Raw genomic sequence first — 72,089 nt, 5'->3', positions numbered from 1 at the left:
GTCCATAAAGAGAAACAAAAGCAACATTTAGTTTCCAAAATATTATAATCTATACTAACACAAAATAAAAATAAGATTACTAAAAAAAATACCTGCACTTTGCTGACGTAACTGAGCGCTCGGGGTTGGAGAGTTGAGTTGGCGGATCTCTCCATTACAGCCAGCTTAGATAGATCATCAGCAAAAGTCAGTCCCCTCCTTTGGTCCATTTTAGATGGAACCCCTGGGTCCCGCCAAAGGCTCGTCTTTTTGTTTGGCTGGCCCAAGAGGTCGGATTGCGACTATGCAGGAGGCTATTGTTAGAAGGGGTATGCACCTTCCTTCCTCTCTTTGCTGCATGTTTTTAATCTATGCTTTGCTTCATAAAAAAATCTGGTATAATGTAAAAAAAAAAATCTGTTAGCATAATTGTGCCCAGCTTACACTCGTACACCAGCTGCATCATACATCACCTTCCAATAATGTCATTATCAGATAGATGCGTTTTAAACAATGACAGATGACCAAAAGAATGATTAATACCATACAATCTAAAATGAGGGCAGTTGCAAGGTCGAACCCCCAAAGTCATCTTGACATCTTGTAAACCAACAACCACCACAAGAGCAGTGACTGTCGACGAATACAAACTGCCAGCCTAATCTTTACGGGTCTTCAAGCAGACCCTCGATCCCGAACATCTGACCCAGTTCTTCTCTCAGCTCATGGTAGCTGTTGAGCCGGCTCATGTCTAATGACCTCCCAACACACCCTGATTTGTATACCTTCACAAATGTCCGGTTAGATTCCAACAGGATTCAAGCTCTCTTGAGGTTGACCATTAGCCGAAACCACCGGTGCAACATTCGCAGCAGAAAGTGCAGCATTCGCAGCGGTCTGCGAACCGATTAATTCACTCCCAAATGATAAAGTAAGTCAGTTTTCCGCTCTTGCTGCATCACGTCTATGATCTAAATAATGCAGTCAATGAAAATTAATAATAATCGAAAAAAAGTGAAAAACGACTAACAATGTATCGTAAAATACAAAAAAAAAAATACCGGGAACAGGGTGCAATCCAAGCCACAAATTTGGGGGCAACAATGACTGAATGTTTTCAAATGGATGAGCGGATGCCTTTCGTTCCAACATTTCACGAAAAGCTAATGAAATAAAATCGCAACAAATATTAAGAAATGATAAAGTTGAGTAATTTCGGATATAAATGAGTAAAATAAACGGGAACCTTTCTTAAATTTGGAACTGATCTTTTGCAAGAGCCCAATAAGGGTAGTTGCTTCAGAAGTAGCCTTGGTCGGTTTCAGGTCTTTTCAGAATTAACTGCCAACTGTCAATCAACAAAACAATTCTTTATTAAAACAAAATTATGTATAAACTAAAGTAAATTTACTTTTTAGTTAACTGAAACAGTACAAGTGCTCTTTACCCGCATCCTGTAATCGCTATTAGCAACTTGTCGAGAACTTGCAATTTGCCACTGATATGTACCCGTGGGTCAAGTATGGTAGGAACTGGTTTCAGGTCGGGTCTGGAAACGGGTTTTTTGTGCATCTCTACAGACAATCACTACAACTCTTGCAATTAACAAATTTTTTATTTTTCAACTAACAGTTCCATAAATTTCAAAATTAAAATTTGTTTCATGATTGATGCACATTAAAGGTGGAAAATGGATGGGTTTGGTCAAAAGCTGTAACTTATAGAACGGGTCGGGATGGGTCGAGCAGTCCTGCAAACACTTTCTTGAATTCTATAAATATATGTTTAAATTTGATAACGATAGATGCATATTAGAGGTGGAAAACGGACACGTTTAGTCAAAGCCCATAACTTTTAGAACTGGTCTGGTTGGGTTGAGTAGCCCTGCAAACACGTACCTCTATTATATATAGTATAGATATAGAGAGAGAGGATCTGGTTCAGATAAGAACTCCTCCGAGTTGCAAGAACCGTGAGAACTCCGGTGGAAATCCTACTTCCCGTGCGATTTTTCAACCAAATTTTGCACAAACATAGATTAACATCTAAATAAGATATCCGTGAAATAAAATGACGATCCGGCATTTATTCGACATGTAAATTTGTGCAACAAAACGTGTGACATCACCAGTTTGAGAACGTCACGCTTATGTAAATTTGTTTTACACTGATGTAAGATTGAGTATATGGTTTTTTTTAAACATTTGCATAAAACTTTAAAAAGAAAATAACCTTTTTTGAAATGAATTCTCAAGTTCTCACAACTCGGGGGAGTTCTTATTTTAACCCTTCCCTATATATATATATAACATAAGAATTGAAAAACAGATCGATATACCTCTAATAAATTGAACTCTAATACAAACACTACTTTCATAAAGCAACAAGATCTAATTCAAATTAAGATGATTTGAAGAAATATAATTATTATGAAACAGATATTTTATTCCAATAGAGGAGCTACCTACCCAAATGTTACATATGAGTCCAAGCACGCTCGCTTTTTGGTGAATATGAAAGAACCAAAGTTGATAGCGCACTGTTTCCCCAATCTAATGTATTCACCTAAAAAGTCAACCAGCTTATAAGATATTTGTAATAAGAAAACACTAATTGATATTAAATATTAACGTACTTCGATAACTTGAAACCCTTCCTCTTTGGCACAAGCATAAATAGCTGTAGATTTCCCGCTCTGCACAGAAAATAATAAAAACTCTTTAAACCTATCGAAAGATAACTTGAAATCCTTGCTCTTTGGCACAAGCATAGTTGCAACTTCTAAACCACCCAGGTATTAAAAGGTGCATAATTTGACGCAAACCCATTTACGCACCCTGCCCGTTTTGGTGTATTATTCCACTTCTAACTACAACTAAAACACAAAACAACAGCCATACCGAAGAGCAACATCACGAACTTCAGGTTTCTCACTTCTCTTCTTCTGAATAACTTCCAAAGTAGCTCCCACAATAGCCTGGAATACGGCTTCTTGGTTGCACAACGCCTCTTCTTCACAGCCTCTTGCGCAAGATCCAGTTTCAAATAATCAAAACACCATCAACACATGAACGAAAATCATATTCCAACACATCACATAACAAGTAACTCAGCAAACATCTCCCACCTTCTTGTGCTGCTTTCGGTACATCGCGGTCCATGTAAGCTTTGACGGCTTCAGCTGCTTGTTATGAAAGTACCTTTTGCATTTGGAATTTGCAAACAAAAAACACCTAAACACAACAATCAATCTACACATTCAAAAATTGCACTAAAATTGAAATATCCAAAACAGATTCACCATTATATACCTGTGAATCAGATCTCTGATGAATCTAATACCCTTACCAGGGTAAATCTTCTGGCCACTGAATCTGCATAGCTCAATCCTATAACAACAACCAAAGTAAAAGTAAAATAAAACATTATAACCAAATAGCATCTCAAGAAAAACCTAAAATCAAGCATCAATAGCCTATATTATTAATCAATACAGCAATTAAATTCGCATATAAACAGGTAATGAAGTGAAAATCATACAGATTTAGTGAAAACCTGAGTTCCTTATGAACAATAAATCAAATTTCATGCGTTTGAAACCCTAACTTACGCAGACAATAGAAACAATATTGTGTAACATGTTGCAATATAGATATAGATGATGGATATATATATGTTGAAGTGATACATTAAAGATGAGAAAACGTACTTGAGAACCATATTGACGGCCACAGCTTCCCCTTGTTTGTAGAAGATGAAAACCCTAGCTGATTGAATACAGTCCTAGCAAAAACAATAAAAAGTGAAACAATTTACAAATTGTACCAAATCCGTGTGTGATGTGATGTGATGTGAAAAGAAACATGGGCTTCTCAAAATCCCCTGCTCTTGATGGAATCACCACAAACACTTAAGAAATTGGGGTTCCTCCGTGTGTGATGTGAAAACCCTAAGTTCAGAGAGAATGAACTGAATCTGAAAAAAGAAACATGGGATTCTCAAAATCCCGAGAGATGGGAATCAAAACCCCTGTAAAATCATACCTGTGAATAGAGGAGTTCGAAACTCACAAAGTTCTTGTTTCTTCTCATCGAGGGAGTGTGTGGAGGGATCGTAGAGGAGTTCGAAGCTGTTGAGGATCTCTGATTGTTTTTCCTTTTGGATCCACAGATCCAAATCCAGATCTTTGAGGGAGAGAGAGAACGAAAATGGAAAAAAAGGGCTCTCAATTTGAAATTTGAAATGAAATTTAGGGGTTTTGTTGGCCGCGTTTTTTTTTGTGTGATTGAGGGTATAACTGGAAAGGTAAATTAGTAGTGTGCTTTAGAGGGTAGTACATCATGCATTAAGGGTGTTTTATAGAAATTTATATGACCTTAAGAAGTCCTTTGGATGTGCTTATTAATATAGTATATATATATATATATATATATATATATTATAGCATGACAAAATATATATATTTCATACAAATCTTAAAAATACATTATTTTTAAGAAAAAATAATTCTGGAAAGTAATAAAAATCAAAGTATTGATTTTTGGTGAAAAATACAAAATACACAAGTATTCACATAAAGTACAAGTATACTTTCCTAAGAATACTTGTACCAAAATAATATTGAAAATATTATTTCACAAAATACTTATATTCATTTTTGGGAAAACAATATAAGTAACATACTTGAAAAGTTAAAAATATAAATTATTTTTAACAACTTATTATCTTGACAAAAAGACTTTATAAGTGAATATATATTTGTGAAGTGAAATATATATTTGCAAATAAATAATATATACTCAAAGTGCAAGAACATATACATAAACAAAAGATGGTGACTTGTACTTGTGTGATACAAGTCTAGTGACTAACATTAATAGAACACGTATAGGTCACGATGCTACAAAACCAACCGGTGAAGTTTACGGCGCAGGATACGCAAAGTTGTGAGTTCATGTCCCCACTTCTAAACTTTTACTTGTTTCTAAACTTGGGGAAAATACATGTGTTATGGTATGTTGAATACAAAAACTAAGGAATGATACTTTAGATCATGTCACGAATAGGGTGCCATAAGCACCATTAATCAGTTACATACCAAGACCGCGGAACAAAAGGTTAGATCTAATGGGTTTCAGGCAACCACACTCTTGGCCACTCTTTTACGAAGCAGTGCTTTTGTGTCTCTAGTCGTGAATCGACAGTCCTGAATCGACAAGTAAAAAATGCCTATGGTTTGGATGCTTCCTATGTCGTTACATATGTTAGTGGCCTCGCGAACCATTAGCGATCTCGTACTCCTTATATGTCACACCCCGACCACATAAAACAACAAAACGTGGCGGAATCGTCGGGGAGTGTTGTAACAGAATCATTGTTTCATAACAGATGGAAAATTGAAATGTTGTTTTATTGATTAAAAGAGTTACAATGTCTTAACAAACAAAGAAGTATAACAAAATTAACTAGTCTTGCATCTTTTATTGTCACTAAGGCCCAAGTCCGCCTATGTGTATCTTGATCAATCCTATGCATCATCTCCTGAAACACATGTGAAAATAGGTACGTCAGCATAAAAATGCCGGCGAGTACATAGGTTTTATTGATTTCGGATTCATGACTTATAAGTTTAGAAAAAGTTGTTTAACAAAAATCAATCATGATCCTTGTAAAATGTTTTGTTTTATAAATCGTTTGAAAAGCGATGATAGATATGTATAGTTAAAAGAATGATTGTAAGGTTAAATGAATAACCAAGTAAAATGAATTTGTATAAAACAAACTGTTTTGTAAAACAATGTTTTGTGAAAAATATGTTATTTGTGTAAAAATGTGTAAATCCAAATTGAATGATTTAAATAACGCTACGACATTTAATATAATACAAGCACTTATATATAGGAAGTACCAGCGGCGTATCCACCATGCTTGTATCACATTACACACGTCTCGTTACTTAAATCACTTACCCAAACAAACCACCAATGTAAATTGCCCATGTCTAAACCAATTGTCAAATGTCATTGTGAAAACCATGTCAAAATGTCTATGTCAAATGTCAATCATGTAATGTGTAAACAAAATGTCATGTATGGCAAGTGAAATATGTATCAACTAAACCATAGGTAAAAATGCACAAAACAAAGTATTGAAGTAAAACTTGGTTTAAATCAAAGTTATGTTTTGTGGAAATGCATGCTATACTGATACAAACATCTATGCGGTGTTGTGAAAATTCCATACATTCAAGCCTTGAGACAGACGGATAACCCTAAGTAAAGGTTATCAAGAGAAAATGCTTTCAGATTCGGTCATTCCATCCATCCAAACAAACCTAGGATTTTAGGAACGGGATTTGTCAAGTCCTATGGTACCATTACCTACTACCGAGCGGCGTGATCAATGTTAATGAATGTACATTGTCCCATTTAAACAAACCAAATGTCATACCAAAATGTAAGCATGTGATGTGATGTGAATGTACTAAGTATGAACAAAATGAACATACATAGCATGTGATATGAAACAAATGTACTAAGTATGATGAACATACATAGCATGTGATGTGATGTGAATGTACTAATTATGAACAAAATGAACATACATAGCATGTGATGTGAAACAAGTGTACTAAGTATGATGAACCTACATAGCATGTGATGTAAAACAAATGTACTAAGTATGATGAACATACATAGCATGAAAAGGTAATGTAAAACAATTTACTAAGTATGCGCTAAACGAACATACATAGCATAAAATGTCATGTAAAACGATGTACTAAGTATGCACACAATGGGCATACATAGTAAAAACATAATAACATCATGTACTAATAGTGTACTAATGAACATAGCAAGTATATGATATGAAAACATGAAAAGCATAAAAGTAACAAGTAGGCACATGTGTTTCACCCCAAAACGTTTGAAAAACAGTAAAAGAGGGGACTATGTACTCACTTGAGGGTGCTTAGAAGTCTTGAACAACAACCAAGCAAAGCTAGAGGGATCACGGAATCAAACGGCCCCCTATATAGATAATTACATAAATAACCGGACCTAAACCGGGAGATTGGATAGTATGAGGTTTCGTAAACCAAATGAGTATTGGAACTCATATGATATGGTTTAACAAAGCCCACATACTAAATGAAACCTAACCTAAGTGCTTATGACCCATTATGACCCGTTTAGGTAGCTTATGCTACTTTAACGTGTTGTTCGTGTAAAACGCGTTCGGAATGCCTAACTAGACTTATGACAAGCAAGATATACCTTAACATGTTTAATATTGTTGTTAAATCAGTTTAGATATCAAAAATTATGTTACATAGGTTTAAAATGAATTTTAGCGTAAAAAGGGTATTTTGGAAGGTTAAATGACGTGACCATAAGGTATAACCTTGGAAGGTTATTCCCTATACACTATGGTCACCTGAAATGTTTGGTTGGATCCTAAAGATCAACCAAATGGTTCGGGTTCGAAAGTATAAGCGATTGTTTAGATCGCTTACCTTTACGACCCTAGATAAGCACAATTCTAAAAGTGACGAGCTAAACATGCTAGAACATGTTTAGTAAAGTTAGAAAACAGGTTTGGTATTAAAACAAACGGTTTTAATACCCTAGAGTAGTTTGGTTACAAAATACGCGAGAAAATGCATTTTAGCCGAAACTACGACTCGTCACTGAGCCTAGATAACGTGGTAATCAGTAGGTATAGCCATTAGGGACTATAACCATCATGATTACGCTCACGTTATGAAGTTCAAACGAACTTCACGTTGACCATAAACTGGTCAATGCAGAAAGTCAAACACAGTTTGACTTTAATGCTAAAACGAATGAAAAACGCAAAAGAATACTTACAAAGGGTCCGCGCAAGATTGATTTTCCAAGTATTCTCATGTATGAGGTGATGAAACACCCCAACTTAGAGAAATCTCAGAAATCAAGTGGGTTTTGCAAGTGAATGGGATGGGGTATTTATAGTTTTCGGAGAGCGGTTAAGATCGTTTGTCGATATCCGAGCTTTGATCTCAACCTTACACTTGTGCCCATAGTTTTACTAAACCATTAGAGCCCATAGAAATGCCCCAAAACCATTTGCAAGTGGGTTACAAGAGTATAACAGCTGTTAACAGCTGGAAAAACTGATTTTTGCATATCTGACATGCTCTCGCGGGCCGCGTAAGGTTTTATGGGGGCTTACGCGGGCCGCCTGAGCCTTCTGATCTGCACATAAGTTTCAGAAATTGCAGTTTTGGTCCCTGCATGCTTTTAAGGCCATTTCTGACATGTTTAAAGCCGTCAAGCCAACTTTAAGGGCCTAAAATGATGCCTAAACATTGTGGACATGAAACATGCTCAAAAATATGCCGGATGTCGGTTCGTTTGGTCGTACGATCGCGATGTTTGCTTAATTACGACGAAATGCGCATAAGCACGAAAAATGATCCAAATTGCGCGACGAATGGATTTTTCTCATGCCAAACACTAAAATAAAATATTTTAATGCTTGCATAAATTTTTGGATGTCCGGATGTATTCAGCATGTAAGTTATGCGCGAAAAGCAAACTTATGCACTTTTTGACGCTTTTAGTCCCTGAATGACCAAAAAGTTTATTTTAGCACACCGAACACCTCAAAGCCTATTTCTAAGCTATGTAATGGATATTTAGGGTATTTTTAACTTATGATCAAGTTCAGGAATGTCCATTACAGTACAAATTGATATACTTTCGCAATTTGTCGAATTTAGTCCCTGTAAGCGAATGAACTTGATTTCGGCATACCAAACCTTCCAAAACTTGTTTCTAAGTTATGTAAAGGTTAGTTAAGGTATGTTAACCCTTTATCACTATTCTGGAGCATTTGTTGCATTAAACTGGTTATATTTACGCATTAGCGCACGTATAACCTTCCAGAAAGCGATTTAGAGCCCGAAATCGAACAAGAATTGATATGTGCAAATGATGCACATGGTTATACAAATCCCAAGTATGAAATATAATATTTCATTGGTTTGGTATTTGTTTGATGGATGAACTGACACAGGTGTCACATTATATTTACAGAAATACTTGTTTCATACAATTACATACCATGTTTTATACAGCAAATGCTCAAATGTTTTCACAAAACTGCATGAATTCACACCAACATTATGTTGACAATTTTCCAAAACTCACATGTATTTCAGGTAACTAAAGTGGATGTGCATGTGGTCTTACTCTTGCTCTAGGATGTCGCTTTTGTTTTAGTCATGTCGTGTCAAGACTCCGATGTCTGTTTTTTATGGGAATTGGTTATTATATTCCATCTTGTGTGGGATATAAGATTCAAAACCCTGATGTTAGTCTTTAAATAAAGTTGTAAACTTTTCAGACAAAATGTTATCTTGTGATGTAAACACTTAACTTATGTTATGTTTTTAATTATGTAATGTTAACGGCATTTGGAGTTATTTTACAAGCATGTAGTATGTTTATCATTCGTATACAATGAGAACCTTTCAGGATCACACCTCATGCTTCCGCCTTAGAAAGGGGTGTGATAAATACAAAGAAGGAGGATTGACACAACTCGCCAAGCCCCAATTGTGACACTTGTGCCTCCACGGCCATCAAACAAGTACCAAATCAATGAAATATTATGTTTCATACTTGGGAATTGTATAGATATGTGTATCAATTGCACATATCAAATCTTGTTCGATTTCAAGCTCTAAATCGCTTCCTAGAAAGTTATATGCAAACTGATGCGTAAACATAATCAGTTTAACACGACAAACACTCTGGAACAATGCCATGGGCTTAACATACCTTAAATAACCTTTACATAACTTTGAAATAAGTATTGGAGGGTTTAGTGTGTCGAAATCAAGTTTATTCCCCTACAGGGACTAATTTTTACAAACTGCAAAAGTATGTCGATTCGTACTGTAACGAACATTCCAAAACATGATAATAAGTTAAACAAGCCCTAAATATCCTTTACATAGCTTAGAAATAGGCTTTGAGGTGTTTGGTGCGCAAAAATAAACTTATTTGATCAATAGGGACTAAAAGCGTCAAAAAGTGCATAAGTTTGCATTTTCGCGCATATCTTACGTTCTGAATATATCCGGACATCCAAAAATTTATGTAATCATTAAAATATTTTATTTTAGTGATTGGCATGATAAAATTCCATTCATCGCGTAATTTGGATCGTTTTTCGCGTCCGTTCGTGTTTTGTCGTAATTAACCGAACAACGCAACCGTATTACCAAACGAACCGACATCCGAGATTTTTTTGAGCATATTTCATGTTCCCTATACTTAAAATTCTTGGTAGAGCCTTGAAAATGGGTTAACGGGGTATAAACGCATCAAAAATGGCTTAATAGTGTTGCAGGGACCAAAACTGTCAAGTTAGCAAACTTTCTGAATCTGGGCATGTGGTGGCGTCACGCCACCACTATCTGATATTGCTGTGGTGGCACACCACTGCCTTAACTGGGTAGAAAACTCATTTTTAGCAAGAACAAGTCCATTTTCAGCATATAACTTGAAGTTTAGGGTCTTTTATGTAACATTTGCAATACCATGTGATGGTTTTGGACACCCATAGATTTGTAAAACAATGGGTAACACATGGAGGGTCCAGATTAAAGCTCAATTATCGAGGAACGATCCTAACGGTTTTGAGAAATCGATAAATACCCACCATCTTCATCACCTTCATTCACACCTTTGATCTCAATTTTATTCTCTAAGCTGAAGCTCTCCTTGTGAAGCTTCATACCTGAGAATTTTTGAGTTCAAGTCTTCATAGCTTGGACCTTTTGTAAGTTTCCTTCATGCTTGTTCATTTATTTCAAGCATGAAAGTCAAATAGTGTTTGACTTTCTACTTTGACCTCGATATGGTCAACATGAAGTTCGTTTGAACTTCGTAACATGAGCGTAATCACGATGATCATAGTCCTGTGTCACTATACCTACTGATTACCACCTTATTTAGGATTAGTGACGAGTCATAGTTTCGGTCAAAATACGCGTTTATGCATATTTTGCAACCAAACTATTCTTGGGTATCAAAACCCATTGTTTTGATATTAAACTTGTTTTCTAATTTGTTAAACATGTTTAACTCGTCACTTTTAGTTTAGTGCTTATATAGGGTCGTAAGATAAGCAGTCTAAACAACCGCTTAGACTTTCGAACCCAACCCGTTTGGTCGATCATTAGGATCCGACCAAACATATATTGTGACCATAGTTGTATAGGGAATAACCTTCCGAAGTTATATCTTATGGTCACTTCGTTTAGTTAGTTTTATGATAGGTAATATATATGCCTTAGGAAAATGACCAAAATGCCCTTTTTACGCATAAATTCATTTTAAGCTTATGTAACCTAAATTTTTACATCTAAACTTATTAGGTAACATTATTAGACATGTTAAGGCATATAATACTTGTCAGAGGACTAGTTAGGCGGTCCGAACGCGTTTTACACGAACGACGCGTTAAAGTAGCCTAAGCTACCTAAACGGGTTGTAATGGGTCGTAAGCACTTAGGATAGGTTCCATTTTAGAATTTAGGCTTTGTTAAACCATGTTACATGAGTTCCTATACTCATTTGGTTTACGAAACCTCATTCTATTCGATCTTCCGATTGAGGTCCGGTTTATTAACGTAGTTACTTATATTAGGTGCCCCGTTTGATTTCCGTGATCCCTCTAGCTTTTTTGGTTGTTATTCAAGACTTCTAAGCACCCTCAAGTGAGTACATAGTTCCCCTCTTTTACTGTTTTTCAAACATTTTGGGGTGAAACACATGTGCCTACTTGTTACTTTCGTGCTTTCCATGTTTTTATATCATATGTTTGCTATGTTCATTAGTACACATATAGTACATGATTTCATTATGTTTTGCTATGTATGTTTACTAAGCATGCTAGCACATTGTTTTACATTGCATTTCTTTTGCATATGTTCACTTAGCATATGGACACATTGATTTACATTGCATTTCTGTTGCATATGTTTACTCACTATATGGACAAATTGTTTTACATTTCTACTTTGTATGTTCATTTAGCATATTAAAGTACATTATTTTCATAAAACATGCTTACATTTGGTATGACATTTGGTTTCTTTAACGGGACATTATTACATTCATTAACACCGATCATGCCGCTCGGTAGTAGGTAGTGGTACCATAGGACTTGACAACTCCCGTTCCAGAAATCCTAGGTTTGTTTGGGTGGAAGGAATGTCCGAATCCGAAAACATTTTTGGTAGACCTTAACATTGTTCTAGGTTTGTCTGATAGTCTCAAGGCTTGAATGTAGGCGTTTAACATTACCGCATAGATGTTTGTATCAGTAAAGCATGCATTATTTTACAAAACATAACTTTTTGATTTATTCAAATACTTTGTTTTGTGCAATTTACATATGATTAAGTAGTCACTTTTTACTTGTCATACATGACATTTGTTTACATATTACATGATTTACATTTGACAATAGACATGGTTTACACATAAACATTTGACAATTGGTTTAAACAAGACATTTTTGATGGTTTGTTCGGGTAAGTGATTTAAGTAACGAGGCATGTGTAATATGATAAAAGCATGGTGGATACGCCGCTGGTACTTCCTATATATAAGTGCTTTTATGGTATTACATATCGTAGCGTTACTTAAACCATCTCAATTTAAACATAATACATTTTACACTTGTATCACATCTTCATGAAACATTGTTTTACAAACAACATATTTTATACAAGCTCATTTTACTTGGTCATTTATTTATCTGTGCATCTTTCTTTTAGATCATCTTATTCCTTATCACTATTTGTAAGATTTATAAACGAAAACATTTTACAAGGTCATGACTAACTTTTCTTAAACATTTTCTTTAAACTTACAAGTCATGAATCCTAAATCAATAAAACCTATGTATCTCACAGGCATTTTTGTGCAAACGTACCTATTTTCACATGTGTTTTCAGGAGATGATACATAGGATTGGTCAAGATATACTTAGGCAGACTTGGGCCTTAGTGACAATAAAAGATGCAAGATTAGTTAATTATGTTATGTTTCTTTGTTTTTTATACATTGTAACCTCTTTCAATTCAATAAAACAAAACTTCAAATTCCATGTGTTATGAAACAATGATTCTGTTACAGCACTCCCCGACAATTCCGTCGCGATTTGTTGTTTTACGCGGTCGGGGTGTGACAGAGGAGTTGGTATCAGAGCTCATGGTTATAGAGAATTAGGTTATTAGTAATGCTTTGACCTAGTCTATAACCTTCCTAGGACCCTAACACAAGATCCTTGTGTTTAGATCTTAAAATAATACCGTCACTTATCCTTAGGTGACAACCACAACCAGAATATAAATTTCTAATCCGCTTTGAAAACCAATCATCTGTTCTAGGATGATTTATTATAATGTTTTGAACCCTCTAAGTTTTCAAAATCTCGTCAAAGTTGGGTCTTATAATGTGAACACGTGCAATCTAGAAGGGTGGATGCCTGTACTCTGAGTTTTCTGTCTAAGGCTAGAGTGTTCGTACAAATCCACATAATCGGACCAGTCACTCTTACTTGGGAACTCTTGGGGTGAGTGTCTACATGTCTTCACAATACATTAATATGACCCGATTACTTTGATTAGTCACCGTCTTATTTGTTTGCCCTAGGTGACAAACAAATGATCGCAATTTTTATGCGTTGTCATTCTGTTTTGATTATCCGATAACATTTCACTTGTTTCTTCATATGCCTTTCATTTCTTCGAGAATGTCTCTTCATCGCAACGACGCTCAGATATCCGAGCAGACTACCAAATTTGCCCAGCGAATAGGCGAAGTAGTACTGAAGACTGTTGAATTAGCTGCTGCCATGGCTCGTCTCACGGATGAAGCTACTCAAGAGACACCAAAGGAAACAGAAGCCAAGCCTTCACCAAAACCAAAGAAACGTAAATCTTCAAAGAAACCCGCAGCGGTTGTACCAAAACAAGCAGGACCTAGTCCGGTGGCAGCACCACCAGCCAAGAAGCCTTACAACAGAACCGCACCCTCGTGCAGCCAATGTAACCTTCATCATCATGCCAGTGTGAAGTGCTGCAAATGCCTAATTTGTGGATTTATAGGTCATACAGCTAGGGTTTGCTGAGATGCTCCATGGTGCAATCGATGTAACCGTCATCATCCAAATCACATACCCTACTTCAAATGTACCCACTGTGGACGATGGGGACATTTGGTTGGCATGTGCCGCTTTCCTACCCAAAACAAGGCTGTTGCAAATCAGACCCACGGATGAGCAGTTGGCTGATTAGAAGATGCTGCTACTTTGAATAGTTTTTATCTGTTGCTTTTGTTTTTTGGAACTCTGGAACAATGTGTTTAGTTTATAAATAAATCATTGTTCGCAATTCTGATGTACAAGTGTAGCTACATGTGTATGGCATTTCCTTATGATACCTACATCAAGGAACTATGTTCTTTAAACAAACTACTCTTGTAATTCTCCCATTCTTGTGTTTGCTCATGATTTCCTCGAAAATTCTAAGTACTCGTTTCATTCTAAGAAACGAAGTACCGAAAATACGTAATATTTTGAGTAATCACTTTAAATCCTTGGTTAGATAACTAAGGGTAATTTTCGATCTCATACCCATATCATTACATTCTGGTTTTCATAACAACATACATAATATATGCTTTTCAAAAACAACCTTCATGATATTAAAAACATTTTATATAGTCTGAAAACATTTTTAACATAGTATATTTACTTAACATATCAAGTGCATGATTTCAAAAGCATCACCCATGTTTTCAAAAACCATATACATAATTTCAAAAATTCATCTCGCATGATTTTAAAACATTTTATAAATATACTTATCTAGTACACCTACTTTATGATTTCAAAAGTATTACGTAAGGTTTCAAAAACATTAAACACATTTCTAAAAGAACCCCATGCATATTTTTCAAAAACATTTTTCTCATACATTGACTTAACCTTCAAATTCTGCTTCATATGTCACCTTGGCATATCTAGCGTCTCAACTTCATGAGCATTTTTTTTACTTCATGTTTTGAATTAAGCACGTCCAGTGTAAGGTTTTGAAACATCTTCAAATTCCAAAAAATCCATATAGGGTCTTCTTACCTTCACAATTAGATCCTTGTGGGTGGTTACCGCTCAAATCGGAGTCCTTAATTGAATTCTTTGTATGCCTTAATACGTACATTACGATTCAAAAAGGACAAGCCGAATTCCTATTAAGATATTCCTATCTTTATAGTTAGATTTATGAAAATGTTTAAAGTACCAATCGAAATCCACGAATTGGATACCTGGTGTGCTTTAAATACATATGCATGATTAACAAACAAATTAACAAACTAACAAAATGATAACAAATTGAAGATCAAGTTAAACAATTTTGTGATTATGTGTTTATGTGTTTTCTTTTATGTTTTGCGTTTTTGTGTAATCTAGATATTCGTTATCCAAATCCTCGTAGAATCTTCCATATCTTCATATGAGGGATTCATAGTAGGATATCCAAAGGTACTAACTTAAATCCTTAATGGGCTTCTACGTAATAGATAAGACCCTTGGATAATATAGTACCAATTCATAATTCAAAAATAGACCCCTTGAGTGGTCTAGTAAAAAAGATTGATTCAGGATCATCTGGTTAAGAATGGCATGTGATGATATAGCTGAACAGGCTCCTTGGTAGTCTATTTAAAGAGATCATTTATTGATTTAATTAAAAAGACCCTATGGTGGTCTAGTCACAATCATCACAGGACCGCTCATTGTTTTCTTCCCCTACACATTATAAAATGCACTGTGTGGACTATGCAAGGAATTACGTAATTATGGATGCATACATAATTATGAAATTCAGTGCACGGAAACCACAGTAAGACTTATCATGTGTAAGAACTAATGGCAAAAATAACGAAATGTAAACAATGTAATGGAGATACGGTGGACGCACCATGGCGCTTTATATACTTGTATATAAGTGTCCATCTTACATTACAAGCATGATGTTATTTAAAGTTAGTAGAAGTTCAAAACTCTAGCCAGTATTGTTTTATCTTCTCGACTTCATGTTTTGAGCTCTCATAAGTTTCCTCTAAATAAATTTCGGGACGAAACTTCCTGAAGTAAGGGAGACTGTGACACTTGTGCCTCCACAGCCATCAAACAAGTACCAAATCAATGAAATATTGTGTTTCATACTTGGGAATTTTATAGATATGTGTATCAAATGCACATATCAAATCTTGTTCGATTTCGAGCTCTAAATCGCTTCCTGGAAAGTTATACGCGAACTGATGCGTAAACGTAATCAGTTTAACGCGACAAACACTCTGGAACAATGACATGGGCTTAACATACCTTAAATAACCATTACATAAATTATAAATAAGTTTTGGAGGGTTTAGTGTGTCGAAATCAAGTTTATTCGCTTACAGGGACTAATTTTGACAAACTGCAAAAGTATGCCAATTCGTACTGTAATGAACATTTTGGAACATGATGATAAGTTAAACAAGCCCTAAATATCCTTTACATAGCTTAGAAATTGGCTTTGAGGTGTTTGGTGCGTAAAAATAAACTAATTTGATCAACAGGGACTAAAAGCGTCAAAAAGTGCATAAGTTTGCATTTTTGCGAATATCTTACATTCTGAATGTATCCGGATATCCAAAAATTAATGTAATCAATAAAATATTTTATTTTAGTGATTGGCATGATAAAATTCCATTCATCGCTTAATTTGGATCATTCTTTCGCGTCCGTTCGTGTTTCGTCGTAATTAACCGAACAACGCAACCGTACGACCAAAAGAACCGACATCCGAGATGTTTTTGAGCATATTTCATTTTCCCTATACAAAAAATTCTTGGTAGAGCCTTGAAAATGGGTTAACAGGATATAAACGCGTCAAAAAATGGCTTAATAGTGTTGCAGGGACCAAAACTGTCAAGTTAGCAAACTTTCTGAATCTGGGCATGTGACGCCACCACTATCTGATGTTGCTGTGGCAGCACGCCACTGCCTTATCTGGGCAGAAAACTCATTTTCAGCAAGAACAAGTCCATTTTCAGCATAGAACTTGAAGTTTAGGGTCTTTTATGTAACATTTGCAATACCGTGTGATGGTTTTGGACAACCATAGATTTGTAAAACAATGGGTAACACATGGAGGGTCCAGATTAAAGCTCAATTATCGAGGAAAGATCCTAACGGTTTTGAGAAATCTATAAATACCCACCATCTTCATCACCTTCATTCACACATTTGATCTCAATTTCATTCTCTAAGTTGAAGCTCTCCATGTGAAGCTTCACACCTGAGAATTTTTGAGTTCAAATCTTCATAGCTTGGACCTTTTGTAAGTTTCCTTCATGCTTGTTCATGTATTTCAAGCATGAAGGTCAAACCGTGTTTGACTTTCTGCTTTGACCTCGATAGGGTCAAGACGAACTTCGTTTGAACTTCGTAATGTGAGCATAATCACGATGGTCATAGTCTCTTGTGACTATACCTACTGATTACCACATTATTTAGGCTTAGTGACGAGTCATAGTTTTGGTCAAAATACACGTTTATGCGTATTTTGCAACCAAACTATTATTGGGTATCAAAACCCTTTGTTTTGATATCAAACTTGTTTTCTAAATTCATTAAACATGTTTTAACATGTTTAACTCGTCACTTTTAGTTTAGTGCTTAGGATCGAGAATTGACCCAAACGAGTTGTTCAGAGGCGTTCTTCTTTGTTTCAGGTGCGGAATTACAAGAAACACGGATAGAAATAGCTGATTCTTCAATAAAACTGCTAATTGTATTGATAATAAGCCAAATACACGCAGTTCTTCACACCGGCAGCACCTCGGTATGGAATCCGGAAAGTTACAAATGATTTCGCTTCTAAGGTATATATAGATGTCAAGGTTTCGCTTATACGTACATGTCCACAAGAGCGAAACCTCTTGTGTACGTATAAGCGGAACTACCTAGACCAAATAAGCGAAACCTTATCCCATGTCCCTAAAAGCGAAACCTTCTCCTAAAACACATACATTCTCCAGTTTTCTCGTAAATCATGCCCTAATCTATACAATACAATGTAAGACTCGATACAAGACGAAGTCGACAGATGTAGTGCACCAACAGACTCCCCCTCAGATGTTGACGAGTCGACTATCGAGTCACGACAAAGCTGTGTCTTCACATCTTCAGTCTTGATCAGTCTCTGGGTTTTTCTCTATCTTCACCAACAGACTCCCCTTTCCGCAATATTTGCTTGAAAACCTTCAGACTCCCCCTCTCGATTTGCTGGCATTTCTTTGTTCTTCAGCAAAATCTGAATCAGGATCGTTGTCTGGTTCTTCATATCCCAAGATTGAACCCTGGCTTTCATCTGACTTTGAGATCAGGATCGATTAACCTGGCGCATCTTATCCTGCACATTCTTAACCCAGAAATAAATTTTCTACAATTTTATAATAAGTAGTGTACCAAATTTGATCTAGTCAGATGATTCTCTCTCACCAACATATGTACCAACAAATACTCCCCCTCAAACATAACTATCTTTTTGATAAACCACTTGTTGATTAACACCATTTTGTATTTCAAAGTATGCTCCCCCTCACAACAATGTCATCATGTCTAGCACTCAGAATTTTGAAAATCTACTCTCCGATATCAGTTGTCGAAAATATTTTTGACTTTTCAAAATTTTATGCTAAAACACACACAAAATCTTTTTGGATTTTCTAAAAGCAAGTAAATGACACCACTTGTAAAGACAGAATAATGCAAAAAGAAATATTTACAGACAATATTTTTGTGAGTTCGTGTAAGAGGATCATATCAGTTTATGAGACATATCACCAACACCGTTAAGCTGATTACATTTTAAGCTCTAAACAATTCACCTAGATTGTCAGTATTTTTGTCCACTTAAATTCTCACACAAATTTCAACTGATCCGAGATATTCAGTTAATGTTTTAAGAACTTAAACTTATCCGTGTGTCCCACTACTTGTATATACTCCCGTATCCAGATCCCAATATTCAGTCTTACAAGTGAGTATACCACAAATGATATCTGTATAGGGGTTAGATGCGAGGGCCGTGAGAGCTCAGGTCGATACTTCCGTATACGCAGAGAGATGACGGCTTCGACTTTTGGTGTGTCCCCATTAGAGGATCTTTTGATTTCAACAGCAGCGACTATCAATTTTATTGTTTCATCAGCTTGCTGAGGGCGATGCTATGTTTCAAGCATTTGCGGAAAGCATTATCCGGGGACTAGGTCAGTATTTCCATACAGCAGAAGTCCCGGGATAATACCCCAGATATCACTGAGCATAAAGACCTAGTATCTCAGAATAAGGGACCTTTCAAACAAGATTTCAGGGGTTACCTATATATCCAAGCAGCTTTGTTAACCCACAGAATAAGCAAGTTTGATTTTAGGTTTATATCTCGTCACAATTTACTAAATGTGCAAAAACCTACTGACACATCCGCAGTGAGATTGTTTATCACATTTTATCATTACATTTCTTTAGCATGTTGTGACAGCCCACTAATGTACTATCATTTCCTCTATTCACAGCAAAACTCATTTTGAATTTTATAATGTTTTTGTATTTTTCAAATTTTCTAATGTTTTTGGATTTTCTGAAAAAATTTCTACTCCCCCTAAAATGCAAACACATTAAAGAAAAATTGAAAACAACTAACTCTAAACCCACTTGAAACATAAAACACAACACAAACTATACAGAAACTTGACAACCACCATCGAATCGCATCAATTCGCCATTCACTAGGCTTAAACAATCCGAACCCCCCTATCACAAACCATTTTCTCATTTTAGATTTCAAAACACTTAAGTTTGTTTTAATCAAAATGATTTTTCCGGAAAATGAGTTTGTTTTAACCACTTGTAGGTTTGATAGAAAACCATTTGTAGGTTTATCACTTGTTAAAATCGGGGATGTGGTTTGTCACTCTATCTATCAACAACGAATATGTAGTAAATCAAGTACAAGTTAATGTCCCTGATTTACCATTTGCAATTAAGCAACTTCTGTACCACTTGCAAATATCTCCAAAATAATATCACACGTAAAAATACTACTTGTAAACACACAATACCACTTGAAGATATAGTTACACAATCTCAGATGTAGGAATGTTACGTCTACATCACCAGTCTACCACTTGTAGAATTGATCACAAATATGCCGATTCCTGCTTCTCTCTTACCAACCTGGAAGCTCCGGCGTAGTCCTTTCACCTGTAAAATATAAACTCATTTAAAATCTTTCAAACAAACTTTTCAAACACAAACAATATGAAAGATGCCGATCCCTGATCCACGATATAAACTTGGGATCTCCGGCTTAGTCCTTTGATTATCATGGGAAGCAAACTTCCATCCAAGTCTTCTCAGACTTGATGGCTTTCAGTTCTTGCGCAGTAGGGTTGTATGTCGCCTTTTTAGTAGCGTAAAAATCTTTAACCCCCTTAGCTTTCCCACTTAGCATTTTCCCAAATATCTTTTTAACATTCCCGTTGAATGTTTTCTCGACATCAAACTCTTTTTTCTCATTGTAAAACTGATTTGAAATCTCAGTTTTACCAACTTTCTTTTTAACTTCTTCAAATTTCAGTGATGGAAACTCATCATCATCCACTGAAATTTTTACCTCACCTTGTGGTTCCTCTGGCTTTGTGGAACCAGATTCATCGCCAACCTTTTCACTTACCTTTTTAACAACCCACATTTGGTTGTTTTCAACTTTCTGTTTGACAACATTCTTCTTAGAACATTCACCAACTTCATAAATCGAATTTTCAAACACTTTGAAGTTTTCTGTTGGTGGTTCAACATCAACAACCTTTTCTTTCAACTTCTGAGAAACTCCCTGTTTTTTCTTGATGTTCTTTGAACAGTTCCATGTAATGTGACCAACTTCATTGCATCTGTAACAGGTACGAGTCTCTCTTGAACAGACTTCCGTTCCATTCTTTCTCCTCTCAGCAAGAAACTCTTGGTTTGACTGTCTCGAGAATGGTTTCTTCTGCTCATCCTCAGAACTTCCTCCTGAAACAAATTCAGTTTTTGTTTTAGAATTTTTCAAATTTTTATCATTTTATGATGGAATAAAGCCGAGACCTTTCTTTTTGTAGCTACAATTTTGGTTTGGCTTCTTTTGAGAACTCGAACCAGAATTGAAGCCTTTTTTCTTGTTTAAACGTTGCTGAACTCTTGAAGTGTACTTTTTAGGTTTTTCAATAATATTTAAATCTTTTATTTCAGAAATGTTAATTTCTGTCATTTTTAATACCTTTTTGATTCTGTCAAAACGAACACTTCTTATTGGAAATTCTTTGTCAGAATATAATTTGTCCGAATCATTTAAAGTGTATGCCACTTCAAACTTTTCATCATCCAAATTTACTTTTGATAAAAGAAACTCTTTACTATAAGACCGTTTAACCGACGAATTTTGACTGTTGACTGACGAACTTGACCCTCTAGACTCTGACTTTCACTCGAACTCCTCATCAGTATCCAACACCTGATCAACCACCTTTTTGATTAACTCAGACTCATGATCAGTGTCAGACGAGGTGAACGTAACATCAATGTTTTCTGGTAATTCGTCAGTTGTGTCGGTTTTTAGCTTAATATTGACCGCCTTTTCAAGTTGTTCCTCGTTTGGTTTCCTAGGTGAATACCCTTCCCAAATTGGAGGCGGACACTTGTTATATTTCATCTTTTTCTTACCACTATCATTCTTTTTCTTTTGCTTCTCATCTTGAAAAGCTTCCATTCCTGCAACAGTTGGGTAAATACGATCAATAAGATAATCAGAACTAGTGTAACTTTGCAATAAGCGTCTGATTCTCTCATTCTCGATTTTCTCTGTCTCCAACTCTTGCTTCCACTTAGCACTTTCTTCGATGTAGAAGTTTATCGCCTTCTGCTTTGACATCATAACCGCATTCATCATCGTCAGTGCTTGTTCTCTTTCAGTGTTTGTCTTTTGGAGACCAGTTACTGTTTTGTTCAAGACATCATAAGATTCTTTCACATAATTCAGGTTGAACAGTAACTGCTCCTTCTTCTCATACTCTGCAATAATATCATCTTTTGCAGCACATTCCTTGCAAGCTTCCAAACACTTCTCACAAGGTTTGACAACTTCAACAATCTTCTCCACTTCGATTGTTTTCACCACATCAACTACTTTTTCTAGTTCGATCACCTTCTCAGCTTCAGACATCTTTTCTTCAATCACCTGCTCAACTTTAACATTCTCTTGAACAACACTTTTAGTATTCATTTCCATTTGTTCTTTTTCGGCTCTTTTTGCCTTCAGCTTTTCCATGCGATCTGCAAAATAGAAATGAAAACTTTCAGGAGATAAATGAGATTTAGCAACATTAATATGTTTCTCCTCCTCATTATCACTACTGCTGTCAACAGGCGAATGATCAAACTTTGCAGATTTTTCAGAATCAACGTCTGACACATCAGATGCAGATGGTGTTTGATCAAAAAAAAGCTTCTTTTACTGAACTAACATCATTTAGTTCACTTTCATCAGAACTCTGTACACTATCATCACCACTCCATGAACTTTCATCAGAAGCAACAGACTTGACAATTACACCAATAGTCTTCATCCACGTGGTAAACATATCTGGCTCTCTCACAATCTTGGCGATGAAAGCTTTGTAATCACCATTCTCATCTATAAACATATTCGAGCTGAAGCCTTCAGGTAGTTTTTCATCATCTTGATCAACTATACATGCTTTGCTGTCAGATGATATATATTTACTCCAGCTGAAATCTACTAAACATGCTCTCTTGGAATCTTCAATCTTCCTACCATGAGCCGTCTGTGAATCTTGTGATTGACCAACTTGCTGATAAATGGCTTTCCGGTAGTAGTCGTCTTTTCCGAACGGATTCTGAGCACCACTAGCTTCTCTTCCCTTGCACTCCCGCTTAAAATGGCCTTTCTCCCTGCATCGAAAACAAGTATCTTTAGATTTATCAAAACCTAAAGTAGATACATGAGCATCAAGAAAATCATTTCTCCCGGTAATTGTCTTGAATTTTTCAGCACGACGAAGAACACTAGCAAGACACCATTTTATATCCATCAGTTCCATTTCTTCGGCGTCTATCTGATCGTAATCCTCTTTGGTGAGCATAGGATTCCCGATCCGACCAGCTACAAGACCTTCATAAGATAACAATACAGAACCAAGAAGTGCCATGTGGTCTTTTGCAGTTTCCTCAGAAAAACATTGGCTTTCTGGAAGATTTAGAGCTATGTTGCACTGAATCACGTAACCATTTCCTGTCTTTGTGCCTTGAGATTGAAAGTTTGTGTTTGACTCTTTAGGACTGACACTCGAAAATCACGAGAATCCACTGCTACTCTTAGTTGAACTCTGATCAACCTTTTTCTGTAGAATCCCCAACACTGAACGCAGTCTGGATTTTTGGACTTCTCTCAGATTAAGGAACTGGAACACTCCCTTTGTAATACATCTTTACGTCTTGTTGACCACTCGGACTGTTCATCCTAGCGATCTTCTGTTGTTCCAAATCCTGACTCTCGATCTTCTTAATGAACTGTGAGATCGTCAACCCATCATAAACACCTGTGTTTTTCAGAATCATCAAATACGTTCCCCACTCCTTCTGAGGTAGGGCATCGGCTAACTTGTCCACCCACTCTTCACGATCTTTTGTAATGCTCAACATAGACATGGATCGCACTAAGTGGTAGTAACGTTCAATCAGCTTCTTCGTGTCTTCACCTGGTAGACTGCTAAACAAATCAAACTCTTTCTTTAACAATGCCTTTTTGCTTTTTATCATGTTCTCGCTACCCTCGAATTTGACTTTAAGTGCATCCTAGATCGACTTTGCAGTTTTGTCATGTTGTAGCAGGATGAAAATATCTTCTTTGATCGCTTGCTACAATAAACTGATCATCATTTTCTCTGCTTTGTACATAACCCGTTCATGATCCGTAAACTCAGATAACTCTTTTAGAACTTGCAACTCTATTCTCGGTAACACCTATTTCTTCAGTATGCATTCCCAAGACCTGAGATGATTTGCTTGAACCCAATTCTCAAATCGATCTTTCCACCCATAGTATTCTTCGATACTCATCAATTTCGGTGGCTTTTGGGTGGTTCCCGTCTCGTTTTCAAGATTCATAGCTTGAGCAATAGCAGCCGGAGAAGACGGTGTTGCGAACGCATTGTAGAATTCGGTATCCATGATGACTTAACACGTTTTCCAAAAACAGTGACAAATAAGCGAAATTAGTTAAGTGTGCACAAAAAGAGAGAACTCAGAAGTTCACAAAAGCGAAACTAAGTTTTTGTTCGTATAAGCGAAACGTTGATGATCAGAAGAGCGAAACTACTGATGTCCTTAAAAGCGGAACCACAAATGTGTATTTGAAGCGAAACCAATGAGCGAAACCTTAGTCTGCACTTGGAGCGAAACTACGATGTTGTTCACAAGAGCGGAACCTTATGAGCGAAACTCCAAATCTGACACTTGAAGCGAAACCTTTCGAGCGAAACCTCTCAAACTGGTGACACAAAAGCGAGACTACGTGATCCTTGGAGCGAAACCTCTTAACTTTATGACACAAAAACGGAACCTCAATGCATTTTGGAGCGGAACCTTTCAATTAATGTGCCACAGAAGCGAAACCAGATGGTCAAATAAGCGAAACTATCAGATGTCCAAATAAGCGGAACTAAGTTCGAAGGTAATTTCACCCATTTTTAGTCTGTATTTTGGTCCGAAACTTTCCAGGGTTTGTTAATGTCCAGTAACACACAATCTGTGAAATTTTGAGCTAATTTCAACCGTTAAAGCTATCTGAAATGATGAAAGAAGATGTAGAAGTAAGAAAATTCGATGAATTCCAGCTAATCTCTGCAGAAAACCTCCTCCCAAGCTCTGATACCACTTGTAGGATCGAGAATTGACCCGAACGAGTCGTTCAGAGGCGTTCTTCTATGTTTCAGGTGCGGAATTACAAGAAACACAGATAGAAATAGTTGATTCTTCAATAAAACTGCTAATTGTATTGATAATAAGCCAAGTACACGCAGTTCTTCACACCGGCAGCACCTCGGTATGGAATCTGGAAAGTTACAAATGATTTCGCTTCTAAGGTATATATAGATGTCAAGGTTTCGCTTATACATACATGTCCACAAGAGCGAAACCTCTTGTGTACGTATACGCGGAACTACCTAGACCAAATAAGCGAAACCTTATCCCATGTCCCTAAAAGCGAAACCTTCTCCTAAAACACATACATTCTCCAGTTTTCTCGTAAATCATGCCCTAATCTATACAATACAATGTAAGACTCGATACAAGACGAAGTCGACAGATGTAGTGCACCAACAAGTGCTTATATAGGGTCGTAAGATAAGCACCTTCAAGTGAGTACATAGTTCCCCTCTTTTACTGTTTTTCAAACATTTTGGGGTGAAACACATGTGCCTACTTGTTACTTTCGTGCTTTCCATGTTTTTATATCATATGTTTGCTATGTTAATTAGTACACATATAGTACATGATTTCATTATGTTTTGTTATATATGTTCACTTCGCATGCTAGCACATTGTTTTACATTGCATTTCTGTTGCATATGTTCACTTAGCATATGGACACACTGATTTACATTGCATTTCTATTGCATATGTTTACTCAGCATATGGACACATTATTTTACATTTCTACTTTGTATGTTCATTTAGCATATTAAAGTACATTATTTTCATAAAACATGCTTACATTTGGTTTGTTTAACGGGACATCATTACATTCATTAACACCGATCATGCCGCTCGGTAGTAGGTAGTGGTACCATAGGACTTGACAACTCCCGTTCCTGAAATCCTAGGTTTGTTTGGATGGAAGGAATGACCGAATCCAAAAACATTGTTGGTAGACCTTGACATTGTTCTAGGTTTATCTGACAGTCTCAAGGCTTGAATGTAGGCATTTAACATTACCGCATAGATGTTTGTATCAGTAAAGCATGCATTATTTACAAAACATAACTTTTTTATTTATTCAAATACTTTGTTTTGTGCATTTTACATATGATTAAGTAGTCACTTTTTAATTGTCATCATGACATTTGTTTACACATTACATGATTTACATTTGACAATAGACATGGTTTACTGATGCGGGCCCAAGCGTGGAAGAGCGGGCCATCCGGTATTTGGAGGCCCAAGATCGGGTCACTAAGGGGGCTTCACTGAAATGGCTCTAACTCGGGCTACGGGGGTCCGTTTGGGGCGTGTGACCAGTCAAAACGACCGGGAGAAAACGCTTATTTCTACTAGTTTTTTCTATTTTTATGTTTTTTCAAGTATTTTGGGCATTTTGTTTTTGGGCTTGTGTTTGGCCCGTTGTCTTTTTTAGGCCCGTTTCGAATTTCTGTCATTATTTATATGTCCCTTTAGTGAATGAATGGATCAGACTTGAATTTTGAGAAAATTTATTTTTCACTTCAAATTCCGTGGCCTTTGGGTTGCAATTTGGGGGTTGGGGAAGAAACACACGGGTATTCGTAGAATCAACGTGTTGATCTTCGTTTATCGTATCACTCACTACATCATTTACACATAAACATTTGACAATTAGTTTAAACAAGACATTTTTGGTGGTTTACTTGGGTAAGTGATTTAAGTAACGAGTCGTGTGTAATATGATAAAAGCATGGTGGATACGCCGCTGGTACTTCCTATATATAAGTGCTTTTATGGTATTACATATGGTAGCGTTACTTAAACCATCTCAAGTTAAACATAATACATTTTACACTTGTATCACATCTTCATGAAACATTATTTTACAAACAACATATTTTATACAAGCTCATTTTACTTGGTCATTTATTTATCTGTGCATCTTTCTTTTATATCGTCTGATTTCTTATCACTATTTGTATGATTTATAAAAGAAAGCATTTTACATGGTTCATGACTAACTTTTGTTAAACATTTTCTTTAAACTTACAAGTCATGAATCCTAAATCAATAAAACCTATGTATCTCACAGGCATTTTTATGCTGACATACCTATTTTCACATGTGTTTTCAGGAGATGATGCATAGGATTGATCAAGATATACTTAGGCAGACTTGGGCCTTAGTGACAATAAAAGATGCAAGATTAGTTAATTATGTTATGTTTCTTTGTTTTTAAGATATTGTAACCTCTTTCAATTCAATAAAACAAAACATCAAATTCCATGTCTTATGAAACAATGATTCTGTTACAACACTCCCCGACGATTTCGTCGCGATTTGTTGTTTTACGCGGTCGGGGTGTGACAGAAGAGTTGGTATCAAAGCTCATGGTTATAGGGAATTAGGTTATTAGTAATGCTTTGACCAAGTCTATAACCTTCCTAGGACCCTAACACAAGATCCTTGTGTTTAGATCTTAAAACAATACCGTCACTTATCCTTAGGTGACAACCACAACCAGAACACAAATTTCTAATCCGCTTTGAAAACCAATCATCTGTTCTAGGATGATTTAATATAAGGTTTTGAACCCTCTAAGTTTTCAAAATCTCGTCAAAGTTGGGTATATAATGTGAACACATGCAATCTAGAAGGGTGGATGCCTGTACTGTGAGTTTTCTGTCTAAGGCTAGAGTGTTCGTACAAATCCACATAATCGGACCAGTCACTCTTGCCTGGGAACTCTTGGGGTGAGTGTCCACTTATAGGCTAAAGCATGTCTTCGCGATACATTAATATGACCCGATTACTTTGATTAGTCATCGTCTCATTTGTTTGCCCTAGGTAACAAACAAATGATCGCAATTTTTATGCGTTGTCATTCTGTTTTGATTATCTGATAACATTTCACTTGTTTCTTCCTATGCCTTTCATTTCTTCTAGAATGTCTCTTCATTGCAACGACGCTCAGATATCCGAGCAGACTACCAAATTTGCCCAGCGAATAGGTGAAGTAGTCCTGAAGACTCTTGAATTAGCTGCTGCCATGGCTCGTCTCACGGATGAAGCTACTCAAGAGACACCAAAGGAAACAGAAGCCAAGCCTTCACCAAAACCAAAGAAACGTAAAGCTTCAAAGAAACCCGCCTCGGTTGTACCAAAACAAGCAGGACCTAGTCAGGTGGTAGCACCACCAGCCAAGAAGCCTTACAACAGAACTGGACCCTCGTGCAACCAATGTAACCTTCATCATCATGCCAGTGTGAAGTGCCGCAAATGCCTAATTTGTGGATTTATAGGTCATACAGCTAGGGTTTGCCGAGATGCTCCATGGTGCAATCGATGCAACCGTCATCATCTAAATCACATACCCTGCTTCAAATGTACCCACTGTGGACGATGGGGACATTTGGTTGGCATGTGCCGCTTTGCTACCCAAAACAAGGTTGTTGCAAATCTGACCCACGGATGAGCAGTTGGCTGATTAGAAGATGCTGCTACTTTGAATAATTTGTATCTGTTGCTCTTGTTTTACTGGAACTCTGGAACAATGTGTTTAGTTTATAAATAAATCATTGTTCGCAATTCTGATGTACAAGTGTAGTTACATGTGTGTATGGCATTTCCTTATGATATCTACATCAATGAACTATGTTCTTTAAACAAACTACTCTTGTAATTCTCCCATTCTTGTGTTTGCTCATGATTTCCTCGAAAATTCTATGTACTCGTTTCATTCTAAGAAATGAAGTACAGAAAATAATTAATATTTTGAGTAATCACTTTATATCCTTGGTTAGATAACTAAGGGTACTTTTCGATCTCATACCCATATCATTACATTCTGGTTTTCATAACAATATACATAATATATGCTTTTCAAAAACAACCTTCATGATTTCAAAAACATTTTATATAGCTTGAAAACATTTTTAACATAGTATATTTACTTAACATATCAAGTGCATGATTTCAAAAGCATCACCCATGTTTTCAAAAACCTTGTACATAATTTCAAAAATTCATCTCGCATGATTTTAAAACATTTTATAAATATACTTATCTAATACACCTACTTTATGATTTCAAAAGTATTACGTAAGGTTTCAAAAATATTAAACACATTTCTAAAAGAACCCTATGCGTAGTTTTCAAAAACATTTTTCTCATACATTGACTTAACCTTCAAATTCTGCTTCATATGTCGCCTTGGCATATCTAGCATCTCAATTTCATGAGCATTTTTTTACTTCATGTTTTGAATTAAGCACGTCCAGTGCAAGGTTTTGAAACATCTTCAAATTCCAAAAAATCCATATAGGGTCTTCTTACCTTCACAGTTAGATCCTTGTGGGTGGTTACCGCTCAATCGGAGTCCTTAATTGAATTCGTTGTATGCCTTAATATGTATATTACGATTCAAAAAGGAAAAGCCGAATTCCTATTAAGATCTTCCTATCTTTATAGTAAGATTTTTGAAAATGTTTAAAGTACCAATCGAAATCCACGGATTGGATACCTATTGTGCTTTAAATACATGTGCACGATTAACAAACAAATTAACAAAATGATAACAAATTGAAGATCAAGTTAAACAATTTTGTGATTATGTGTTTATGTGTTTTCTTTTATGTTTTGTGTTTTTGTGTAATCTGGATATTCGTTATCCAAATCCACGTAGAATCTTCCATATCATATGAGGGATTCATAGTAGGATATCAAAAGGTACTACCTTAAATCCTTAATGGGCTTCTACGTAATAGTTAAGACCCTTGGATTATATAGTACCCTTCCATAATTCAAAAGAGGCCCCTTGAGTGGTCTAATCAAAAAGATTGATTGGTTAAGAATGGCATGTGATGATATAATTGAACAGACTCCTTGGTAGTCTATCTAAAGAGATCATTTATTGATTTAATTAAAAAGACCCTATGGTGGTCTAGTCACAATCATCACAGGTCCGTTCATTGTTTTCTTCCTCTACACATTATAAAATGCACTGTGTGGACTATGCAAGGAATTATGTAATTATGAATGCATACATAATTAGGAAATTCAGTGCACGGAAACCACAGTAAGACTTATCATGTGTAAGAACCTATAGTGGCAAAAATAACAAAATGTAAACAATGTAATGGAGGTACGGTGGACGCACCAATGGCGCTTTATATACTTGCATATAAGTGTCCCTCTTACATTACAAGCATGTTGTTATTTAAAGTTAGTAGAAGTTCAGAACTCTAGCCAGTATCGTTTTATCTTCTCGACTTCATGTTTTGAGCTCTCACAATTTTCCTCTAAATAAATTTCGGGACGAAATTTTCTGAAGTAGGGGAGGCTGTGACACCTGTGCCTCCACGGCCATCAAACAAGTACCAAATCAATGAAATACTGTGTTTCATACTTGGGAATTGTATAGATATGTGTATCAATTGCACATATCAAATCTTGTTCGATATCGAGCTCTAAATCACTTCCTGGAAAGTTATACGCGAACTGATGCGTAAACGTAATCAGTTTAACGTGACAAAGGAACAGTGACATGGGCTTAACATACCTTAAATAACTTTTATATAACTTAGAAATAAGTTTTGGAGGGTTTAGTGTGTCGAAATAAAGTTTATTCGCTTACAGGGACTAATTTCGACAAACTGCAAAAGTATGCTGATTCGTACTGTAACGAACATTCCGGAACATTTTCATAAGCTAAACAAGCCCTAAATATCCTTTACATAGCTTAGAAATAGGCTTTGAGGTGTTTGGTGCGCAAAAATAAACATATTTGATCAACAGGGACTAAAAGCGTCAAAAAGTGCATAAGTTTGCATTTTCGCGCATATCTTACATTCTGAATATATCCGAACATCCAAAAATTTATGTAATTATTAAAATATTTTATTTTAGTGATTGGCATGATAAAATTCCATTCATCGCGTAATTTGGATCATTTTTCGCGTCCGTTCGTGTTTCGTCGTAATTAACCGAACAACGCAACCGTACGACCAAATGAACTGACATCCGAGATGTTTTTGATCATATTTCATGTTCCCTATACTTAAAATTCTTGGTAGAGCCTTGAAAATGGGTTAACGGGGTATAAACGCGTCAAAAACGGCTTAATAGTGTTGTAGGGACCAAAACTTTCAAGTTAGCAAACTTTCTGAATCTGGGCATGTGGTGGCATCACGCCACCACTATCTGATGTTGGTGTGGCGGCACGCCACTGCCTTATCTGGGCAGAAAACTCATTTTCCGCAAGAACAAGTCCATTTTCAGCATATAACTTGAAGTTTAGGGTCTTTTATGTAACATTTGCAATACCGTGTGATGGTTTTGAACACCCATAGATTTGTAAAACAATGGGTAACACATGGAGGGTCCAGATTAAAGTTCAATTATCGAGGAACGATCCTAACGGTTTTGAGAAATCTATAAATACCCACCATCTTCATCACCTTCATTCACACCTTTGATCTCAATTTCATTCTCTAAGTTGAAGCTCTCCTTGTGAAGCTTCATACCTGAGAATTTTTGAGTTCAAATCTTCATAGCTTGGACCTTTTGTAAGTTTCCTTCATGCTTGTTCATGTATTTCAAGCATGAAAGTCAAACAGTGTTTGACTTTCTGCTTTGACCTCGATATGGTCAACACGAAGTTCGTTTGAACTTCGTAATGTGAGCATAATCACGATGGTCATAGTCCCTTGTGACTATACCTACTGATTACCATGTTATTTAGGCTTAGTGACGATTCATAGTTTTGGTAAAAGTACGCGTTTATGCGTATTTTGCAACCAAACTATTCTTGGGTATCAAAACCCTTTGTTTTGATATCAAACTTGTTTTCTAAATTCGTTAAACATGTTTTAACATGTTTAACTCATCACTTTTAGTTTAATGCTTATATAGGGTCGTAAGATAAGCGGTCTAAACAGCCGCTTAGACTTTCGAACCCAACCCGTTTGGTCGATCATTAGGATCCGACCAAACATATATTGTGACCATAGTTGTATAGGGAATAACCTTCTGAGGTTATACCTTATGGTCACTTCGTTTAGTTAGTTGTATGATAGGTAATTTATATGCCTTAGGAAAATGACCAAAATGCTCTTTTTACGCATAAATTCATTTTAAGCATATGTAACCTAAATTTTTACATCTAAACTGAATAGGTAACATTATTAGACATGTTAAGGCATATAATACTTGTCATAGGACTAGTTAGGTAGTCCGAACGCGTTTTACGCAAACTACGCGTTAAAGTAGCGTAAGCTACCTAAACGGGTCGTAATGGGTCGTAAGCACTTAGGATAGGTTCCGTTTTAGAATGTAGGCTTTGTTAAACCATATTACATGAGTTCCTATACTCATTTGGTTTACGAAACCTCATTCTATCCGATCTTCCGATTTAGGTCCAGTTTATTAACGTAGTTACTTATATTAGGTGTCGTTTGATTTCCGTGATCCCTCTAGCTTTGCTTGGTTGTTATTCAAGACTTCTAAGCACCCTCAAGTGAGTACATAGCTCCCCTCTTTTACTGTTTTTCAAACATTTTGGGGTGAAACACATGTGCCTACTTGTTACTTTCGTGCTTTCCATGATTTTATATCATATGCTTGCTATGTTCATTAGTACACACATAGTACACATATAGTACATGATTTAATTATGTTTTGCTATGTATGTTCACTTAGCATGCTAGCACATTATCTTACATTGCATTTCTGTTGCATATGTTCACTTAGCATAGCATATGGACACATTAAATTTACATTGCATTTCTGTTGCATATGTTTACTCAGCATATGGACACATTGTTTTACATTTCTACTTTGTATGTTCATTTAGCATATTAAAGTACATTATTTTCATAAAACATGCTTACATTTGGTATGACATGTGATTTGTTTAACGGGATATTATTACATTCATTAACACCGGTCATGCCGCTCGGTAGTAGGTAGTGGTACCATAGGACTTGGCAACTCCCATTCCTGAAATCCTAGGTTTGTTTAAGTGGAAAGAAGGACCGAATCCAAAAACATTTTTGGTAGACCTTGACATTGTTCTAGGTTTATCTGACAGTCTCAAGGCTTAAATGTAGGCGTTTAACATTACCGCATAGATGTTTGTATCAGTAAAGCATGCATTATTTTACAAAACATAACTTTTTGATTTATTTAAATACTTTGTTTTGTGCATTTTACATATGATTAAGTAGTCACCTTTTACTTGTCATACATGACATTTGTTTACACATTACATGATTTGCATTTGACAATAGACAAGGTTTACACATAAACATTTGACAATTGGTTTAAACAAGACATTTTTTGTGGTTTGTTTGGGTTAGTGATTTAAGTAACGAGGCGTGTGTAATATGATAAAAGCATGGTGGATACACCGTTGGTACTTCCTATATATAAGTGCTTTTATGTTATTACATATGGTAGCGTTACTTAAACCATCTCAAGTTAAACATAATACAATTTACACTTGTATCACATCTTCATGAAACATTGTTTTATAAACAACATATTTTATACAAGCTCATTTTACTTGGTCATTTATTTATCTGTGCATCTTTCTTTTATATCATCTGATTTCTTATCACTATTTCTATGATTTATAAAAGAAAACATTTTACAAGTTTCATGACTAACTTTTGTTAAACATTTTCTTTAAACATACAAGTCATGAATCCTAAATCAATAAAACCTATGTATCTCACAGGCATTTTTATGCTGACGTACCTATTTTCACATGTGTTTTCAGGAGATGATGCATATGATTGATCAAGATATACTTAGGCAGACTTGGGCCTTGGTGAGACTAAAAGATGCAAGATTAGTTAATTATGATATGTTTCTTTGTTTTTAAGACATTGTAACCTCTTTCAATTCAATAAAACAAAACTTCAAATTCCATGTGTTATGAAACTGTGATTCTGTTACAACACTCCCCGACGATTCCGCCGCAATTTGTTGTTTTACGCGGTCGGGGTGTGACACCAATCTACATCCAAACCAAGAAAATAGCAAGATCAGAAGACCTGACACGGGGCCGTGTCCACCAGACACGGGCCATGCCCAAGACTGGAATCTCTACAGAAGAAAAGACAACAGCAAAGGACAAAATAGACAACCAATACGGGGCCGTGCTAAGGCAACACGGGGCTTGGTCAACTCTAAGATTTTTGCAGAATCTAAGATAGTACAGCAAGTACATTGGCCACAGGCCATGTCGTTGACACACAGGGCCGTGTTAGTACAAGACCTAACACTGCAGTTAATGAGGAAGAGAGAGAGAGATGGCCACGGGGCCGTGCCAGGTGGGCACGGGCCGTGGTCAACGTCTATCTTCAGCCTATAAATAGGTGCTTGGTTCCATTCCAATCCATCCCTTGCCAAACCATTTCTCTCTCACTTGCCACCACTCCACCACCACTACAACACCATCATCCACCACCATCATTCATCTTCTATCATTTAGAATGTGTAGTAGTCTCGGGATCCAAGATCGATCGTAAGAGTCTTTGTCATACAAAGGCCATGCTTGGCTAAACTCTTACATCACTCAATGAAAACAAATCTTTTATGTATTACTTTTTTCATTCCAATCGTTGGCTACTTTTTAATCGGGTATGGGTTAATGACTTTAATAACTAGTTTTTTATATTGTAGGAAAATTTATCTAATCATTCTTCATATGTTGTTGATGCACATATTTGTGTCTTTACTGTCTATATAAAGCACATTAACTACTTGGAAATGGGTTAGATGGGTGGTTGGGTAAATTCTATGTCTCGTTCAGTGTATATATCCAGCGAGAACCTATTTTTAAGCTTAGTAGGACTTCACGAGCGGACGGTCTTAATCCCCACAAGAGAAGTAAGAACCGCTTGAATCCCTTATCTATAAACTACTATTAAAACTTTAAACCAACCCTGCGAGGACTGTATCCCTGCTGACTCAGACCAAGGGGTTGAGGGTAACGCTGCCTGGAAGGGGGCCTTTCACTTTTTGCAATAATAACGTACTTAATTATCTTTCAATAATCCGACCTTACGGGACTGTATTCTTGCTGACTCAGACCTATAGGTTGAGGGTAACGTTGCCTGGAAGGGGGCCTACTACTGTAACCTAAAGATAATCTCTTAAAATGCCCAAAGTGTGGAAATCATTAAAAAGATACATAAAAGAGGAGTTGGAACCAAGTGATTCCTTCTTGTCTATTTGTTTTTCCTTATATTTTATTTATTTTTTTTGTTGTTTATCTTTTTATAGCTTTAAAAAACTTTTCATCAAATTTTGGTTAGATTAAACGTTAACGATAAGCTGGTATTAAAAGCTCATGTGTCCTTGGACGACCTCGGTATCTTGCCATCACTATACTACGTCCGCGATGGGTGCACTTGCCCTAACATGTGTGTAGAGTGATAATAGAATATCATGTTTTATAAATTTAAAACTTGAATCAGCGAGTAAAAAGAGCTAAGATATAACTAAAAAATATATACACACGCATGTACGTCACCTACGAATGCCCAACTAAGAAAATCAAGGAAAATGAGACACTCTTGGACGAAATAGAAGATGATGACGAACCGGCACTTCTGATGTGCCTAGACGACGAAGAAAAGTAAAATAGGAAATTTGGTCGTGTGAAACGATCAAAGCAGAAAAGCCGTGTGATGCGGGAAGGAAGATAACCTGTGAAAGATACAATAAGTAATCCAGTGAGTGGACTAGATTAGGTAAAAGTTAAGAATCTGTGAGGGAAGCAATCAATGATAAAAGAACTCTTTGTGTGAGACAACCGTGATGAGGAGATTAAATATGTGATAGGCCAAGGAGAAGGCACGCGTGTGAAGGAAACAAGTAATCATGTGACTAGTTAAAAGAAGGCGTTGATGTGTGATACAACTGCAAGAGAAATATGAGTGAGTCAGTTTATCTAAAATCTATAAGGGATGGATTCAAATCATGTGATATGGTGGGCAAGTTTATCAACATCGGGTGAAGTTCTTGTTGAGCAACTACACAAGAAAAGGTTCGTGTGATACAAATCAAGTACGACCAAGACAAGTATGAAGCAAAATGTTCGTGAGAAGCATGGTTCGTGAGGAACATGGTTCGTGAGGAGCAAGGTTCGTGAATAAGAAGATACATGTGAAGTGTTGGATACCAAGGAGATTCGAGAAGATAAAACTGCTTGGAGTTCAAGATCTACAACAACTCAAGGATGTTCGTGATTAGGGGGTGAATGAAATCATTAATCCCTACACATCCTAAATTTCAAGGGTTATCATGTATATAGTATAAAGATAGTATTGGGGTAGTTATGAAGTACGGGGACTAGATGTGACAAAACAGAAGTTGATAACCAACTCCCAACCAACTCCCTAAAGGAATCGATGTGTCCCTTGGATACACCCTTTGATCGAGGGCTTCAAAGGAAAAGAAAGGGGCGCACCTCTTCAAGTACAATCACATCCACAAGATCAAGAGACGCACCCGTTCGTGAAGAGACACGTCTCTACAATCGCACCTTTTAGTTACTTATAAATAGGGCTTTAGATTTCAATTGTAAAACATACATGTATTCAAAGATTAAAGTTATATTCAAATTCGATTCACGTTCTAGAGATCAAAGATCAATTGGGGCCAACAAACCCGCTAAGTCTGCAAACATGGTAAACAACGTAACCCCGCTAATAGAGTAAACCCTCTAATAGGCTAAACACACTAAAGGATAACCACGTTATTTGGGGTAAACCCGCTAAAGGTTAAGCCCGTTGATAATGCTGAAACCATAAGCGATAAACCTGTTAATTCTGATGAAACTGTAGAATTTAGTAACCTCAAACGAATTCGAAAACTGATTAATACAACTCAGAACAGTTCGAGAATCCCAAAGAACAGATTATCAAACAAGAACAACCTAAGAAACACTTGTTTAATACGTGAAACAAAAGAAAAAAAAACACTTATTTTTGTAGAAAACCAATCTTAAACCAGACACTATAGAGCCTATTGCTTTGATACAAATTGTAGTTCCCTTAGACGGATCCTAACAAGACTCATACTCAACTAGGAGTGTGGAATCCTATTAGTAGATCAAATGATAACAGTAAACAAGTTTATCAAACAAGCAAATACGAGATCATTGTAAAACAAGTTTATCAAACAAGCAAATACGATATCATTGTAAACTAGTCTTCTATTTATTATCTAGAAACAAGTTTACAATCAATTCAAGACTCTCAAGAACATAAAACCACTCACACATTCTCTGACTAGCAATTCTGGAACCTAGCCAAAACCCGACATGCAAACATGTTTATATATCACACATGTTGGCAGAGTGGGCTTGGCCCATACATCAGATCGCTAAACCTGCTATACAAGTTAAGCCTGCTAAGGCCACTTACCTGCTAAACCCGCTAAACATGTTAACACTGCTAACCAGCTAAACCTGCTCGTTAGCTAAAGCCGTTAGTTAGCTAAACCCGCTAACTAGCTAACCATGCTAATCTGCTTAGACCACTAGCTAACTAAGCCTTCAAGTTGTCTAAACTTGCCAATGTTCACAAGATATCCAAAGACCTTTTCACAAAGTTGTTGTCATACGATATGCACCAACAACAGTTTTGGATGTCAAGAGTTGTTTTGTCTTGGATGTTTCCATTGCTTATTTATGAAATTCTTGTTTAAGAACAATGTGCCAAAGATTAAAATATTAAGACCCCAGGTTTGGGGTATTTCCAGTACGGTCAAGTATTTTTTTTTAATATTGATTAAATATCAAAGCGCTTTTGGTCTGACGATGCCATGATGTTGGATAAGGTTTTTACCTTTCTAAGTTGTAAGGGTTCAATTCCCTTGGTGGACAAAAAGGTTGTAGTTTAATATAGATATAGAGAGCAGTGAGTATTTTCGTTCTACAAAATATCTTGAAGAGATACAAATAAATAAATTAACTTTACACAAGCATTCATTAACTATTTATAGCTTTATTGTAACAAAACTTAATGATCATTGACCAGTTGAAATATACATTTTGATTTATTGAAAAGCAAATATAACTCACTTAGTATAGAAAATCATATTCAAAATTATTATATGTTTTTTTAATAATGATATATGATAGGTAATTTAACGAAAACATGATACTCAAAGCTTGTAAATCTCCCACTCACACACACATATGAACGAATCCTTTTATATAGCGTAAGTAGCAATGAGGAGCCAACACGTATACTTATGAAGGTTTTGTATGGGTAAGGATATTTGTGCTCATTTACATGTCCACATTTTTTTTTAAATCTCAATTAACTCCACTATTTTAACATATATACATATACCATAAAATCGAACATTTTCTTTTGCTCTTTGATATATGTATAATAATATTGATATAATATTTTTATAAAAAGTAAGTTTTTTTTTGTTGTTATACCATTTTACGTTGTGATGTGACGTGCCCAGGTTTTGAATGCATTTTTTAATTACGATAAATATGGTGCTATTATCCCATTTTACATTGTGCTTTTATGTTGTCAAAAAAAATATGCATTCATAAATGGACCTTTGTACGTAACAACATCGTATAAAATGGTATAACAACATAATTATTCGTGTAGTGTGTTGCATTTTAAAAATAAACAATTTCTTTATAAAAAGTAAATCAATATTATTCATATATTAAAAAGAACAAAACACGCTTGATTTATGGTATAATTAATAAAAATAAAATGAAGTATATAAAAGTTATTTGAGTTTTAAATATTAGTAAAATTAGTATTTAATTTTTCAAAAAAAAAAAAAGTCAACACAAGAGGTCAAATCTATGGTTTTCCTTTTGCCTTTTACAAACTACCATTTAATTTTTAATTATTGAAATGCTACCAAATTAATATTAATCATTAAATGATGTGATCAAGGATCTTTTTTTTTGAACGGCTAATTTCTTTAATTCCCCGTCGTCTGTGAGACTTGAACCCAAAACCTTCCCCTTCCCAATCTAGGTGTTTTAAAGGTTTTGCCTTTGCCAATGGACCACCACCCCATTGGTCTAAATACATTTTTAGACTAAAATACATTTTAGAATAAAATACATTTTTTTACCCATGAATTCTATATAAATGCATGTGTAGAGCAACACATTAGAATACTCACTTTTCGAAACTTGAAAAAATGAGCATTTCCGTTACAAAGAAGCTTTTTTCCCTTTTCATTGTATTGAGCTATTTCACGTGCTTTGTCATTGCCGATTGTTATTTCACCAGTTCTGTTACCGTTTATATATTCAACGGAATCCCAGCTTCAACAATCGATGTTCATGTGAAATCCGGAGACGACGATCTCGGTCATCACAACATCACTTTAAATCTTGCGTATCATTTTCATTTCTGTGCAAGTATTTTTGGAAATACTCTTTTCATGGGAGATTTTGCCGATAATTCAAGATCGGCACATTTTCATGTTTATGACGATGATGTTGCACAATATGTCAACGGGGATTTTGCTGATATAACAAATGTTTATTGGCTATTAAAACAAGATGGGTATTATTTATCAAAAGAATTTAAACCATATGATGATCCATCATGGGTGTATAGAGGAGCATGGGAATAAGAAATTTGACCATGTTAATTGTTTCATGACAGCAATAAAGTTATATTAATGTTATGTTTGTGAATTCTCCACAATACTAATATTTGGGTAGTAGTGTAAAATAATTTTTAGCAATCATATAATATGATGTGGCTATCACTAACTATTAACTCTTGTTATATATATATAAAGGCCAATAACCGATATAACATTTAATGTCATCTCATACAATATAACTTAACTCTTTGAACACATCTTATTGGTAATCTTAATATTGGCAAATTTACCTTGGATTTTAATGAATTCTACCACAGATATAGTGAGAAACATGCATTTACTAAAAAATAAAAAGTTAATTACATCTTATTATCCCTAAAACGTTGATCGCTTCACAATTGGTTTGCGTGAAAATAGACAGAATAGTTGGATTCAAAAAAATGTATTTTAGAAAGAACAAGGTGCAATCAAGAGGTAACCTTCAAAACACATAAAGATAGATATCTAGATAATGAAACATGAGAGGTAATTATTTTTGTGATATACTCGTATAACTATTAAATATGTCATGTGTGACTAAGTATTATGTGTATATATGTTTAAGGCTTTTAGTTATCATAATATATATATATATATATATATATATATAATGTGAGGTGCCTATCACTAACCGTTAATGTATGTTAAAAATATATAATCCTATATATAAAAAGACGCCAATAACTGATATGACACTGTCATATCATACAACATAAGTTAACTCTTTGAACACATTTTTTTGTATTCATCGTTAATCTTGTTATTAGCAATTTTACCATGAATTTTAATGATTTACATCACATATGGAGTGAGAAAATGCATATATTATAAAAAATTAATTACAAATAATTATCCTTAAAACGTTGTTCGGTTTACAATTGGTTTGTGTGAAAAGAGACAACATAGTTAGTTTCACACAAACAATTGTATATCAGACATAATAGGGTGGAGTCTAGACATAATAGGGTGGAGTCCTGAGGTAACCTTCAAAACATATAAAGATAGATATTTAGGTAATGAAACATGAGAAATAATTATTTTTGTTATATTCTTGCATAATTATTAAACATGTCACGTGCGACTAGGTATTACGTGTATATATGTCTTAGCTACCATATATAACACGATATGGTTATCACCCACTGTCAATTTATGTTAGAATATATATATATATATATATATATATATATATATATATATGTGTATATATATATATATATATATATCTATACTACTCTATAAAGCATATAGGAAGGATAGAATGGTCATTTGCCACTTTACAAGTCTTTGAAGCCCATTGTACAAACCTATTAAGCACAAAGTGTTGAAAAACCCATTCAACACACGCGGAGCTTGAACCGGATATTCTTGACCCGTATTTTATATTTCGGATCCAATATAATGTTCGTATCTCTCTCCAAACCCTATTCATTTCATTCGGCCGCTCTTGCATTCTTCAAACCCTAATCTTCTTCATCTTCAACCCCCCAAAAGCACAAACCTGGTGAAAACCAAACCCCGCAAGACCAAAATTCAAACACTCATCTTCCTTCGTTCACCTTCTCACTCTCTCTCTCTCTCGCAAAGAGGGAAGAGGACTCAAACCGTATACACAAATCTAAGAACGAGTTAACCAGGTACGTAAATCTTTTGTTGGTTCTCCTTTTCTTCCCTGTTTCTCTTCCATTTCTTGCTTTCGTCAACTCAAGGTCATTTTTTGACATTTTCGGTTGGTTTGGTGTAGATGAAGATGGGGGTGAGGAAGATGAAGATGACATTACTTTGCAGATCTGAGTCTTTTACATTCAAATCTTATGGGTTTGCGTTCAGATCTGACTGCTTCTACAGTTTCACGTTTCATCTGACTGCTTCTACAGTCTTGTGACAACCCGAACTTCTAAGGTTAGTAGAGTCTAATCTAGTCAGTTTACTTTCCCGCTATCTACTATTCCCTTTCATTGTGTTGGTATAATCTCGCTAAGTTTATGGTTGCACGTAAGATAATCTCCCACAAATTTTGGGCCGCACCTTTAGTGGATTAAACTAGACAAACTAAACAAGTCATACGGCCCTATATGATCAAGTCCGACCTATAGAATGATGTTCATGGCCCAAACGTAGCATAGATTAACAAGTGTGCAACTGGGCCGCAGCCTATTCACGCCAAAGTAGGGTTACATCTCATTTATATTACTATTTATATTACTGACTTGCACCCGACCTATTATTAAAAACCCCAATCATCACATCACAAAACCCCATTCACCCATTGTGCTTGGCGGCGGCATACCCCTGTGTGAAGATAATAGTGACCAGCAATCTCTACTTGTTGACTTTCTTGATTGTGAGGTATTATTTAATTATGATAAATATGATATCACTTATATGATGAATATGATAATAATTGCTTGGAAAGGATTGTCAGTATAATCATGTGAGGGTGTTAGTAGTGGAGTGTATCCATGCATGTGACTTATACAAACAATATATGTGATTTTTATGGTCCAATCGATATATGTGATTTATATGTAGTGGGCGGCATATGGTTGTTCAATTGTTGATGTCATTTTGCTTAGATCACATGTGTATGATATAGATTATCAAGGTCATTCAAGGTGATGGGATGTATGTGTCAGTACATGTGAGTAAATGAATTGGAATGATAAAATAAGACATTAATTTTGATTGGACCTCACATATGCAAGACATGATGGCACCGATTACTTTATGTGTGAAATTTAAGTATGTATAGCAAGGAATTGTAATATTGTGGCTGTCATGGTGTCGTGTGTATTCGGTCATAGGATGGGATTGGTGGGATTATCGGCTTGATGTAATTGGGGCAGGGGGGCGGCGTATCATTATTTTTTTTTTATGTGTGTGTTGTTGTATGAGATGCCGTATGCTTAAGTAGAATATTTGTCCTACAAGTCATTGAACACATGCTTACCTTACTGTTGGGCCGGACCTTTTGGGCTACTTGGTTATGCAAGTAATGAAATGGATTATTAGGTTGTTGATTATTGTATCTGATTGTAATACGAAGTGGTACATGACCCAAATGAACAAGTATATTAACGTGATAATGTTATGATTGTTACAACTTAGATTAGGGTGTTGATGACGACCGATGTTACGACAAATTAAAGGAGCCGCACCGGGCCAAGTGTGGCGGCCCATTGAGCATGCGGGTGAGAAAGTCTCAACCCGTGAAGTTATATACAAATGGTGAAAGGATGTGATATAAATTCTATGTGACTCATATGTTTAGTTTATGAAATGGTTAGGATGTATGCTATGACTAAATGTGTTACATGATCGACTATTGCTTGTGGCATGACGTTATGTGCATATATTACATGACTGTAACTTGTGATGAAGTACGTGATTAGATGCGAATACTAAACTCATTGTTGCTGGTAAACCATGATAGGACGCATCTAACCAACTGTTTAACAAGTAACATAACCTACCGAGCACTCTAAGGTGAGTTCACTACATTCGAGCATGCGTCCCAGTGGTTGGGGACAGTCAGTGGGTATCCCATGGGGGGATAAGTCTTTGGGTAAAAACGGGTATATTGGTTAATATTCTCACCTATCATCTTTTGTAAGTCCCTCATCGGGTATTAGTTAGTAGCGCTACTTAGGTTTGGCACCCTCACACCGCTCCTGTAGAGGACGGAGGTGAACTAATGACCCAGTCTGGCCCAGTACTGGATAGGAGTACGTGGGAAGGGCAGTCGTGTATTACAGGAGCCGTCATTGTTCGGAAATGAGATATTAACAATATTACTTGTAATGGTTGTTGAACGGTTTTACATACAACGGGTAACAAACATTTTCTAAAACTGTGAACTCGCCAGCTTTGTCTGATACGTGTGTTACATGCTCGCAGGTCCTTAGGTACTTGGAACGCAGGAACTTGTTGGCTGGAGGGCAGGAGTGGTCATGGTCATGCTGAGGACATATATATCAAACATTTATTTATTATGGACGTCTTGAATTACTTTATGAATTACTTACGCTTCCGCTAAATTTGTGGTTTTGGTTAACTTATGTTGGGATTCAATATTATTAAATAAGGGCATTTTATTTCAAACTTGTGATTCAATGTAATTGGTGGCTCATTACTAGTCGTCACACGCCTAACAGGGATACTCCCTAGGTGGTAATTTGGGGGTGTGACAGTTTGGTATCAGAGCCGCTGGTTATAGTGAATTTGGTTTTAAAACTGATTTATAAAACCAGACTATAACTGAACTGATACGACATTGACCATGACACTCAGCTCCAGGCAGCAAGGTTCGTCTCCTGTTTACTGTTACATAGCATAGTTAGTACATACTTATGATTAGTGTCACACTCGAACGTACACTTGATATTGCAAACACGAATTACTATGCTATCTGTTTATACCACGTGTTTTAAGAATGGGACTCTACTTGGACTTACATGCTCTATGTCGTGATGTCGTCGTTCGTACTGCATGAATTTGGGGAAACCTTTTTAACAGGAGTAGGGAGGAACTGAGATAAGCATGCAAATCACGTTATTATTATGGGTGCACACATAATAACAACGTGGGGTGCATGTGAGTCCCAGTAAGTCTCGACTAGTGTGAAAAAGGAATCCCACGTTGTTAGTCAATCTTGTGTTAGGACCTCGAAAACTGTGAATACTATAGTAATACTTGACATCTGCTTGAAATGGTCTGTTAAATCGTTCCTTCTTCCCATAATTGTAGAATCATGAACGGACGTGGTGGAGGTCGTCGTGGTGGACGTAATGGAGGCCGCGGTGGTGGGCGTGGCGAAATTCATATGACCCAAGCTGAGCTAGAAGCATTACTCAACGCTCAGGTGGCTGCAGCCTTGGCAGCCTATCAGGCCGGTATGATACGTACCCGACATTCCTTTCCTTTGAATCGTAAACTTGATGTCTTACTTGTTGGTTTATTTTCCCTCGTTAATAGGTCAGCCGGCGCCACAAAACCAGCCTCACCCACCGGTCTGCACTTTTAAAACTTTCATGGATTGCAAGCCACAGACCTTCAGTGGCACTGAAGGGGCTGTGGGACTTATACGCTGGTTCGAAAAGGCGGAGTCAGTGTTTGCGATATGTAACTGCCCAGTTGGGGATAGGGTAAAGTTTGCAGCAGGCACGCTTCAGGATGGTGCCTTGACCTGGTGGAATGCCCAGGTCCAACTGCTAGGTATTGAGGCGGCGAACGCCACTACGTGGGATGATTTTAAAGAACTGATGAGGGAGGAATACTGTCCTCGAGATGAAATAGCGAAGTTAGAGAATGAGTACTATCATCTGACAATGGTGGGGTCTGAAATCGAGGCGTATGTGAAGCGGTCATATGAGTTAGCTGATTTGTGTCCAAACTTGTCCCGACCCATGCCACGAAGAATCGAATTGTTTATTAAGGGGTTACCTCCACGAGTGAAGGGCTTGGTCACTGCCGCAAACCTCAACAACCTGACCCAGATCGTTCGTTTGGCGCATAAAATCACTGATCAGGAGGTGGAGAGCGGGGATCTACCACCGCGTATTTCTACTACCACTACTACTACTACCGCTACTACAGCTACTACCCCTGCCATAGACAGCAAGCGTAAGTGGAACGATACCGACAAGGGGTCCAACTCTGCACAGCCTCAGAAGAAGACGGATACTGGCAGCACCCGCAGTTCCAGTCAGACAACATCAGTGAATCAGAACTCGGGTAACAGATCAGGGCAGGGATCATACGCAGGGAAGCTACCCTTGTGCAGCAAGTGTAACTATCATCACAAGGGACAGTGTGCTCGTGTTTGTCATCGATGTAATCGACCAGGGCATATGGCTAGGGATTGTAGGGCCACTTTTCCAGCTCAGCAGCAGTCATCACAGCAGTCGGGTAGACAACAGACTCAGCAGAACCAGGGTACTCAGAAGGGGTGTTTTCAGTGTGGGGCTGAGGGGCACTTCAAGCGAGACTGCCCTCAGTTGAAGCAGAACACAGGGGGTAGTAACGGGAACAACAATGCGGGTAATGTCGCGCGTGGGCGCGGGTTTGTGTTGGGAGCTGGTGAAGCACGGAACGACGGCAACGTAGTTACTGGTACGTTTTCAGTGAATGGTGTTATTGCTTCTATTTTATTTGATTCCGGTGCCGACTGGAGTTACGTGTCTTTGGAGTTCAGTTCTCAGTTAGGGCTAAGTCCTACACTTCTCGTAATGAAACACATAGTAGAAATCGCAAATGGTAAAACTATCGAAGCTACACATGTTCTACTTGGGTGTAAAATCGATCTTCTGGGTCAAGTATTCGACATTGACTTAATACCTATTACTCTTGGAAGCTTCGATGTGATCGTTGGAATGGATTGGTTGTCCAAGTATCAAGCGGAGATTCTCTGTAAGGAGAAGATCATACGTGTCCCCCTTCCTGGTGGGGAATTTTTATCAGTTCAGGGTCATCGTAGTGGGACCCCGGTTAGCATTGTTTCAGCAATGAAGGCTCAGAAGTATCTGCGTAAGGGTTATCCTGCAATTTTTGCTCTTGTCACTGATTCACAGTCAGATGAAAGGAAGATTGAAAATCTCCCAGTCGTTCGTGAGTATCCTGATGTATTCCCTGAGGAACTCCCTGGTTTGCCTCCACATCGTCAGGTGGAATTTCAGATCGACCTCGCCCCAGCGGCAGCCCCGGTTGCTCGTGCTCCTTATCGTCTTGCGCCAGGGGAGTTACAGGAATTGTCAAACCAACTCCAAGAGCTGTTGGATAGAGGTTTCATCCGACCTAGCTCTTCTCCTTGGGGAGCCCCAGTTCTATTTGTAAAGAAGAAGGATGGGTCTTTCCGGATGTGTGTAGATTATCGCGAGCTCAACAAGGTGACGGTTAAAAACCGTTATCCTTTACCTCGTATTGACGACTTGTTTGACCAGCTGCAAGGGTCAAGTTTCTACTCCAAGATCGACTTAAGGTCGGGTTATCATCAGGTGTGAGTCAGAGAAGAAGACGTTCCCAAAACAGCGTTTCGAACGCGGTATGGTCACTACGAATTCTTGGTTATGCCATTCGGGTTAACCAACGCACCAGCGGTCTTCATGGATCTCATGAACCGCGTGTGCAAGCCATACCTTGATGACTTCGTTATCGTTTTTATCGACGACATTCTAATTTATTCTAAGAGCAAGGAAGATCATGAGCGGCATCTGCGCCTCATTCTAGAACTCCTGAGGAGAGAGCAACTGTATGCAAAATTTTCAAAGTGTGATTTTTGGATACGGGAGGTGCATTTTCTGGGGCATATAGTTAACGAATTGGGCATACATGTGGATCCTGCCAAGATCGATGCCATTAGAAATTGGGCGGCACCAAAGAATCCTTCGGAGGTGCGGCAATTTCTCGGTCTAGCAGGGTACTATCGTCGTTTTATTCAGAATTTCTCGAAGATTGCTCAGCCACTCACCTCATTAACACAGAAGAAGGTCGTCTACTCATGGGGAACGAAACAGGAGGATGCATTCCAACTTCTGAAACAGAAATTATGCAGCGCGCCGATTCTATCTCTACCAGATGGTACCGAGGATTTTGTGGTTTATTGTGATGCTTCGATTCAGGGTCTCGGTTGCGTGTTGATGCAACGCGAGAAGGTGATAGCTTATGCTTCTCGTCAACTGAAAGTACACGAGAAAAACTACACGACACATGACTTGGAGCTAGGGGCAGTGGTCTTTGCACTAAAGATTTGGAGGCATTATCTCTACGGCACGAAATGCACCATCTATACCGACCACAAGAGCCTTCAGCATATCTTCGATCAGAAAGAGTTGAATATGCGTCAGCGTCGCTGGGTGGAGTTGTTCAATGATTATGAGTGTGCCATCAAGTATCACCCGGGTAAAGCTAACGTCGTAGCGGATGCTCTTAGCCGCAAGGAACCGAAACCGAAGCGTATTCGTGCCCTGCAGCTTACTATTCACTCCGATCTACCTGCTCGGATCCGTACGGCTCAGATTGAGGCATTAAAGGAAGAAAATATCGAGGCTGAAGGATTACGAGGTCTGCATAAAAAGAGGTTCGAGCAACGGTCTGACGGTATCTACTACTTCATGGAACGAATATGGGTTCCTTCATTCGGAGATCTTCGAGAACTTGTGATGGACGAAGCACACAAGTCACGATATTCTATTCACCCAGGGTCCGATAAGATGTATCAGGACCTCAAGGTTTTGTATTGGTGGCCGAATATGAAAGCCCTCATCGCAACATACGTGAGTAAGTGCTTGACTTGTGCTAGGGTCAAAGCAGAGTACCAGAAACCTTCGGGTCTACTTCAGCAGCCGGAGATACCCATGTGGAAATGGGAACAGATCGCTATGGATTTTGTTACGGGGTTACCGAGAACACAGGCTGGAAACGATACTATATGGGTGATTGTCGACCGTCTCACAAAGTCAGCACACTTCTTAGCGATCAAGGAGACAGATAAATATTCGCAGCTCGCAGCGGTGTACCTTAAAGAGGTGGTTTCTAGGCACGGAGTGCCGACTTCTATTATTTCTGATCGAGATCCTCGTTTCACTTCGGAGTTATGGCAGGCTACGCATAAATCGTTCGGCTCACGTCTCGATATGAGTACAGCCTATCACCCACAAACGGATGGTCAGAGTGAACGCACCATTCAGACGCTAGAGGATATGTTACGGGCATGCGTTATTGATTTTGGAAAGGGGTGGGAGAAGCATTTGCCGTTGGTCGAGTTTTCCTACAATAACAGTTACCACACCAGTATCAAGGCGGCACCATTTGAGGCACTGTACGGGAGGAAGTGTCGTTCACCTCTTTGCTGGGCTGAAGTGGGTGATAGTCAGATCACGGGTCCTGAGATAGTACTCGAAACTTCAGAAAAGATCGTGAAAATCAGAGAACGTATGGCAGCTGCTCGTGATCGTCAGAAAGCCTATGCAGACAAACGTGCCAAGGAGGTAGTGTTTGAAGTGAATGACCGAGTCATGTTGAAAGTCTCACCGTGGAAAGGGGTTGTGCGCTTTGGGAAACGTGGCAAGCTGAATCCACGATATGTTGGGCCGTTTAAGGTTCTGGAGCGTATTGGCAAGGTAGCTTATAGATTGGAGTTACCTACTGAGCTGGGTAATGTTCACGATGTATTTCATGTGTCGCAGTTGAAGAAGTGTTATGCTGACGACCCATTAACAGTACCTTTTCAAGAATTAAAGATCGACGACAAGCTACAGTTTGTGGAAGAACCCGTCGAGATTATGGACCGTGAGGTCAAAGTGCGCAAACACAGTCGTATTCCTATTGTGAGGGTTCGCTGGAACTCAAGACGTGGACCGGAGTTCACGTGGGAGCGCGAGGATCAGATGAAACTAAAGTACCCTCACCTTTTTCCCAAAGACAAGGCAGAGTCTAGCAAAACTGGTGAATCTCGGGACGAGATTCCCTTTCAAGTTGGGGATGATGTAACACTTGAACAAAATCCACAGCAGTCATGAATTCTCGCTCCATCCCTTCGTCGTGCTTACTTGTCAAATTTCGGGACGAAATTTCTTTCAAGTTGGGGATGATGTGACAACCCGAACTTCTAAGGTTAGTAGAGTCTAATCTAGTCAGTTTACTTTCCCGCTATCTACTATTCCCTTTCATTGTGTTGGTATAATCTCGCTAAGTTTATGGTTGCACGTAAGATAATCTCCCACAAATTTTGGGCCGCACCTTTAGTGGATTAAACTAGACAAACTAAACAAGTCATACGGCCCTATATGATCAAGTCCGACCTATAGAATGATGTTCATGGCCCAAACGTAGCATAGATTAACAAGTGTGCAACTGGGCCGCAGCCTATTCACGCCAAAGTAGGGTTACATCTCATTTATATTACTATTTATATTACTGACTTGCACCCGACCTATTATTAAAAACCCCAATCATCACATCACAAAACCCCATTCACCCATTGTGCTTGGCGGCGGCATACCCCTGTGTGAAGATAATAGTGACCAGCAATCTCTACTTGTTGACTTTCTTGATTGTGAGGTATTATTTAATTATGATAAATATGATATCACTTATATGATGAATATGATAATAATTGCTTGGAAAGGATTGTCAGTATAATCATGTGAGGGTGTTAGTAGTGGAGTGTATCCATGCATGTGACTTATACAAACAATATATGTGATTTTTATGGTCCAATCGATATATGTGATTTATATGTAGTGGGCGGCATATGGTTGTTCAATTGTTGATGTCATTTTGCTTAGATCACATGTGTATGATATAGATTATCAAGGTCATTCAAGGTGATGGGATGTATGTGTCAGTACATGTGAGTAAATGAATTGGAATGATAAAATAAGACATTAATTTTGATTGGACCTCACATATGCAAGACATGATGGCACCGATTACTTTATGTGTGAAATTTAAGTATGTATAGCAAGGAATTGTAATATTGTGGCTGTCATGGTGTTGTGTGTATTCGGTCATAGGATGGGATTGGTGGGATTATCGGCTTGATGTAATTGGGGCAGGGGGCGGCGTATCATTATTTTTTTTTTTATGTGTGTGTTGTTGTATGAGATGCCGTATGCTTAAGTAGAATATTTGTCCTACAAGTCATTGAACACATGCTTACCTTACTGTTGGGCCGGACCTTTTGGGCTACTTGGTTATGCAAGTAATGAAATGGATTATTAGGTTGTTGATTATTGTATCTGATTGTAATACGAAGTGGTACATGACCCAAATGAACAAGTATATTAACGTGATAATGTTATGATTGTTACAACTTAGATTAGGGTGTTGATGACGACCGATGTTACGACAAATTAAAGGAGCCGCACCGGGCCAAGTGTGGCGGCCCATTGAGCATGCGGGTGAGAAAGTCTCAACCCGTGAAGTTATATACAAATGGTGAAAGGATGTGATATAAATTCTATGTGACTCATATGTTTAGTTTATGAAATGGTTAGGATGTATGCTATGACTAAATGTGTTACATGATCGACTATTGCTTGTGGCATGACGTTATGTGCATATATTACATGACTGTAACTTGTGATGAAGTACGTGATTAGATGCGAATACTAAACTCATTGTTGCTGGTAAACCATGATAGGACGCATCTAACCAACTGTTTAACAAGTAACATAACCTACCGAGCACTCTAAGGTGAGTTCACTACATTCGAGCATGCGTCCCAGTGGTTGGGGACAGTCAGTGGGTATCCCATGGGGGGATAAGTCTTTGGGTAAAAACGGGTATATTGGTTAATATTCTCACCTATCATCTTTTGTAAGTCCCTCATCGGGTATTAGTTAGTAGCGCTACTTAGGTTTGGCACCCTCACACCGCTCCTGTAGAGGACGGAGGTGAACTAATGACCCAGTCTGGCCCAGTACTGGATAGGAGTACGTGGGAAGGGCAGTTGTGTATTACAGGAGCCGTCATTGTTCGGAAATGAGATATTAACAATATTACTTGTAATGGTTGTTGAACGGTTTTACATACAACGGGTAACAAACATTTTCTAAAACTGTGAACTCGCCAGCTTTGTCTGATACGTGTGTTACATGCTCGCAGGTCCTTAGGTACTTGGAACGCAGGAACTTGTTGGCTGGAGGGCAGGAGTGGTCATGGTCATGCTGAGGACATATATATCAAACATTTATTTATTATGGACGTCTTGAATTACTTTATGAATTACTTACGCTTCCGCTAAATTTGTGGTTTTGGTTAACTTATGTTGGGATTCAATATTATTAAATAAGGGCATTTTATTTCAAACTTGTGATTCAATGTAATTGGTGGCTCATTACTAGTCGTCACACGCCTAACAGGGATACTCCCTAGGTGGTAATTTGGGGGTGTGACAAGTCTGCTTTGTGGTAGCAGGTTTATCTAGATCTGGATCTGAATCGATTTAATTTTTTTATTTGTAGAAGTTGTTTTTACACGTTTTTATGTGTGAAAATTGTAAACCCCATTATGGGTTTGGATCTTTTTGATCTAATTTCAAATGGGGTTTGTGATTCTTGGGTGAAAGATTACTAGATTAGGGTTTAGTTGGTGATTGGTGTGTAGATTGTTGATTATTTGTTGGGGGGTTTTGTGGATCATATAGTTAGTTATGATTTTGCTGTGAATTTGAGTAATTATTGCTTGTTATCTTAATGAGAATTTAAATTAAAAATCAGTTTTTTTAATTAAAAAAAAAAAAGAAAGGCTTAAAAGAAAGATCAGTTCCCTACTACTTTTCATTATCTTTTTAACTTTCCTCTTTTTCTTCATGTAAATTCAAATATTTTTGCGGATGATTGTGTCTGTAAGCATTCTATGCTTCATTGTTGTCTGATTAATGATTATCATCATAAGTGGTGTTGACTATTATTGATTTGATTGTTTTAATGTTCTTTAGTTTTATATGCAAGTACTTGATACAGTTATGTTTTAGGTTTAAACTCTGTACCCTGTTTGGACCATCTGTTAAGTATTAACAGTCTTAGTCAATAGATATTAAAAACTTAGGGATTGTTTGGATGTGCTTTTTGAATCTGTTTATTGCTGTTTGGATGATGATGATAGGCAATTATGTTGATTAAAGCCGAAGATCGTAATTAGTTAACATCAATTTATGTGATTAAGTTTGACTTGAACATGTATGTTGTGACAACCCGAACTTTCAAGGTCGGTAACGTTCCATCTTTTCCTTTCTCAAATATGTTAAAACATTCTATTTTAATAACCGTTGTTGATTTAATTGAGTTGTCGGCCATTGTTGTGTTTATTGATATGATAAATGGTTATCATGTGATAGTTATAAATGTCTAGTAGGCTAAATCAGTTTGTCAGAACCACTATCTTGGTCCAATAGAAGGACAATAGGATTAATGTTGGTCAAATAGCAACATGAAAGCTATATACAATTGTCGGCCATAGTGGATATTTTAATAATGATTTTTGTGAGTAAACCAAACAGTAGGTTAGTAAATCTAGATCACTTATCATATGGTTGTGTTACTTGAGCCGATTCCGAGCCCAATTCAGCACTTGTCCTAAGTTAATCTCGGCAGCCTTTTGTTGGGCTTAAGCCCATTACCTAGACGAAACATTGAATGGGTCACCGCCCTAACTACCTATTAGATTTTATATATCCATGTATACGTGAATTAGATATGCTTAGGCTTTTAATAAACCCTACCCCCTCACCTCTGGTTCTTTGATCGCACGAACTCAGTAGACCCCCCTCTCGTTTCAACATACTCTCTTCATCTTCACACTCATTGGTTAGTATGTCAATCTTGATTTTTAATTCAAGCTTTATGGTTGTTTTTAACTGTGTTTATATGAATGATTTATGTGAGCATATGAGGAGTTATAAGGATGATCTAGGATCATGCTAGAACTGGATATGAATGTTGTTTAGGATTGAATGGTTATAAATTCACATGCATGATGACTTATAGGTAGTCATGTAAAAACAATAACGGTGCCGATGATTGTTCGTGATATACCAACACTGAATGATTATATTGTTGATTTAGTTGGATATTTATTTGTGATTATTTGATTAAACATGATTTCCGTTCCATTTAGAAGTATTGCTAGATATTCCTGTTATCAAATAATGAAGGTGAATTAGGGGGGGATTATTGTAAGTTATGGTGTTAGGTGGCATGAGTATGGTATGATTAAAGGCATGTGTTATCATCATCTTGGCTGTTATATGTGGACCGAATTATAATACTTGGATACTTATGGGTGCTTGTTATTACTTGTGCATGCAACAAATAAATAACTCCTAATAAGAATTGATTTAACAGAAGTTCAACGGTCCAATGGAATTGGAATTAAGTGGTTGATAACCTTGTGTAAGGAAATTGGCGGCCATGTGGGTGGTGGTAGTCTCAATCTAGTGAACCATGTGCATACCTTAATTATGTGTCAGTATAGTGAAGGGTAGAAATAGGGTGATGATTATGATGATTTAATATTATTTTCTTTATGTGAAGTATTGATAATGGATACATATTTTTATGAACAAATGTGATATACACTGTAATCTAAAGGAACGAATTATCTTGATGACTATTTGAGGATTTAGGGAAATAATGTTTATGTACTTCAAATATTGAATGATTATTTCATCTATTGGTCTCGGTCAACAGTAGGTTAGACATACGCATGAAACATGTGGATTAGGGGAGTTGATTGGTGGGCCGAAGTGTTAAGGTATATGGGCCGACATTAAACGGGTTAGGTGCTTGGGCTGGACTTTATGTGGTTTTGATGCAAGATATTTGTAACCAAAATGATCATAAGATGTTATGAGTTATCGATATTATGAGCATATGCAATGTAAATGGTAATTGAGCTGTTAATGTGTGACATTATGGTATATGGATTTGTGATGTGAAGGTGTATATAACTTGAATACTCGTTATAACTCGTGTGATGATATGTGACAAACTTGTTCGTTACTTGCATAATAAAGATATGTGATTTACGTGTGTGTGTAACTGACTGGTACTGAAACCATACTAGGATTGGATTGATCAAACCGTGAACACATACTTTAATCTTACCGAGCAAAACAAAGGTGAGTTCATCTTTCTTGAGCATGCGTCCCAGTGGTTGGGACAGCCAGTGGGTATTCCTGGGAGGGATAAGTCTTTTGGGTAAAAACGGGAATGTTGGATAATATACTCTTCCTATCACCTTTAAAGTCCCTCCGTGTTGTTTGGTTACCTGGAAGGTAACATGGTATTAGTTAGTAGCGCTACTTAGGTTTGGCAACCTCACCCCGTTCCTGGGAGGACGGGTGTTGAACTAATGACCTAGTCATGACCAATGCTTTGATAGGAGCATTGGAGAAAGGGCAAAATAATCAGAAGCCGTCTTGTATTGGGGTATTATCAACATTGTTTTCAACATTACTTCGGGAATTAACTTCAATGGATTAACTACATACTTGGTAAACAACGTTTTCGTAAAACTATGAACTCACCAGCGTTGTCTGATACACTTGTTGCATGCTCGCAGGTTGTTAGGTTATATGGATTTGGAACTTGCTGTCTGAAGTAGCTGGAGTGGTTATGGGTCGTGCTGATTGGATACGAATGATGGGTTTATTAATTTCACACATTTAAACTGAAACAGTTGATTATGTTTTCTTTTATTTGCTTCCGCTGAACATGTTGGTTATCTTTTAAACTTATTGACAGTACTTTTCAGAATAATTGATGATTTTATTCAACATTATGAGTGGTTCAATATGATTAGTGGCTCGTTATTGGTTTGTCACACGCCTGACAGGGACACTCCCTAGGTGGTATTTTGGGGGTGTGACAGTTTGGTATCAGAGCCACTGGTTATAGTGAACTTGGTTTTAAAACGTTTTCATAAAACCAGACTATAACCGAACAGTACCGAAATCGACCATGACACTCAGCTCCAGACTGCAAGGTTCGTTTCTCATTTACTATTGCATAGTATATCTAGTGTACACTTATGTATAACATTACACGTGAATGCACACTTGGCACAACTGCATGAGCCCTTATATTACCAACCCCTGTTATGTGAACTGTTAGTGTGACGCTACCCTTCGACTATTGTGATTCTTGATCCTGTAAAACCTTTTGTTTGCTATTTGAATGTGGGGAACCTTTTAGCGCAAGTTAAGAGGCACTGAGATCAGCATGAAAATCGCCTTATTATTATGGGTGCACACATAATAATAACGTGAGGTGCATGTGAGTCCCAGTGAGGCTTAACGAGTGTGAAAAGGGTTCCGCTCGGCTAGTTGGTGTTATGTTAGAACTCAGCAGTCTATAGGAGTCATAGCAGTGATTGTCTCCTACTCGAACATGATCTTTTCACCCCTTTTTGAATCCTTATGAATCTCGATGCTATTGAGTATCACCTGATCACACATCTGAACGCCTAGCGAACTGTGTAGAATGTTAGGTGCTAGTATGAACGTCCCTAAGTTGGATAGCTTAGCGTCAAACGATTGGACGATACTTTCCTCACTTATCTTTGTTTGCTGGAACTTAGCGTGTTGACGCCTTAGATCCCGAAGTGCGATCACTTCTACAACACTCTCGCGACATACCGTGTATTACTCAGTCAACTTGCAAGGACGATGGATAAGAGGGTAAACGTAGTACCTTACCGACTTCAGCATTTGAACGACCCTAGTTACCGACAACGAACAATAGCGATTTGACCCCAATCGAATCCTTAACTCTAGCCAGAGACTCATGGGAGTCGACTCTTACGAACCAATCAGGACAAAATCGATGACGATTGACTGTAGAGCGGACTGTGTAACCGCCCGCACCATGAGTAGCGTCTTAAGACGTGGCACGGAATACGAAAAGATGTACCCTGTTGGTGAAATGTCACAGGACCCCATTACAAGCAGCGACATTAAGGGCAACAAGCACGGCGACATTGAAGCGCTCGTAATCGTAGCTTACAGTATGAGGACGAAGGTGCCTACGGCATGGATTGGCAGTTGTTAAATCAAGACGACACATAACCAAAGGAACGACGACGGTACTGGAAATTCTCGTAGCGAAAACAACAAACATTGGGAACGATGCTCATGGAAGGACATTTAGCATGGCATAGGCTATACCAGGCGTGATAGCAACACGATAGCTTGGATAGGATGCAAACTCGATCTCATGGGTCAAGTGTTCGACATTGACCTACTTCCCAATACTCTTGTAAGTTTTGACGTGGTCGTTGACATGGATTTGGTTATCTATGCATCAAGCGGAAATTCTCTGTAAAGAGAAAATCGTGCGTATCCCTCTCCCCAGTGGGGAATCCTTATCAGTTTGAGATCATCGTAATGGTGCCATTGTTGGCATCGTCTCAATCGTGAAAGCCCAGAAGTGTCTACGGAAGGGCTACTCTACTATACTAGCTCTTGTCACCGATTCGCCACTTTAAGAAAGGAAGATAGAGTATCTTCCAGTTATTCGTGAATTTTCTGACGTGTCTTCTGAATAGTTACCTAGTTTGCTTCCACATCGTTAGGTGGAATTTCAGAATTGACCCTAGGCAAATCCTGATTTCCTTCTGGGATACAGCAATCCCTTGGATTCGCTGGACACTATCACAGATTCATCACGGGATTTTCGAAGATTGCGTAGCCTTAACCTCGTTAGCACTGCGGGGAGCGGTGAACTCTTGGGAATCAAATTAGGAGGACGTCTTCTCAGCTTTCTCAGCTTAGGGAAATGGGGTAGGCGAAGCACATGGGCCTCGATATCCTATTCACCTGAGTTTTGATAGGATGCATTGAAACCTGAAGACCATATGTGGGTGACCGGGCCTGAAGGCCCAGATATCCACGCATGGGAACGAAGTTTGACATGTGGGAAAGTCAAGGTAGGATATTAGCAACCAGAAACACATATATGGAAATGAGAACCTAGTCACAGATCCAAGATTTGTACTTGAACCCCTTGGGAAGCTGTTAAGCTTAAGAAATAGTGGAAATTCGCGGTGGGAGAACACAAAGATCAAGTGAAGCTCTGTTATCCCTGATTGTTCAAACGATGGGACCGACTTTCGATATTATTAGCGAATTTCGGGACGAAATTCCCTTTCAAGTTGGGGATGATGTAACACCCAACTGACCTCGCAACCCTGTTTTACAATTTGGTTTACGTGGTGTCTGTGCAGTTATCTGGATGCCTAGTGATTGCGTGTAATGCTTGACTATTATTTGTGATTATTATTTGTGTAGTATTACATATAATTTAACTAGAGTTCCTATCGCTTCACTTTTTCGTGCTTACTTATCAAATTTCGGGACGAAATTTCTTTCAAGTTGGGGATGATGTGACAACCCGAACTTTCAAGGTCGGTAACGTTCCATCTTTTCCTTTCTCAAATATGTTAAAACATTCTATTTTAATAACCGTTGTTGATTTAATTGAGTTGTCGGCCATTGTTGTGTTTATTGATATGATAAATGGTTATCATGTGATAGTTATAAATGTCTAGTAGGCTAAATCAGTTTGTCAGAACCACTATCTTGGTCCAATAGAAGGACAATAGGATTAATGTTGGTCAAATAGTAACATGAAAGCTATATACAATTGTCGGCCATAGTGGATATTTTAATAATGATTTTTGTGAGTAAACCAAACAGTAGGTTAGTAAATCTAGATCACTTATCATATGGTTGTGTTACTTGAGCCGATTCCGAGCCCAATTCAGCACTTGTCCTAAGTTAATCTCGGCAGCCTTTTGTTGGGCTTAAGCCCATTACCTAGACGAAACATTGAATGGGTCACCGCCCTAACTACCTATTAGATTTTATATATCCATGTATACGTGAATTAGATATGCTTAGGCTTTTAATAAACCCTACCCCCTCACCTCTGGTTCTTTGATCGCACGAACTCAGTAGACCCCCCTCTCGTTTCAACATACTCTCTTCATCTTCACACTCATTGGTTAGTATGTCAATCTTGATTTTTAATTCAAGCTTTATGGTTGTTTTTAACTGTGTTTATATGAATGATTTATGTGAGCATATGAGGAGTTATAAGGATGATCTAGGATCATGCTAGAACTGGATATGAATGTTGTTTAGGATTGAATGGTTATAAATTCACATGCATGATGACTTATAGGTAGTCATGTAAAAACAATAACGGTGCCGATGATTGTTCGTGATATACCAACACTGAATGATTATATTGTTGATTTAGTTGGATATTTATTTGTGATTATTTGATTAAACATGATTTCCGTTCCATTTAGAAGTATTGCTAGATATTCCTGTTATCAAATAATGAAGGTGAATTAGGGGGGGATTATTGTAAGTTATGGTGTTAGGTGGCATGAGTATGGTATGATTAAAGGCATGTGTTATCATCATCTTGGCTGTTATATGTGGACCGAATTATAATACTTGGATACTTATGGGTGCTTGTTATTACTTGTGCATGCAACAAATAAATAACTCCTAATAAGAATTGATTTAACAGAAGTTCAACGGTCCAATGGAATTGGAATTAAGTGGTTGATAACCTTGTGTAAGGAAATTGGCGGCCATGTGGGTGGTGGTAGTCTCAATCTAGTGAACCATGTGCATACCTTAATTATGTGTCAGTATAGTGAAGGGTAGAAATAGGGTGATGATTATGATGATTTAATATTATTTTCTTTATGTGAAGTATTGATAATGGATACATATTTTTATGAACAAATGTGATATACACTGTAATCTAAAGGAACGAATTATCTTGATGACTATTTGAGGATTTAGGGAAATAATGTTTATGTACTTCAAATATTGAATGATTATTTCATCTATTGGTCTCGGTCAACAGTAGGTTAGACATACGCATGAAACATGTGGATTAGGGGAGTTGATTGGTGGGCCGAAGTGTTAAGGTATATGGGCCGACATTAAACGGGTTAGGTGCTTGGGCTGGACTTTATGTGGTTTTGATGCAAGATATTTGTAACCAAAATGATCATAAGATGTTATGAGTTATCGATATTATGAGCATATGCAATGTAAATGGTAATTGAGCTGTTAATGTGTGACATTATGGTATATGGATTTGTGATGTGAAGGTGTATATAACTTGAATACTCGTTATAACTCGTGTGATGATATGTGACAAACTTGTTCGTTACTTGCATAATAAAGATATGTGATTTACGTGTGTGTGTAACTGACTGGTACTGAAACCATACTAGGATTGGATTGATCAAACCGTGAACACATACTTTAATCTTACCGAGCAAAACAAAGGTGAGTTCATCTTTCTTGAGCATGCGTCCCAGTGGTTGGGACAGCCAGTGGGTATTCCTGGGAGGGATAAGTCTTTTGGGTAAAAACGGGAATGTTGGATAATATACTCTTCCTATCACCTTTAAAGTCCCTCCGTGTTGTTTGGTTACCTGGAAGGTAACATGGTATTAGTTAGTAGCGCTACTTAGGTTTGGCAACCTCACCCCGTTCCTGGGAGGACGGGTGTTGAACTAATGACCTAGTCATGACCAATGCTTTGATAGGAGCATTGGAGAAAGGGCAAAATAATCAGAAGCCGTCTTGTATTGGGGTATTATCAACATTGTTTTCAACATTACTTCGGGAATTAACTTCAATGGATTAACTACATACTTGGTAAACAACGTTTTCGTAAAACTATGAACTCACCAGCGTTGTCTGATACACTTGTTGCATGCTCGCAGGTTGTTAGGTTATATGGATTTGGAACTTGCTGTCTGAAGTAGCTGGAGTGGTTATGGGTCGTGCTGATTGGATACGAATGATGGGTTTATTAATTTCACACATTTAAACTGAAACAGTTGATTATGTTTTCTTTTATTTGCTTCCGCTGAACATGTTGGTTATCTTTTAAACTTATTGACAGTACTTTTCAGAATAATTGATGATTTTATTCAACATTATGAGTGGTTCAATATGATTAGTGGCTCGTTATTGGTTTGTCACACGCCTGACAGGGACACTCCCTAGGTGGTATTTTGGGGGTGTGACATATGTGAGCATGCCTGATAATCTTGATACAGTTTTCCTATGAAGTAAACCATTTGTATTCTTTTATCGTCATAACTAAAACCAATATGTAAATCAAAGCTCAATTTTTTTATTTATTGTTTGCATATATGCGTTTGACTGAAGCTTTCTTTTCTGACAGAAGTGTGTTCCGTAATGCATCATTCTTCACATCATTTTCCTTTTGGTAGGTTTGAAATTTACTTACTGTGCAATAACTCAAATCCATTAAAAATCCTTTATTTATTTATTTATTTATTTATTTTATGACAGACCCCTCGAAAATAACACCAATGAATTATTCGAAAGCCGTTGGAAACGGGGCAAAGGACATGTTAACAAGATCTGATAATTACAATGACGCTTCAAGTGACGCATCCCTTTTCTCAAGTTCATTACCAGTTTTTCCCCATGAGAAGTGTACGCTTTCAAATAAAATTCTTCTACTATTTGTTAAATTACCATCAAAATTTCTAATTGTTGCTAACAATTTCTTAACATTATTGATTGTTTTAAAATGCAGTGATATCGAATAATCAAGAGAACGATCTTCAATCTCTAGAAGACAATGGTTTGCTAGAAGATCTTGCAAATCACTCAATCGGAAACTTGTTACCTGATGAAGACGATCTTTTAGCTGGTGTAATTGATGGTATTGATGTCAACGCTTTAACTAACCGTGCAGACGAGTTAGAAGAGTATGATCTTTTCGGAAGTGGAGGTGGTATGGAACTTGAATCTGACATGGATAACTTGAATTTGGGCATTTCAAAGGTGAGCCTGGGCGATGGCGTCGTTGGTAATGGGTTGGCCCATTTTAGTCTTACAAATGGCGTGGGGACCGTTGCTGGAGAACACCCGTATGGAGAACATCCGTCAAGAACTTTATTTGTGCGTAATATTAATAGCAATGTCGAGGATTCAGAACTCAGAGCTTTGTTTGAGGTAGTTAATTCTACTACCATCTTGTTGAATTTATTAATATTGTTGTTTTTGATTTTCAATTACGGCAATAACGAAAAAAAATCCTCTTTTGTGTGTTCTAGACAAGAATCTAGGAAATTGTTGTCTCGTGTAGATTTCGTTTCGTATTTTTCATCATTTGTTGATTATTTACGACATGGTATTTTGTTTATCTTGTAGCAACATGGTGACATTAGAACATTATACACAGCATGTAAACATAGAGGTTTTGTGATGATATCGTACTACGATATTCGTGCTGCTCGAACTGCCATGCGTGCGTTACAGAATAAGCCACTAAGAAGAAGGAAGCTAGACATTCACTACTCAATTCCAAAGGTTCAAATTTGATTTTTATATCTTCCTTTTTTGTAACCGTCAATAGAAGTTAACGTAATTTAGTCGTTATAAAAACTGTTAATATCACTTTTATTACTTGTTTTAAAGTTTTAAACTTTAGTCGTTATGATCATTTAGGTTGGATTTGATTCTCTTTTCTTCGGCCGGATTGATTACCAAGATAAAGCTAAGCAAAAAGGGGATAAAAATCTCGAAGTTATTTGGCGGGCCTCCAAGCGTCTTGGTTCATCTTCACAGTTGTGTTTTAACTTCCGTTATTATTATCATTAGAATAAAAGAATTACTATCTAACGGTTTTATAAATCGTTACAGATTTTTGCAAGTGCTTTTCCACAAGAATATGCACCTCCACCTGGTGATTTCAACTTTGAAGTCAACAATGATTCCTCAATCGTACCATTCAAGACCAGGTCAAAGTAAGAACGCCTCTTCTTCTATATACCAGTGTAAAAGTTTATTTATTAATGCTTATTATGATTCCATGTTGTTTGTAGTCTATTGGCGTTGATCTTGACGGGGTCCGCAAGGATCATCAAGCTATCAAGGCCAAACTTAAGACACTCGAGACTGAAAAGGAGGCCATAAACAATGTGATTGCTTCTTTAGAGGAGGAATTGTGTGTAGTGATCGAGAAAAAGGACAAGGCCTATCACAAAATTAGTGAGCTGAGGAATAAACGTGAAGAAGAGGTATGTTAGTATTTTCATTTAAGGCTAGATTTTGTGTTTTAGAATTTAAAATGGATGTCATCAATTTTTTCGTTTTCTGTCTTTCCAAAATACTTGCTTTTACCAAAACCGCTCCCTCTTGAACGATGCAAGAAGGCTGGCTGCAAGTAAGGACGTTAATGCCCTTATAGAGCTTTCAACCTCAGAGGTTTGTTAAACACTCCAGTTGTCTGATTTCTAAATTTTATTAATATTGGGAAGCACATTAAACGCTTATATTCGCTTATTGAACTCAGGTCGACGAATTCATGTCGGAGTGGAATAGTAATAAAGCGTTCAGGGAAGTTTTTAGCATGTGCCGCACCGGGAACACCTTTATATAATTTTTTTTGTGATCATTACATAAAATGCAGGTTGCTGAAAGATTTGAGAAGCTACGTAAAGAAGGTTGGTAAATGCAGTATTACTCTAAACGAGGAGAAACAAATCATCAGAGAAATAAAACAACTTCAAGGGACGAGGGATAAGGTTATTGCAAACGCTGCTATGAGGGCTGAAGTTCAAAAATTTGTTGGTGAAAAAGATGCCATTCAAGACCAGGTCAAAGTAAGAACGCCTCTTCTTCTATATACCAATGTAAAAGTTTATTTATTAATGCTTATTATGATTCCATGTTGTTTGTAGTCTATTGGCGTTGATCTTGACGGGGTCCGCAAGGATCATCAAGCTATCAAGGCCAAACTTAAGACACTCGAGACTGAAAAGGAGGCCATAAACAATGTGATTGCTTCTTTAGAGGAGGAATTGTGTGTAGTGATCGAGAAAAAGGATAAGGCCTATCACAAAATTAGTGAGCTGAGGAATAAACGTGAAGAAGAGGTATGTTAGTATTTTCATTTAAGGCTAGATTTTGTGTTTTAGAATTTAAGGCTAGATGAGTTATGTGACAGATTACCAATTAAATTATTAAGAACAAAAATTGAAGCAGTTAAAGAGTCCAGGCTTGATAAAAAAAATAAACCATAACTGCAGTAACTTTAAATGGTTTAGTTAGAATCCAACTTCAACTTATAGCTGGAAATACCCCTTTCAAATACCAAATGGTTTAGTTAGAATCCAACTTCAACTTATAATCCAAAGACTTTTTTGATATTCTTAAGTCTTTAGTTAGAATGATATCTTTTAATATATCTCAAACCTTTTCAAAAACCAAGTCATGTCAGTATCTTTTGTTTGACTTTTGTCCTTTTTGTTTTTTTTACTACTTACCACTGCTTTACAAGTCATCTCAACATTTTCAAAAACCAAGTCATGTCAGTATCCAAGATTTTACTGTTGTCTCTTGCTTGGTTCAGTCTCTATAAGTACACAAACCCTCAACTACACTCAACTGACTACTGCTTTTACATCTACAGCTGTAAAGCAAGATTTTACTGTTGTGTGAAAGAGAGCATGCTTGCTTCAGTCTCTACAAATACTTCATCAAGCTCAACACTCTACAATCACTCAACTCAGACGAATTAAACTTTCAAATTGTAAGTTTATCTCAGTTGAACTAAATCCTACTTTTAAGTCTTGCATCAATTAAACCTTCAAAACATCAACCTAACAACTTCTATTTTACTTCGATTTCAGAATATATTGACTCTTTGCATCTGGATCTTGCGTTGTTTCTCGGCTCTCACATCAAGGTTTCACATTTTTTGTCGGCTTTTTACATCTGCCTCTTGCATTATTGTAAGTTCTTCCAAATTTCTTGGTTTTTTGATCTGTATTGTTTAACTGCCTCTTTGTTTTTTTGGGCTGTTGATTATGAAATTCATTAGTATTACAATATGAGATGTAAAAATTCTTTAATTCAGGAATAAGTTATTATAATATGTACCATTTGGTCACAAAAACTATTATTCTTATAGAAACTTTTAAATTTGATTGATAAAAGGCTATTGCGTGAAATATCGTTTCGTTACTATTAACCAAATAACCTATATTATTAACTAAATGATCATTAATATGTTGTGTTTTCGCCTGATTTCCCTCTCTTCGATCGTCTACCAATGAATGTTCATGTTTAAAGCCTTCTCGTGATACATATTCTTATTTCTCACCCAAACCTGATACATACTAAAATAAAACATCATAAAAAGCACCATCTTTTTTAAGAGTCATTCTATTCCAACATCTTTTTTACTATTTCTTTCTCTCTATATATCTATGTATATATAAAGAGATAGAGGGGAGTTAAAGGTGTGAGAATATTATCATCTTTTTCAATTAGTATTGTTGTTAACAGAGCCGGCTGAAGGGTAATTCAACTAAAGCCTTTGCTTTAGGCCACAACTCCATAAAAGGCCTTCAATTTGGATAAAAAAAATTATATATTATCTTTTGTTATTGGTTTACAGAGTTATAAAAGCATGAATGGACAAAGGAGTTTTTAGTCATTAAAGTTAGATTTTTTTATTTTTAGGATTCCAACTTCATATTCTTCCTCTCATTGTTTTCTCTTTTCATATGTGTCTGTTTTTATTTACTAATATATGTTGCGTTAGTAGCTAATTTACTATTTCTAGAAATGATTATATTAGCTTTAATTTCATGATTTACTACAAGTTTTTTATTTTTCAGCAAACATATATGCTTTGAAATTAAAATACTTCATGTAATAATAACAACATAATCTACTATTTTTTTTTACAAAATATCAGTATAATATTTAAGAATACCATCATATACTTGCTTTAAAGCAACAAAAAATAATGTAAGTTATAACTAGAAAGGGCCCCACATTTATAGTTTGCTTTAGGCCTTTCAAAGTGTTGAGCCGGCCCTGGTTGTTAACACCATACCATCACATCCAATCTAAAAAAACCCTCCAATAAATACTTATCTTATGGCACTTTACCCGTAATTTATTTAAACGACTATTTTTTTATTCTTTAATTTTCACTACTAATTTTAAAAATTATAAAACATTTTTTGCTTAATCCATACCCGATTTTTTCATTAACAGTAAAACCAAAAAGATAACTTAAAATATCATTTTTATAAGAATGATTCAATAAAATATAAAAACGTCAAATCGTTAATAGTTAGTGTTCATTTTCTAAAGTTCATTTCGAATGTAAAATGTTCTTTTATCAGAACTGAAAAGTTAATTAAATATTATTGTATGTGAACAATAAATATAGGGTAAAATCTAAAACAAACTTTTCAAGAAAAGTTAACTAAATATTATTGTATGTGAACAATTAAATATTATTGCATGAAGGTTGATACTTAAATGCGGATATATGGTGATGTTGAGTATAGTGGTTATTAAGATGAATCGGGGTTTCCTTTTCTTGAATCGGCGTCTGGTTTAGCGGAAGGATAATATAATTAGTTTTATCGGTTTTCTTGAAATTTTGGTGGGCGGGCACGTCGGTTTGCAAATATTCACTCAAATTAGTGTTAATATTTTTAGTGTTAATTCCGATGTTAACATTAAATTTAGTATGCAAATATTCACTCAAATTAGTGTTAATATTTTTCATTGTAACCATTTAAATTGATGTACTTTTACTTTATAGACTTACAAAATCTTTATCTTTTTAAATATTTAAAACGCTAATATATGTTTTTAGATTTTAATAATTAATATATGATTATAACAATTAATATATTATTATCGGTTATCTTTGTCTTTAGCATTAAAATCTATTCTATAAATTTTAAATTTTAAATTTAATATTATCAATAAAAACAAAATGATTGTTACTAGAAGACGTTAAAAAGGGCACACGTTTTATCCAATAATCATGTAATTTAATATATGGGCTTCCCCTCATACGGGCCTATCCTCAGGCACAAAAGGGCGTGTTCAGCACTTGCTTCCATTTCTTTTGGTCAAAAAAATATAAATCCAATAAACATTTGACTTAACTTTGATGTTAAAAATGTTACAATAAAAAATTTTGTTTTTAAGTTTACACAATCCTTGTGTTTCAGTTTACTTTGATGTTAATTTTTAAAATGGTAAGAAAATTGATCTTTATATCCAATAAAAATTGTATGTTTAAGTTTACACAATCCTTTTTTTATATTTAATCAAACTATTTTTATTTGCTTTAAAATTGATCTTTATATACAATCAAAATTGTATTTTTCAGTTTATAAATCACTCCAAACAAATATCAATTGAGAGGTATAGGTGGTGGTTATCCAATTCCCATTGAACCACAAGGATCAACAAACCCACCTCCGGTGTCAAACCCACCTCCGGTGGCAAACCCTCATCCGGTGACAAACCTTGAACACGATGATCCATTTGGTTGGACGGATGAAGAGTTGAATTGGGCGTATGATTATACATTCGCTCAACTACAATTTGGTGGACTACAAATTGAGGAGGGGCATCATCGTCCTGTGGTAAACACTCCTATACTGCCTATGCATCCTCCACCTTCAAACCCCCCTTATGTGGAAAACCACAGTCAAACACAAGAACTACCGAGCTGGGCTGAAGGGTACGAAACTGACCCTGGGGCGGTTTACGAACCACCATTGGATGAAGAAATGGTTTGGGAACCTTAGAACAATTTTGATGATGACTGTAGTTTTTTTTTCTCGAATTAGTTTGAATCTTAATTATGTAAGTTTTAATTATGTATTACTTTAAATTTAAATTTGTTGTTGTTTAATTTTAATCATGTTTTAGTTTAAATTTAAGTTTCTGGAGTTTTTATTTTTTTAGTTAACTAACATTAAACACTTAATAGGATATGTCTGATCATTTTTCCGTTGAAGAATTTTCATCATTGACAAATGATAGAGCATGGTATAATATAATCTTTGTTAAGGTGGAGTTTATTTGGCATGACGTCGATGAAAAGAGATTAGTAGTTATTTTTCTTGATCAACACGTAAGAACATTATTTTAATTTACTTTGTGTTATACGAGTAAGCGTTTTTCCACCACTAAATTTCTTTTCTTTTTAGAGACAAAAAATTGTTGCGTTCGTACCACAACATTTGATACACATATATAATGACGCGGCATTGATGGGTGGTTTTTTTTCCTTAAATCATTTCCAAATTGAGAATCTCAAATATCATGAGTACCCAAAGTACCAGAATTACGTGTTAGTTTGGTCCGAGAAAAAAATTGTCATCAACGAATATACAAAGCTTTCTTCACTTATGCTTACGATTCCAAGGGGTGCTTCTTTATATCCATTGGTCCCTTCCATTATAGAATTGAAGCATGACAGGAGACCTCAAAAAATTATTGTTGGTACATATAAATTCTCTATCTATATTTTTTTATTAAATATATAAAAGTTTATATATGTATGTATAATATAGTGTATATGATTTGGCTGATTTTGTTATAGATGTGGTTGGGAGAATAATAGAAGGCAAACGTGATCGATGTTGTTTTGAACTTTCTCTTCGAGATAAGACGTAAGTTATTATTTATTATTAACATATTACAAACATAATATTTACATTATATGTAAGAAAATATTATTATTAGCAGAACTTTAATCCAAAACCGTAATATACAGTTGTCACACAATACAAATGTTTTTGTCCGCCCTGAAGCCTTCCGATGTTATACATACCATTCGAGCCGTGCAACAAAAGTCTATCATATATGTATCGCGTGTTAAGTTGGTTCATCTACCAGATAGAATGTTATGCTTTACACATGAACATTCTAAAAATTAGTTAGATTTAATGGCTCATGTAATTTAATAAAAGTTATATTTTATTTGTTATTTCAGATAATATTTTGAAGTCTACGGAGTTGAGTACGATTACGTACGAACCAGATATGGTCGAGGCACGGGATATTTAAATTATGGATCGTTATCCAAGTTTGTGTTTAAGTTAGAAACATTTGGTGTTGTTATATGTTTAGTTGTTGAATATTAAAGTCTCTCTTGATGTTTAGTGTTTTGCTTTTTTTCCTCTCATATTGAAGTAATTGTAGAAGTATATTTTACTTTGTCTAATCTTATAATATGATATTACAAGTATGTTATATTACTTGCTTTACAAGTAATGGTTACACCTATTTTTCACCAAACTATAATCTTCTTAGATTGGACAACTAAATAATCATTATCTGTGTTAAACGAAGGTATAACCATGGCTGACCTTCGTGTTCATACAATCTTGTTTGAGATATTAACGAGGGTGCCAGCGAAGGATGTAGGTCGTTCTAAGAGTGTATGTAAGCAATGGTACGCGTTACTGTCAACACAAGATTTCGTAAGGATACATTGTTCTCGCTCATTAGTTTCATCTAACCAGAGAGTTCTACTAATTGACGACCTAACATGCTCTGTTCATCCGATCATCTTTCAATCCAATGACTATGGGCCAAGCTCCATAGTTACATTTCCATTCCATCACCAAAATAATGATGTCTCAATACTTTCACATTTGAACGGATTGTTGTGTGTTTGCTTGAATCATACATACGAGCTGCTTCTTTGGAATCCAACAACTACTGCTTTCAAGCATTTGTCAACCCCTGATTCTCATGGATTCTATATAAATAACCTTGATGCCATTGGTTTGTACGTTGACGCTGACGATGATTACAAGGTCTTGCATATAAAGCGTAGGAGTGGTGTACTTGGTGTCTATGTTTATTCTAGGGAAGTAGACTCTTGGAGAAATATTCCTTTCATAACAAGACAAGAGTACCTAAGCCCTCATTTCAATTGGTCAGCTGGCACATTTTGTGGTGGTACTCTATATTTCACTGTTTGCGAATGTTGGATTGGAGGTACGAATGTGGTGATTTGTTTTGATGTTAATTCGGAGCAGTTCAAGGAGATAAGCTTTCCACCCGTTCCTTCTACAGGAATGGTTCAAGGTGTTTTAGTGAATGTAAAAAATGAGCTTCACATGTTTGCTAGCACTGGCATGTTTGAGATGACAATTGACCTATGGACGCTACAAGGGGATTACTGGATTAAGGTCTTATCATGTCCTCCGATCCCCCCGATATCATTGTCATTGTGGTGCGATATAACACATTATGTGACAAATGGTAATTGGTTTGTGATGACTAAATTAGGGAAGTTGTTTACAATTGAAATGGATATGAAGCCCTTCGAATGTTTTTATCCCGTTACTTGGTTTCGAGGTTTTAAGGGTGCGGTGTTTGTGGAGACCATTGTTTCACCAAGTATTTAGTTTGGCTTTCACTTAATGTTATCATTATGTATGTCAATATTTTAAGGATTTGTGTTTTTTCTTTCTCTAAGTCATGATATTCGGCTTAAGTCATGTATTTTAATGTTATCATTATGTATTTCAATGTTATCATTCAGTTTGTTTTTCTCTAAGTCATGTGTTTGAATGTTGTAATGATTTGAGAATTTCATCATCTATGATAACTCTCTTTTATTTAATTTGCAAGGTATTTGTCACTTTGTCAATTTACAATGACTAATGGACAACCAAACCATCGTAATCATGCTTCTAGCTCGAGCGGATCTACTAAAGCTGAAAAACGAAAAGAGTATCACAAAAGATACTATGCTGCATGCAAAGAAAATAACAAAGTATCTAAATTTGGGAGTGGTGATGCCTCCCAAAGTGCTTCATCAATATCTTTAATGAGTAATAGGTCAACAGAAAGGACGCCGTTAAGAAGTTTACAAACTAATATTACTCAATTTACACAAACAACAAATGAGAACGCCTCAAGTGTTTCTACTATAAAACGCAAGGAGTACAATAAAGGATGTTCTAATACACGAAACGATAATGGAATGCGTATTTCAAATGGCAGTCAAGTCAACCAAACCCCGATAGATGATGTTACGCCGACAACCACATTCCCATCTGTAATTGACGTAGTCAGGCAGAGAACATCACGAGGTTTCTATTTATTTAACAATGATTTCTTTTTTTTTTTGAACTCGACATCTTTTACAACCTTCATTACTTAATACACCAATTTTTTAGGTATTCGAATTCATCCGCGTACTTTATTACCCCAATTTGCTGAAGTAATTGATCAACCTTCCTTCCAAGATGGGAGCGTGCAAGATGATCCTTATAATTTTGTTTACAATGGTGTACCTGGAGAGCATCGTGTTTTAAAGGAACGAGGTGCATGTCCTAATTGTGGAGCAAAACGATTTCAGTATGAATTTGATACCTTTTGTTGTATGAGTGGGAAAACTGTGTTAGCAAACTTAGAAATTCCAGAGGAATTGTACCGACTTTTCACGTCTCAAGATGAAATTGGAGATATGTTTAGGCAAAACATCCGTGCTTATAACACCAATTTTTCTTTTGCCTCAATGGGTGTGACATTGGATGATACATTGAACAATATGAGAGACGGCGTATATACTTTTCGTGCACATAAAGGAATATATCACAGAATCGACCAATTAGTTCCGAGGGATGGGACCCCTAGGTACTTGCAGTTGTATTTTTACGATCCTGATACTGAGTTAGATCACAGACTCCGATGGCCAACTCTTGATCGGCGTATTACTCAGATTTTAACACGTGTTCTTTCTAAAAACCCATATGTCGATACATTTAGAAGACTTGCGGAACTAGGACCTCTGGACAACTATAGAGTCACTTTGAATACTTCGGTTGAACTTGACCAAAGGGTGTACAACCGACCAACGACATCGGAGGTATATATAATATTATATTAATTGCAATTATTTAATTGTATTGCTTATTTTACGTACTTATAGTTCACAATTATATAGGTTGCTGGTATTTGGGTTGAAGGTAATGACAATATCACTTCGTATAAACGAAGTATTGTTGTGTACGGTAGGTCTGAATATAGTCTGAATATAGTCAAACTATTCAGCCGTACTTCAGCTGTTACGATCCATTGTCGTATCCTCTATTTTTTCCTAATGGTGAGTCGGGTTGGCATGGTAACATACCACGTCACGGAGTATCAATCAATGAGGTTCGCAACAATGACAACATCGAAGGAGAAATGGAAGGTACCAACAATTTGTTATCCTTTTTTAAGTGAAGATCATAAAAATAGCGTAATGCGTTTTATTTTTATTAACTGTTTGTTTTTAATACATCTTCATCGTTCAGAGGCAAACACACGAAGTGGTAGAACAACCGTGGCTATGCGAGAGTACTACTGTTACAAGTTCCAAATTCGATCTACCGATAATTTGCTTTTGTTCGGTGGTAGGCTGCTACAGCAGTTTGTGGTTGATGTTTACATCAAAATTGATCGACGTCACGCTTAGAATTTTATGAGAGAAACCAGGCTAAGATTCGGGCTGAATTGTACCAAGGTATTGTGGATTGCGTCAATACTGGTGAGGTTCATGCAAACAGAGTCGGGAAAAGAATTGTGTTGCCTGCATCTTTCATCGGGGGGCCTCGCGACATGCGACGTCGGTTTCTAGACGCAATGACGTTAGTTCAAGATGACGGCAAGCCTGATGTATTCCTTACAATGACATGCAATCCTAAGTGGCCTGAGATATGTGATAACTTACATGTTGGTCAAACTGCTACAGATCGTCCAGACCTTGTTTCAAGAGTGTTCCGGGCTAAATTAGAAGATCTTAAGGATCAACTCTTCAAGAAACATGTCCTCGGGGAAGTTAAGGCATACGTCTATGTCATTGAATTTCAAAAGCGGGGTTTGCCGCATGCACATTTTCTCCTAATCATGTACCCGCAACACAAGATCAATAACGCGGACCATTATGATAAGGTTGTGTGTG

The 72,089-nt window shown here is 36.7% G+C and overlaps 5 protein-coding genes, 3 long non-coding RNA genes and 1 pseudogene across 8 annotated transcripts in view; 7 read left to right on the top strand and 2 right to left on the bottom strand.

Annotated features, from left to right (window-relative positions):
• Positions 1–925: 925 nt before the first annotated feature.
• On the bottom strand, positions 926–1,312 carry LOC110880818. Its single transcript, XR_002559467.2, has 3 exons — positions 1,226–1,312; positions 1,041–1,142; positions 926–950 (listed from the first exon to the last, which is right to left on the bottom strand). It is a non-coding gene; the product is annotated as an uncharacterized LOC110880818 (long non-coding RNA).
• Positions 1,313–2,454: 1,142 nt separating this feature from the next.
• Positions 2,455–3,699, bottom strand: LOC118482598 (annotated as a pseudogene).
• A 35,619-nt stretch (positions 3,700–39,318) lies between these two features.
• On the top strand, positions 39,319–39,759 carry LOC118482597 (S-protein homolog 5-like). The gene has a single exon (XM_035978137.1). The coding sequence runs from the start codon at positions 39,319–39,321 to the stop codon at positions 39,757–39,759; it is 441 nt and encodes a 146-aa protein (XP_035834030.1).
• Positions 39,760–41,524: 1,765 nt separating this feature from the next.
• Positions 41,525–62,632, top strand: LOC110880641. The gene is made up of 10 exons (XM_022129122.2): positions 41,525–41,650; positions 51,672–51,690; positions 60,501–60,545; positions 60,632–60,778; positions 60,882–61,303; positions 61,502–61,660; positions 61,799–61,876; positions 61,994–62,074; positions 62,176–62,370; positions 62,459–62,632. Exons 1-10 carry the CDS (start codon positions 41,525–41,527, stop codon positions 62,564–62,566), a joined length of 1,380 nt encoding a protein of 459 aa, XP_021984814.2. The 3' UTR covers positions 62,567–62,632.
• A 25-nt stretch (positions 62,633–62,657) lies between these two features.
• Positions 62,658–63,237, top strand: LOC110880782 (proton pump-interactor 1-like). The gene is made up of 3 exons (XM_035978136.1): positions 62,658–62,704; positions 62,763–62,955; positions 63,034–63,237. The coding sequence occupies exons 1-3, from the start codon at positions 62,658–62,660 to the stop codon at positions 63,235–63,237; spliced, it is 444 nt and encodes a 147-aa protein (XP_035834029.1).
• A 440-nt stretch (positions 63,238–63,677) lies between these two features.
• LOC118482897 lies at positions 63,678–64,250 on the top strand. Its single transcript, XR_004869163.1, has 2 exons — positions 63,678–63,884; positions 63,985–64,250. It is a non-coding gene; the product is annotated as an uncharacterized LOC118482897 (long non-coding RNA).
• A 3,186-nt stretch (positions 64,251–67,436) lies between these two features.
• On the top strand, positions 67,437–67,987 carry LOC118483331. The gene is made up of 3 exons (XR_004870375.1): positions 67,437–67,624; positions 67,725–67,794; positions 67,899–67,987. It is a non-coding gene; the product is annotated as an uncharacterized LOC118483331 (long non-coding RNA).
• Positions 67,988–68,484: 497 nt separating this feature from the next.
• Positions 68,485–69,543, top strand: LOC110880639 (putative F-box only protein 15). The gene has a single exon (XM_022129121.1). It carries the CDS (start codon positions 68,485–68,487, stop codon positions 69,541–69,543), a length of 1,059 nt encoding a protein of 352 aa, XP_021984813.1.
• Positions 69,544–71,770: 2,227 nt separating this feature from the next.
• The window catches only part of LOC110880638, a 2,982-nt gene continuing 2,663 nt past the window's right edge, over positions 71,771–72,089 (top strand). Inside the window, exon 1 of the mRNA XM_022129120.1 lies at positions 71,771–72,089. This exon is cut by the window's right edge and continues 2,663 nt beyond it. Coding sequence (XP_021984812.1) covers positions 71,771–72,089 — 319 coding nt within the window.

Source organism: Helianthus annuus, chromosome 10, assembly GCF_002127325.2.
Source record: "Helianthus annuus cultivar XRQ/B chromosome 10, HanXRQr2.0-SUNRISE, whole genome shotgun sequence".
Taxonomy (NCBI): Eukaryota; Viridiplantae; Streptophyta; class Magnoliopsida; order Asterales; family Asteraceae; genus Helianthus; species Helianthus annuus.
This window is presented reverse-complemented; position numbering and strand designations above follow the sequence as displayed.

What these genes read in the sequence shown, in the direction of transcription:
- LOC118482597 (XM_035978137.1), top strand. Translation starts at nt 39,319, where the DNA reads ATGAGCATTTCCGTTACAAAGAAGCTTTTTTCCCTTTTCATTGTATTG.
- LOC110880641 (XM_022129122.2), top strand. Translation starts at nt 41,525, where the DNA reads ATGGGGGTGAGGAAGATGAAGATGACATTACTTTGCAGATCTGAGTCT. An exon ending in AACTCAGAGCTTTGTTTGAG is followed by an intron (nt 61,304 to 61,501) that starts GTAGTTAATTCT and finishes TTTATCTTGTAG; the next exon opens with CAACATGGTGACATTAGAAC. An exon ending in TTCACTACTCAATTCCAAAG is followed by an intron (nt 61,661 to 61,798) that starts GTTCAAATTTGA and finishes ATGATCATTTAG; the next exon opens with GTTGGATTTGATTCTCTTTT.
- LOC110880782 (XM_035978136.1), top strand. Translation starts at nt 62,658, where the DNA reads ATGTCGGAGTGGAATAGTAATAAAGCGTTCAGGGAAGTTTTTAGCAT. An exon ending in TTCAGGGAAGTTTTTAGCAT is followed by an intron (nt 62,705 to 62,762) that starts GTGCCGCACCGG and finishes CATAAAATGCAG; the next exon opens with GTTGCTGAAAGATTTGAGAA. An exon ending in CCATTCAAGACCAGGTCAAA is followed by an intron (nt 62,956 to 63,033) that starts GTAAGAACGCCT and finishes TGTTGTTTGTAG; the next exon opens with TCTATTGGCGTTGATCTTGA.
- LOC110880639 (XM_022129121.1), top strand. Translation starts at nt 68,485, where the DNA reads ATGGCTGACCTTCGTGTTCATACAATCTTGTTTGAGATATTAACGAGG.